General features: G+C 37.5%; 1 protein-coding gene across 2 annotated transcripts; it reads right to left on the bottom strand.

Annotated features, from left to right (window-relative positions):
* Positions 1-30,141: 30,141 nt before the first annotated feature.
* On the bottom strand, positions 30,142-63,842 carry LOC145664590 (histone H3.3A). Of its 2 annotated transcripts, none has more exons than XM_081731387.1 (4): positions 63,687-63,842; positions 40,905-41,042; positions 37,333-37,486; positions 30,142-31,149 (listed from the first exon to the last, which is right to left on the bottom strand). In XM_081731387.1, the coding sequence occupies exons 2-4, from the start codon at positions 41,030-41,032 to the stop codon at positions 31,021-31,023; spliced, it is 411 nt and encodes a 136-aa protein (XP_081587513.1). In that variant the 5' UTR covers positions 41,033-41,042; positions 63,687-63,842; the 3' UTR covers positions 30,142-31,020. The 2 variants fall into 2 exon arrangements, with proteins under 2 accessions (XP_081587513.1, XP_081587514.1); XM_081731388.1 differs by having other exon boundaries at positions 63,605-63,755.
* Positions 63,843-72,089: the final 8,247 nt, after the last annotated feature.

Here is a 72,089-nt window from a genome sequence, read left to right as displayed (position 1 = left end):
TGTGTAGACATTATATGTAAAATAAGGGTTCTCGTGTTTCTCAAGTGTTCCTATCCGTTTTGCTTCAAATTTGGCATACCAATAGCAAACTGGAAATAAATCGACACGTGTTTTTCTTTATGCTGAAAAAACATTGCAAGGGTTAAAGGTGCCTCCTGAAATACTATAAAATACGCTATACTGTTTGTGTTTGCTGTTACTTGATTTGCCAAATTTGAAGAAATCGGATGGAGACATGACACTTGTGAAACACGAGAGGCCATATTTTACATATCCAATATCTACATACAATTGCTTTCGCTTCGGTTCACTTCTCCCGCGACTCAACGCCTCGGTTCACTCACAATTTTTTTTCTTTCAGGAAAATACGAAACACGTATTCCCTCACCTTACCTCTACAATATTAGTGGACACTTCATTCACTTCAGTCCACTTCTTCTTGTCTTTTGGGGTCAAATTCCAAAATTGTAGACGGGGGCTTTTGCCAACCAAAACCGTTTTTAACCAAACTTAAAAAATGTATTCGTTTATTTTTTGCGTATTGCCTATACTCGCAGAGCTCCTCCGTGGCTAAGCGGTTAGCGTACGCGCCTTTGGCGTGGGAGACCCGGGTTCGATTCCCGGCGGGAGCTCATGTGGTTCGGATTCCACGTTAATCAGTAGGTCCACGTCTCATACAGCCTCGCTGCTGAAAGGGACGCTAAACTAAAATCAACTCAACTCAACTCAACCCATACACGCAGTTCGATGCAATTCTTCATGTCCGTTACACGCATCTGATATACTGTTACTAGATATTTTGATATTTCGTGATGAAGGGTTTGGAGGGATCCATGCTCCACCTGGCCGTTTTTTCCAGGAAAATAAGGAAACTTATTCCCTAATTTTGTGTCTACAATATCTGTCCCTATTTCATTCACTTCAGTTCACTTCTTCTTACCTTTCGCGCGTCAACTTTCAAAATTTTGGTTTTGGGTTCTTTTGCCCCTAAAACCGTCTTTCCGCAAAAAAGAAAAACATATTCTTTATTTTTTGTCCACAGAAAGTTTTGTTGCAATTCTTCTTGTCTTTTACACACATCTAACATATTGTTACTAGCATTTTTCATTTTTTGTGATCAAAGCTTTGGAGGGGTCGGTGCCCCACCCAACCGATTTCTAAAGGAAAATACGAAACCCGTATTCACTCACTTTATGTCTACAATATCTGTGCACAAATTCACTCCCTTCGGTTCACTTCTTTTTGCCTTTCGGGAGTCAACATTCAAAATTTTGTTTGGGAGGTTTTGCCCCCCAAAAACCGTTTTCCCGCAGAACATAACAAAACCTGTATTCATTTACTTTCTGCGTATTGTCCATACACAAAGTTATGTTGCAATTCTTTATTTCCTTTACACACATCTGACATACTGTTATTATTACTTTTGATTTTTCGGGATCAAAGGTTTGGACGGGTCTGTGCATCACCCTACTGTTTTTCCCAGGAAAGTACGAAACTCGTACCCTCATTTCACGTCTGCAATATCTGTGCACAATTTCATTCACTTCGGCTCACTTCTTCTTGCCTTTCGGACGTCAACTTTTAAAATTTCGGGTGGTGGCTTTTGCCCCTGAAACCGTTTTTCCGCAGAACAAAAAAAATTATTCATTTTTCTGCGTATTATTAATACACAATGTTATGTTGGAATTCTTCAAGTTGTTTGCACACATCTGACATACTGTTGGTAGCACTTTTAATATTTCGTGATCACAGGTTTGGAGGGGTCCATGCAGCACCCAACCCTGTTTTCCAGAAAAAAAAAACCGTATTCCCTCATTTTACGTCTACAATATCTGTGTAGAAATTCATTCACTTCGGTTCACTTCTTTTTGCCTTTTGGGCGTCAATTTTCAAAATTTTGTGTGGGAGCTTTTGCCCCCTAATACCATTTTTCAACAGAACATAAAAGAACCCGTATTGCTTTATTTCTGGCGTATTATCCATACAAAAAGTTTCATTGCAATTCTTCATGTCCCTTATACACTTTCTACATACTGTTATTAGCATTTTAATTTTTTGTGATCAAAGGTTTGGAGGGGTCCGTGCCCCACACGACTATTTTCTCCAGGAAATTATGAAACCCGTATCCTTATTTTATGTCTACAATATATGTTCACATTTGCACTCACTTCGATTCACTTCTTGGGGCCGCGGTGGCTCAGTGGTAGAGCGTTCACCTCTGGTGCTTGGGGTCCCGGGTTCGATCCCAGCCCCCGCCAAGTGAACTTTGTGGTGGACAAACACCGTGTGCGTGGGTTTTCTCGGGGTTCTCCCGTTTCCTCCCACTTTTTTCATTCCACCATTTCATTCATTACTCATCATCACCATCTCCTTTAGCCTAACCGGCATAACCGTGGGACGTAAAACTTAAAGATTTCATTTCATTTTTTTTCGATTCACTTCTGTTTGCCTTTCGAGTTCAACTTTCAAAATTTAGGGTGGGAGCTTTTGCCCCCTAAAACCGTTTTCCCGCAGAACTTAGAAAAACCCGTATTCGTTTACTTTTTGCGTATTGTCCATACACAAAGTTATGTTGCAATTTTTCATGTCCTTGACACACATCTGACATACTAGCACTTTTGATATTTTGTGATCAAACGTTAGAGAGGGTCCGTGCCGCACCCACTCCTTTTTTCCAGGAAAATAGCAAACCCATATTCCCTCATTTTATGTCTACAATGTCCGTGCACAATTTGATTCACTTCGCTTCACTTCTTTTTGCCTTCCCGGCGTCAACTTTCATAATTTTGTGTGAGAGCTTTTTCCCCTAAAACCGTTTTTCCGCAGAAAAACCCTTCTCCTTTTTTTTTTTTTTTTTTTTTTTTGCGTATTGCCCGTACATAAAGTTTCATTGGAATTCTTCATGTCCTTTATACAAATCTGATATACTGTTACTAGCACTTTTGATATTTCCTGAGCAAATGTTTGGAGTGGTCCGTGCCCCACCTAACAGTTCTTTCAGGAAATACGGAACTAGAATTCCCACATTTTATTTTCACAATATGTGTGAAATATTTCATTCACTTCGGTTCATTTCTTCTTGCTTTTTCGGCGTCAAATTTCAAACTTTTGGGGTGGGTTCATTTGCCCCCCTAAAACCGTTTTCCTGCAGAACATTAAGAAAACGTATTCTTTCATTTTTTGCCTATTGTTCACACAAAGTTTCGGTGCAATTCTTCATGTCCTATACACACATTTGACATATTGTTACAAGAACTTTTATTTTTCGTGGTCAAATGTTTGGAGGGGTCCTTGCCCCACGCGGCCGTTTTTTCCAGGGAAATACGACATTCAGATCCTCATTTTACGTATTCAATATCTGTGAAAATTTTTATTCACTTCGGTTTACTTCTGCTTTTCAGGGGCCGCCGTGGCTCAGTGGTAGAGCATTCACCTCTGGTGCTTGGGGTCCTGGGTTCGATCCCAGTCCCCGCCAAATGAACTTTGTGGTGGACAAACACCGCGTGTGCGTGGGTTTTCTAGGGGTTCTCCGTTTCCTCCCACTCTCTTCATTCCACCATTTCATTCATTACTCATCATCAACGTCTGTCTTCTTTAGCCTAACCGGCATAACCGTGAGACGTAAAACTGAAAGATTTCATTTTTTCTTCTGCCTTTCGGGCGTCAACTTCCAAAATTTTGTGTGGGAATTTTTCCCTCTAAAACCGTTTTTCCGCGGAAAATAAAAAAAACAATATTCATTTATTTTTTTGTCCACACATAAAGTTTCGTTGCAATTCTTCATGTCCTTTACACATATCTCAGATACGGTTACTAGCACTTTTGATATTTCGTGATCAAAGGTTTGGAGGGGTTAGTGCCCCACCGAACCGTTACTTCCAGAAAAATACTAAAACCGTATTCCCCCATTTTATATCTACAATATCTGTGCACAATTTCATTCACTTCGGTTCACTTCCTTTTGCCTTTCGGGCATCAACTTTCAAAATTTTGGGTTTGAGCTTTTTTCCCTTAAAACTGTTTTTTTCACAGAAAATTTAAATAAATGTTTTCCTTTATTTTTTGCGTATTGTCCATAGACGCAGTTTGATTAAATTCTTCATGTCTTTTACATACATCTGACATGCTGTTTCCAGCACATTTGATTTTCCGTGCCACGTTCCCTGCCCCACCTAACCGTTTTTTCGAGGAAAATACGAAACTCGTATCCTCATGTTACGTTTGCAATATCTGCGCTTAATTTCGTTCATTTCGGTTCACTTCTTGCCTTTCGGACATCAAGTTTCAAAATTTTGGGTGGGAGCTTTTGCCCCTAAATCCGTTTTTCCGCAGAAAATTTAAAAAGACCGTATTCCTTTAGTTTTTGCGTATTTTCAATACAAAATGTTCCGTTGCAATTATTCATGTCTTTTACACACTTCTGACATACTGCTACTAGCAGTTTTGATATTTCGTGATAAAAGGTTTGGAGGGGTCCGTGCCCCACCCAACCGTTTTTTTTTTTTTCAGGAAAATACGAAACTCGTATTCCCTCCTTTTAAGTCTACAATATCTGTACACAATTTTATTGACTTTGGTTCAGTTGTTCTTGCCTTTCGGGTGTCAACTTTCACAATATAGAGTGGGGCTTTTATATTAAAACTTACGTAACTTTATGTAACTTTTTCTTTTTATGAGATTCTTTTTTTGGGAGATGAGGAGAGAAATGTTTTCCTCTGATATGTGTCTTTTGCCATTCATCTTTTTTGAACTGCTTAAGTAAGATCATTTTGTAACTTTTGATGTCATCCATCTCCGTCATGATAATATTATTGTCATTTTTAACAATTTGTTTTATTCCCTCATTTGCAGTCTGCCACACTGATATATTTATTACAAAATTGAGGTTTGGTCCAGCGCCTTTCGAATTCGGAACCAACCTAACCGCCGAGCTTTTTGGGTTGCCTGCTATTGCAGGAAAACGAGAATTGCAGGTGGTAATGCACTTTTGGAGTCGTGTATACATGAAGCTAAGACGGAAATCAGGACACATTTTGTACATAAATTTACAAAACGAAACGAGAAAGTTTTTAGGGTAAATGTGCCAGTCCTCGACCACCTAACTCATTTTCTTATGGTCCTTAATCGTTTTTCACTCAATGGAACAACTTAGGAGGATGCAAGTAGCTCACATGTGTTCTTAAAACTATATTTTATCTATACTTTATCCAAAACTGAGATAACTTAAACCATTTATGCAATATTAGTCGGAGAAACACCAATAACCGATTTCTTTTAGTGTTCGACCATTTTTCGTTAATGTTCGACCGCCTACTGTTTAGTCATCGACCACTACTCGGTTAAAGTGCTTTTAATTACAGTATGAAGGCTAAAGCATAACTTTACCGAACTAATAGCATCTGTAGGTGTTACATCATTAGTTTTTCAGCTATTACTTCGCAGTTTCGCACAATAGTCGCTGAGATTAAGTAATTTTGTGATAGTTTTGTCAAGAAAGGGACCACCAAATTCATTTAAGGTTCAGTGGAATGCAGCACCAAACATGCTTCGTCTTCTCTGAGTTGAAGGGGTATAAACCCCATCTTCTAAATTCGTTTTTAATTACTAATTGTGTTGCTACCTAGTATATCACTCTTTTAATTAGTGGTGCAGAAATAACACGTGTAACATTTTACTCAGTTTCCATGTAGAACTCTCGAAAACGATTTGAACACTGATACGTCGCAGGGTTGAAGAATGTGTGTGCTATTTAGTAGAAGGCAGTATAGTACTATAGCATGGCTGGAACAAAATTCGCTTACTTCCATTGCCAAGTGAGTCTTGTGGCCGTCGATTAGCAGAAGGACTGGTTTCTTAATAGAGGGATCATTCACCCATTTTAGGAAGCCGTTTGCTATCCATTCGTAGTGTTTCACTTCGCATCCAGCTGCTATAGACCTGACCTGCCTATGAAAATCTCTGAAGAAACTGCACTGATGACGTCCTTTGGAAGATGTCTTACATACAGATATACGACCATCGGGGATACAATTATCTCCTGCTGCGGAAAAAGTGCAAAGCAGTGTTAATGTTTCTTTCTCGTTGCCCTTCACCTCGTACATATCCACGCTTTGGACCCCAACGCCTTTCCTAATTTGGGACACAGTTTAAAGCTGGATTCATCAGCATTAATTCGCTCAGAATCATTTAGAATATCAGAATGTCTCGTTTCTTTCAAGTATTTCTCAAGGTCCTAAAACCACAAGCGAATGTTTCCCTCAGTTACATCGTATCGCACCTTGTTCAATGTTTAGGGACACGATTTGTGGGTGTCTCCTCAAGAAAGTGTAGTACCAGGCAGGGCCGGCGAGAGCGGTCGCGGGCCCCGGGGCTGAGCAATCCCGGGCCCCTTACATGTTTCCTTATGACTTTTTACGTACTTACCACTTAGGACGGAGGCAAACTAAAATGAACATTAAGGCTTATTTTGAACTCTTTATTAGACCATTAATGCGTTTAATTTACATGTTAAACAGTATTGCTATATATATAGATAAGTGAATAATAAGAACTCTGAACCTAGCCTATGTTCACTGTTCGCTGAAAAAAAAAAACTTCATTAATTCACTATTTATGATTTTGTTTAGACCCTATACTTGTTGGTTCTAAGATTTTTGAAGGGTTCAAAACTAAAATGAATAAAAATATATATAGTACATTGTACAAATATATATATTTAAATACAATGGTATCAAAATATAGAAAAAAAAGTAACTTATCTATTTGTAATAGCAAAAGTTCTCCCCTAATGCTCAATCAAATTCTCAAAACAAACTAATTTGTGAAGGAAATACAAAAAGAAAGTATTAAATAGTTAATAAAAGTTGAGAAAGTAAATGTTCTCAACCATCCAACCTGTACTATGCATATCTGTGCACAAATTGTTGCTATAAATAATTATATAGAAGTAAGCTATGCAGTTAGTTTTCCTTAACTAGAGACATGAGGAATTAGGCCTAATTTAGTTACTTCAATGAAATATTGCTCAAATTAACTATAGTGTGATTAATAATGTGATATTAATAGTAATTATCTGTAGGAGAAATTTATTATACGTATTACTACTAGACAACTGTTACAGTTACAATGTATCCTTTTCTACGTATAGTTACAACAAAATTCCCTTTCTGGCTTTTTTTCAGGGTGAATTCGTCAATGATAGCGTCCAGTTTGGTACACTTGATAAGTTCTGTCCCCACTGCCAACAAGCCTAAGCTTGATAATCTGTCTTGACACATTGTAGGGAGTAAAACATTTTTACTCTATTGAACAGAGAGAAAGAGCGCTCTGCAGTAGCAACGGTAGCAGGGATTGTTGCGAATATACGAAGGGCTACTGTCAGATTTGGAAATAAAGTTTCTAGATTCAAAGTTTTGGTGTTATTTAGGAGATCCCATGGTGAAAGAGTTTTCTCACCAAAATTGGCCCAATATATCAATTTCAGGCTATGCAGTTCATCAGAAAGATCATCTAAATCTTTTGGGTATCGCTGGACTAGTGCAGCTGCTTATTCTTGGATCTGGTTACCTGTAATTTCTTTGCAAGACCACAGTACAGAAAACTTGTTACACAAAGAGCGCACTGATTGGAAGCCCACTGAGTAAAAATATACAACATTTAGTAATTCTTTGTCCTCGGCCGCCGGGCCCCCTTCGGGGCCTCGGGCCCCAGGGCTCTGGCCCCTCCTGCCCTCCCCTCTCGCCGGCCCTGGTACCAGGTTTCACCAGCTCGATTGTCTTTGAACGGTGATTTGCGTTTTTCTGAATCGACTTTTTTTTTTTAACACTGTTCAGAAGATCGTATTTCTTCTGGAGAAAGCCCTTTTGCTTACATTAACCCTTTGGGGATCCCATGGTACAATTTGTATCATACGGGGTGTTTCATGATACATTGCATTATAACTCTCCTATTTGAGCTTTTTCGTCCGGTTTTCTTTTTTCTTTTTTTTTTTTTTTTTTTTCAAGTCCAGAGGCATTGCAGAAGACATTACGGATGGTTTCACAGCTTCCTGTGTCGAGACATAGGAGGTGATGACGTCGTAAGTCTAAAATTTATATTTTCGTGTAATACTTTTTTTTTGGGGGGGGGGTATGTAAAGTATTTTTGGCGGGCTTATTGTTGCACGTAGAAGATTGAAATTTTTCACAAACATGCAGTCCACCGAGTAGTATTTACCAGATTTTTTTCTTCAGATTTCTGCGTTAAAACAGGGGGGATCCAGAGGGTCAAAAAGTTGAAAAAAGGGATATTTTTACCCAAAAATCCCGTTTTTCATTTTCCCGCCTTAGATACATGATGGAGACAAGTGAATGGTACCGCCTGAAAGGCAGTTCTATTCTGAAGAGAATGATGTGCGACACATGGCCCTAGGGTAATTAGGGAAGTGTCACGAAATTTTTATCAAAATATACTTCTGTATAGGGGAATTTTGGACATTTTCGGTACTATTTTTGTGCTGGCTTATTTTTGCACCTAGAAGATTGAAATTGTGCACAAACATTCAGTCCACCGAGTAGTATTTACCAGATTTTTTTTTCAGATTTCTGCGTTAAAACAGGAGGGTACAGAGGGGCTAAACGTTGAAAAAGAGAAATTTTTACCAAAAAATCCCTTTCACGGGATTTTCCCGCCTTAGATACACAATGGGGACAAGTGAATAGTACCGCCTCAAAGGCAGTTCTATTCTGAAGAGAATGATGGGCGAAACATGATCCTAGGGTAATTAGGGATGTCTCAGGGAATGTTTAAAACTTTCCCTCTGTATACGGGAATATGGGACATTGTCGGTATATATATATATATATATATATATATATATATATATATATATATATATATATATATATATATATATATATTGGCGGGCTTACTTTTGCACCTGGAAAATTGGAATTGTGCATAAACATTCAGCCCACCGAGTAGTAGTTACCAGATTTTTTTCAGATATCTGCGTTAAAACAGGGGGGTCCAGGGGGGCTAAGTTAAAAAAAAGGATATTTAGACCAAAAAAATCCCGTTTTTCCTCATTTTCCCGCCTTAGATACATGATGGAGACACGTGAGTCATACCGCCTGAAAGGCAGTTCTATTCTGAAGAGAATGATGGGCGAAACGTGTCCCTAGAGTAATTAGGGATGTCTCAGGAAATTTTTTACCTGAGATCATGTTGTTTTACAGTAATTTGGGGCATGGTGGGAATTCCTGATAAAATTTCTCCCGCCCTTGGTTTTCCAGATAGAAACTAGAAATTTGGCACACACATTCAGCATACCAAGTACTATTTATCAGATTTTTTTTAGATGGCTACGTTCACACAGGGTCGCTCCAGGGGGGCCCAAAGTGCGAGAAAAAAATTCCCTCCGAAATTTTCCCTTTGACATCATTTTTCCCGCTCCTGGTATATGGTATGAGCATGCAAGTAGTATCATTTGAAAGCCAGCTCCATTCTGAAGAGAATGAGGTATGAACCATGATCCTAGGATAAATAGTGACGATGCAGTAGCTGCTTGACTGAAAGTCTAAAAAATAGCCCAAAAACCCCGGATCTCTTAAGGATTAAGGAGCCAGTTTGCTAATCCCTCTTCTTCTTTCTGTTAGGTATGGTTCTGGATCTATTTTTCGCTTTTTGGGACTGTGACCACGAAATTTATCCATCAGCGTTACCCGAGAAATTCCATAGATTACTGATGCCTTTCGTATGGAGCGCTTTTTTTTTTTTTTTTTTTTTTTTTTTTTTTTTTTTTTTTTTTTTTTGACAAGCCTTCAGGGCTTTTTGTAGATCCTCGTTTGAATAAGCTGGCAGTTTAAGCTTAGGCCTACTCACTCATCTCTGAAAGAAACAAAAATTCTTAAGGACATGCAAGGAAAACAGATGTATTCCAGATGTAAGCTGATAGTAGCTATTCCGCTAACAATATTTGAATGCGTTCCACGACGAAGCGAGAATAGTGTAGTTCAGTATTAAACGAATTAGACCAAATATAATAAATTTATTATTCAAATTAAATGTCATACCCTAACAGTACCGTTAATTTTCCATGAAAGTGTTGGAAAACTACATGAATATTCAGTTACTTGAATTTGAATTTATTTTATGGCCTTTAAGCATCTACGGTTCCTACCGGGATAGGGTGGGGGAGAGGATGTTAGACGGCCAGGGCCTATTTTGAAGATACAATCCCAGCATTTGCCTGGTATGACTGAGGAAAAATCCGAAAGAACTCAGTCAAGATGGTCGACCGCTAGGATCGAACCGAGGACCTTCCGAATGCTAAGCCAACGCTTTACTATTTTTTTTTCAAAGTTCGTCTCAGCCGAGACGTTAAGCCTGAATGCTCCTCGAGCCAAGTGGAGGTAATCCAATCCTGACAGAGACACGAACACAGAAATATCGAGGACAATTAAAATATCCTTGCTCTTGAGAGGGATTCGAACCCTCAGTGCATTGCCTCTTCACCATTACCACTGAGCCACTGCCATTCGGTGAATATCCATGTATTAACGGTAAGACTCAGCAGATGATTGTACAAATGTAAATTGATCACTGAATTAGTGTTTGAATCAAGAAATTCTGCGAGAAAATACAAACGCAAAGCATGGTCGGACACTGAGAAAGAAACAGCTAATCTTCGACCAGTACAAATGTATTACGAAAAGTAGTGGTCGAACACTAGTAAATGTTTTCGTATTCCATTTATAACTTCAGAATTGGGAACTAGGTACTCATTTCATGCAGATGAATCGAAAGTTAGTCGTTATTGATATTTCTACAATTTTTCAGTTCTCGACCACCCTGTGGTCGAACACTAGTTAACAAAGAATATTTCATAAGTCATTGTCCGACCACTACATTTTATTGATTTATTCTTCATACCTGACAGTTATCACTAAAATTTAATTACTAAAATGTGCTCTACAGTTCCATGTACAGAATAATATGTGCATTTCTTACCTGGTGAGATAAAACTATGGAAAAGCACGAAAAACAGGGCGCTGTCATTCCCATTTGCAACAGATTAAAGTTGTCGAAAACTCAGTGCGTCTTCCGTAGGCATACATTTGATTGGCTATTACCGAATACATGTGCAATCTATTTTGACAGTATCTTTGTGATTGGTTCAGAATAAGCTGCAATTCAATTATAACGGAAAAGCATGCTTTTTTTTTTTTTTTTAATCGGAAAATAAGCCTAATATATGGTCTTAAAGTGAAAAGTGGTCGGCAACTAGGGGGTGGTCGAAGACTGACACAACCACCCTATTCGAGACGGGACTTTTACAAACATTTACAACACGAAACGAGAAAACCTGAATTCTTATCTCGTCTCAAGGGCAACGCTATGAGCAAACGAGTTAGAAATCAAATCATGGTTGCTTTAAGCTGCAAATATATCCAATGTTCCATTGGGGACGGAGGAGGAGCGATTAAAGTAGGGTGCCTGGTAATTGAAGGTTCCTTATAACTCCAGTGAAATTCAGAAAAAAAAACTGAATTACGTATAAAAAAAAAAAAAACGAAAACACAAAATACATTTTCAGGGTAACTCTTACAGCCATTACGTTATTATAAGATTAATGCTACTTCTGAAACTGATTTGAGTGAATATGTATTTGAATAACGAAACCACTTTTATAAGTTTTTCGAACTATCAAGTTTGAGAAGAACGAGGTTTCTTCCACGTTTATTATCTCATTGCTCATAGATACCAGTAATGAATAATCGGCCGGAAATCATGCGGTCGCTTCTTACATCAATTCATGAAGAAGATGAGTCCCAATATTAGGTAAGGTAAACGCGCCTGAATTCGACAGGCACCCGAATTCGACATACCTGTGCTTAAATGTTGTGAAATAAGCGTAAGATGTCGTCCCTGCGATCGTGCATAGAAGTGGAAACATTATGGGAGTGTCTTTTCTCGTGTCAAAAGTGCGGTTACAGTATATGAGTCATATGTATGGAGAAAAGAAGTACATTGTTGTGTGTGTGATACACTCTTCGAGAAAAAACATAATCTTAAGAAAATCATAAGACGGCAGGTTATTTTCGTAACACTTTTATTCAAGTTAGGTTTACTTCAAGCAAATAGTGGTGCTTTAATGTTGTAAAGGAGTTTCAATCAGTGCGTTTTGTTTTCTTCTGTGAGGACAAAGGTTGTGATGTAACATGAACGGGGGGTTGTCGAAAACACGAGCCTTTATTTGTAACGTGAACCGGATTTCGACAAGATTGTCGAATTCATGCTCAGTAGTGCAAATATAATTTTAACTTAATATCTAAACGTACAAGTATGTTCAAAATCTTTCATAAAGCTATTTGTTGCATAATTCTCCGCTAGTTGTAACCTCAGTTCGTCATGGAATGTCGAAATCAGGTTCCAGCATGTCGAATTGAGGATCATCGAAGTAACTACTCAGTTCAGAAAATTTGTGTTCTTTTGCCCGTCTGATAATTTCTCCATAATAATAAAACAATATTTGAAGCTGAGAAGAGATAACTACTAATAATAATGCCGACTTAATGTTTTACATGGATATAATTGAAGGTGTCGAATTCAGATACCGCAACTGTCGAAACCAGGGGAAGTATGTCGAATTCGGGTTCCATTGGCGAGTTCCAGTTTCATAAAGAATTTTGACATTAGCATTTGAGCCTTGAAGTGACTTTTAGTATTAGTAGACACTGTACATTTCAAGGAAAAAAATGGGCCAACACCGACCAATATTATGGCCACAATAGGCATATGATTTTGAAAAAGGTCCTTAACCTGTCGAAATCCGGCGCGTTTACCTTACCTAAATTCAGTATTAAAAAAAAAAAAGAAAGAAAAAAGAAAAAACAGCCTCTTGCAACCATGCGTAGCACATTAAAGACGATTGCCTTTGTATTTCATATGTGAATAACAATATAGGGCTTTTCAGATAGAGGAGGGGAGGGGCAGGTTTTATTAAACAAGATCGTACATCTGATGTTTTTAACTATAGGCAACTTGTACTTACAGGCCAAACTGTCCTCTGAAGTCAATCGACAAATGCCATGATGTTCAAGAGAATAACATTATCAGCATTATTATATAATATAGACACAAAGATACCACTAGGCTCCCAAGTTGCAAAATTATATTGTGTATGAAAGCAGTTACTAGATTTAATTCCTTGTCACATGATAGCTAAAACCTGAGATAAATTTAGAGAGAGTCCACGGGAAATTTCTTTCGTCATAAATAAAAGTTATGAATTTATTATGTACTGAAGCAATGATACGCTGTACACTACCCATAGGCTGATGCTTTATCAATACTTTTATTCGAACTCTACCAAAGGGCTGGATTTATATAATGATCCTTAAAGAAGGATGCACTGAATCAAATTTTATAAATCAATCCCGAAAGGCAAACTATCCAATCCCATAAATCTTTATTAAAAAAAAAAAATCTTCACCTCCCCCCCCCCAAATATTCACTTCTCTAAAAAAATGAAATTTCTTTATTTTAATGTCCCATGATTATGTTGTTTATGCTAGAGGACACAGGTGATTATTGAAAGTGAAGGATTGTAAAAATAAATTTTGGTCTCATTGGGAATCAAACCCAGAACCACGTGCAGTAAAAGCACATGCACTAGTCAATAGACCAACGGAGAGGACTTTCACAGTTCTCGAGTGGAAACATATCGGAATTCTTCCCTGGGCAAAACTCGAGAAAATAATTTATTTGTCAACCAATAAACATACACTTAAGGTTGGTGTAAAAGGACAAGTGTTGCCAATAGATGTCACTACGGTCTTCGTATCTCTCGTGTATTTTTTACCTTTCACGGAAATTTACAATTTCTCTTACAAATTTCAACCTAGAGACTTCAAATTTTTAGAGGACAAACTTCATAACCTATCGAAGGCAACAATCCGTGCCGATTTTTTATTTATAATTTTCTTCATTGTTGAAAGTCATTGTTAAAGATTAGGATATCCATTTCAACAATCAAGCTATTTCAACAACGAAGAAAATTACAAATAAAAAAATCGGCACGGATTGTTGCCTTCGATAGGTTATGAAGTTCCTTCTCTCAAAGTTTGAAGTCTGTAAATTGAAATTTATAAGAGAAATCGTGAATTTTTGTGAAAGGTGAAAATACGATACGAAGACTGTAGTGACATCTATCGGCAAAACTTGTCCCTTTACACCAACCTTAAAACAAACACAAGCATCGTAAGCCTTAACATTAACTTGGTTTATACTTGCAAAGCATTTCACAAATCTCTAAGCTATCAACCTTAAATTAACCTTTTAGTCATTGACATTCCTGCGTTTTACAGTTGCTCTTGTTTTATAATCAATTTTTATACAATATGCTTAATACACAGAAGTTCACTGAATTGCCAATTGTACTATGTTGTTCTTAAATTGGTAATTTCCATTCATATATCACTATTCACAATACCTCTGCATTACTGCAGGAATCGTTCACTACAACTATATAACTTATGGCTTTCTTTATTAAGTGTAAACAGATTAGACTATGTGTAACATCTAAATTGCAACTTCTAAAAACCGTTGGATACACTGCAGGGTGAAACTCTCCGCTCCCCTATCCCACCGTGCTTGCTCTGGAACTGATGTAAGCAACAGCAGCGCCATTCTTCCAAAACCGCACTGCTATCCTGGTCAGGTAATACCTCATTGAAATGTATCGCCTGTATACCACTTGCCTCCTCCATTTCCCTGTAGAATGCGAGGGACGATCGTGAGGTATGTGATGAAGCCTTGTCCATGTGAATGCGCACCAGATTGGCGTCATTTCCGTACATTGTTGGAATCTCATGCTCGTAGATGGGCCGCATGATCTGCTCCTGAAAATGCTGCGAATTTATTTTGCAGTTCTTCGCCACCCTACGAATCTTCAGTTTACCTCGGTAACAGTAGCCAGTAAGACTATGAATCCTCTTGGGAAGGATTCTTTACAAACACGGACCCACCTTCTGAACTTCTTTGCGCCTTTCTCTTGGTACACCTTGTCTCAAAAAGGTTGAGCGCATTCTTTATTGGTGTTTTGAGGCAAAAATTTTCTAAGTCCAGCTTCGGGTATCTTCGGGAAAAAGTAAGCCAGGTTCGAACCTCCAAGCCAGCCTTTGCAATCGGGAAAAAGTTTGCAGATGTGTTTTTCTTCTTTTAAATATAATAAGACTTGTTACCAAGTGTTTAAGAAAGCAACATTGATTGAAATACTTAATGATACAATATTTCGAAACCTTTTATTAATGTCACCATATGCTTGCTTATCATTTAGCTCTCCATACGTAATGGAACATTTAAATACGTTAAAGAATCTTTCCATATGTAAAAGAATGCTCAAAATTAAGAAATAGAACATAATTATCGCCTGAGTACTAAAATAAAAGTCAAAGTAGAACAGAAACAGCGTTTGTAATGGATATGAATGTCATAATTATCTTGAGATTCGTTATACAACGCTAGAAGCTTAATTCTGGAAGTTCTTGTGTTAGCTCATTGGTAAGCTGTCGGATTTCAAATCATAAGGTTGTGAGTTCGATCCCCCTCTGGGTCAATACTTTTTTTTTAATTATATTTTCCGCAATGCATGAAAAATTATATAAAATAATTACATTAAAATACATAAGTTGTTTATATATAACATAATCATTGCAGAACATAGTAATTATTATGTTTAAAATATAACATCTGAGATAATTTTCACAGTAGGTCGGTATTATATATGAGGATGTAAATACAAGTTAAGAAACTCGTTCAATAGCAATAAATAAATCATGTAGTGTATTTATCTGCAGCTATTTGGCATATAGAGAGTAATTCTCAACATTCATAATGCAGAATGTCATTTATGTTCTTGAAAAGTTATTCGATGCATAAACAGAGGGTATAAACAGAGAATCCAAAGTCGGAACGCTCGCAAAAAAATTCATGAACCCCAAAGGTCACGTGAGCAGACTGGAATTGTCCTTATGAAGCATGCCACAGCAGAAAGTCTTTACATAGATTTTCAATTCAATTCCTGATATATGCTTTTGCAATGTGGAAGTAGTGATGCCTTGAGTCGCCCTCTCTCGCTCCCTCGCTCGCTCACTCTCTATTTATACAGAATATAAAAGTGGATTTATGTGTGTGTTTCAACATAATTCTGATATATCTAGAGCAATTTTAACTATATTTCTTACAGTCTGGAAAAAGAGTACTGTCGGGATACATATCAAAAATGCTAGAAACGGGTCGATATTAGTATCGAATCCATAGTTTCGTGGTCGCTTAGGTGAATAGCTCTACTTTCAATTCAAGTGCAATTAAGCTTCCATTAGCACCCAGGGTGGTTACGTAGCGACATAAAGATATCGAAATCAACCGATATTAGAATCGAATCGTAAGTTTTCAGCGCCGCTAACAGTGCAGCATTTCCCATTAGTCCACATTAGTCCCATTGCCTAGAGGGCAACATATTTGCAGAGTGCAAATTTTAAAACTTGAATATTTTAATTTTTTTGCGTATGAAAAAGTTAAAAATCATGAGCAAATATACTATTTCAGGAACAATGCTCTTTTACTATTCTAATATGTTTAATAATAATAAGAAATGTAATAGTAATTCAGAACATGTTTCACAGTTGTTATTTTTTGTTACATAGTTGTAGCTGTAGCATGTAGTGAGTGGAATTTAGCTGTAATAAATTCACTAATTAACCATATTCGAATTAAGTTTTATTTTTAAGTTCGGAATGAAGGGGCGGAGAAATATGTAGTTATTGGGGGCACCGATCTTTTCTACATTTTACTTTCAAGATCTCCATTTTTCTTTTGTCATTTGTTCCTAATAAAAAAAGTTCAGTCACTTTTGGATTGTCATAGGATAGTAGGAGTTGGATTTTGGGATGCAGCCTGTGAGATTCTAGAGGAGCTAACTGCTTGAAAAAATATTTTTGAATCATCTGTAACATATGAAATAAGGATATGTATCATAAAAAATTGAAAGTAACTATGTCTGCGTAATCATCACGGTCAAATTGCAAAGTCAAATGAATTGACGTTTGGTATATAATCAGGCTCCAATCCCAACTGGGAAGTTATCATACGCGTGTCACTTGCATTATAATACATATCCTTAGGGGAAGTAGAAGTCCGAATTTTTGCGAAAAAGTTAGTATCTCACAAGCCATTCAACTGAGAGCTGAAATTCAGCATATAACTCTTTATTAAAAATAAAGAGAATATGCCCTGGCATTTTTTAAAATTGTCTTTTATGAGCGGGGGGACGGGGGTGCATTTTCTATATATTGGAAATTGGTAGTGGGTTGATTTGTAAAAATAATCGAAAACGATTGATATTAGTTGAGAAAAAAATTGAGTAATGCAAACTAAAGTTCTTTTTGAATTTTATACCCACTGCTTTCTATTTATAATTGCTGAAGCTGGTGTTTAATATATGGAGCGTTCCGAGCATAAGGCAATCAAGCCATAAAGTTAGAGAAAAATGGTCATAAAATTTGTATTCTAAACTTAATTACATGGGCATTTTCAATTAGTACGGCATGCTTAATTATATAGAAAATTAGTTTCTCTCTCTCTCTCTCTCTTTTTTTTTTTTTTTTTTTTTTTTTTTTTACGTTGGTTTACTTTTCCTTGATTCGAAACTTTTAAATTTCACCCTATTTTCTACTGAAATGTGTCTGTAAGGCAACAAAGAAATAATTACATATGATAAATTTAAATTCATTTTAATTCGGAAGATGAGAAACACTTTGCCATTATATATCGTAAAGGTCAGACCCACCAGTATTGTAACAAAGAGGTGCTTGAGCCAATGACGGTAGAAATTCAAACTCCGATAAGTGATAATTTCACAGTCTTGTTTTATTACAAGTGTAATCTCTTTAGTCAATGGAGAGGAGGACGTGGGTCATCGGTCAGAGTTGATGTCGGTGGGTTTTGGTGGGTCGGAGTTGGTCGCAATGGTTCAGAGTGGTTCATAGTTGGTGGTGGGTCAGAGTGGATCACGATGGTTGATGGGTCAGAGTGGGCCAATGGGTCATTTGGGCGGTGGGTGATAGTGGGTCATGGTGGGTCGTGGATCAAATTTTCATTGACCCACAGCATCTCTGGTTAAAATTGTAGTAAAGATAAGAGGCACCGAAGATGCATGTCGGCTATTATGCTCAAATTTTGCGCATGGATAGTACTCCACCAGAAAGCAATAAATCTGAAACGGTTCACGGTATCACCTCCTAGAACTCGAGATGTAGGGGTTTGTCTGATTGGCTAAATTAAGACGTCAATGATTTATCCTTCAACAACCAAGCTTTTTATGATTGTTTCCGTGGGGAAGTCAGAAGAACACGTGCCTAGTAATCGTAATATTGATAGTTCGCGTCCACCCCGGGGTATTTGTTTTGTGTTTTTTTGATTCACCTAAATATAAACAAATCACACATATAGGCATTTTAACATATTTTGGGAGAGTAATTTTGTGGTTCGTTGGCGTTTCATCGCGTCTCTGCCGCTGGTAGTAAAGTTTTCAAAATGGAACTTGGGCCATCACGGATCGTCGCTGCGGGGCCACCAATTTCTGGCGAGAGGTTAATAGTTGACCATCTGTAGTCCACCAACGCTTACAGCTTAGGGTAATGAACGATGTCCTTGCCTTGTAGACTTCATGACTACCGACGTCGGCAGTCAACTAGCTTTTAGTATTCCTTTACTAACCATCTATCGTTCATGTTTGTACACGGTGTTGTCATATTATTATTATTATTATTATTATTATTATTATTATTATTATTATTATTATTATTATTATTATTATGTAGTAACAGTAGTATAATTGATGATAGAATAATTATTGTCTATGTATTGTCTAGGTAGGACTACACACAGGATTTGGCTCGTTTTGGTTCGACTCGACTCTAATCCGAGTCGAGTTGGAAGATATTTTTCGCGCCGAGTCCAAGAGTAGACCTCAAAGATGTCTGTTTCGAGTCGAGTCGAGTTTCAAAGAAAAGTCGTTCGTGCCCATCCCTACTAATGAGAGCTTAATCGGAGTTAAGCAAAATTGAAAGTCTCACTATTTATCTAAACGACCCCGAAAACTGAATCTAATATCTATCATTTTCTAGCAATCTTTTATATGTATCCCCCTCCCATTCACCATAGGTAACCCGACAGCTTTCTTTTTGAAACTATAAGAAATGTGGTTAAAATTACTCTAGGCCAGTGGTTCTCAATCTAATTCCTATCACGATCCCCTTTTATCACACGCTCTTGCCAGCGACCCTTTTATAATTTGTTTTATAATAAGCTTGTGTGGGATTTTTAACATACCTATTTCTATAATAGTAGAATCCATTTTTTTGTTTATAATGAACAGTGCCATGGAAAATCATTGCCCGGGGCGAGAGTATAGTACGATGTCACCGTATATATGAGTGACGTCGACAGACTAGCTACGAAGCGCCACCATGGTTGGCACGAAGCTCAATAACATTTTCAAAATAAACCCTACCTTTCCTTAATTTTGAGCACATTTTATTGCGTTTTTCCTTCTATTTTACACATGTGCACATGCACTTTCCTAACATGAGTAACACACTTCCTCCGAAATGTGGTCCCTTTTTTCGGCGCCCGGCACTGACAGTGGATACAGTAACTGTAATATCTATATTCCCAAAGACGAAGGTGCTGGTTCAAGATGGATGTTAAACTCTTCAATGATCGGAGTTTAACGTATCCGATCTAAGCCCACAACTTCTTCACCAAATAATAGAATGATCATGCGACAAGTCTTTGCAACTCTGGTTTTCTGTAACGAAGACTTGGACAAGTTCTGCCTGATGAGGAGAGAAGAATATCCTGGTCTGGTGATTGCTGCTTTAAAAGTAATAATTCCATTTGCTATATCGTACTTGTGCGAAAGTGTGTGTTTTTTTTTTATGGTAAACATTAAAACAAAGATAAGAAATCGCTTATCAGTTGAAAATGGCTTGATAATGAAGATTGAACCGGGCATTGCTGCACTAGTGAAATTACACCATGCTTAGGTATTTCATTAGGTTTTAATTTTAATTGTATTTCAATGTGCAGGTTTTGTTTCATGTGTATTTTTCTAGTATTTTTATATACAGTTCTCATTAGTTTTATATCATACCTCTTTGATTTAAATTCATTTTTAAACAACTCTACTAACTAACTAACTCTATGGCCTATGGAACCCGGAGGTTCAATGCCGCGTTCACAAAAGCTCTACACTGACTTCTATCCTTAGCCAATTGGATCCAGTTTCTACTTTGTATTCTTATCTCAGCGAGATCCATCTTAATATTGTCCTCCCATCTGCGCCTAGGTGTTCCTAATGGTCGTTTTCCGTTTGGTCTTCCAGTCAAGACTTTGAAAGCGTTTCTACTTTCTTCCATTCTAGCTACATGACCTGCCCACCTAAGCCTCCTAGACTTGACGACCCTAACAATGTTGGGTACCCGTATAAATTATGTAGTTCCTCGTTATGAAGTTTCCGCCATTCCCCATTCCCGTTCCTCTTGGGTCCGAATATTCGTCTAAGGATCTTGTTCTCAAATACTTTCAGTCTATGTTCTTCCCTCCGAGTAAGCGACCATGTTTCGCAACCATACAGAACAACAGGCATGATTATCGTTTTGTATATTTTAAGCTTCAAATTTCTCGACAGAATTCGCGACGACAAGAGACTTTGAACCGAATAGTAACACGAATTCTACACCCTTTGAAAATGTTTAGTAGACTTATTTTTTATTGTTCTTTACAGTGTGTATAAAAAATAAAAGTATGCCTATCAGAACAAAATTAAAAATAATTTCTGGTTTTAGATTATAAGTATATTTATCTCTTCCGCCTATCTTCGCGATCCCCTAGGGGCCGCGACTCCCAGGTTGAGAAACCCTGCTCTAGGCATACATGAGCTATGATGGAACATACATACATACACTTTTATATGTATAAATGCAGATAAGAGAGAGTTGAGAGAGAGCGATTAAAGAATTACCGCTCTCAATGTCTTCACTTTACTTTTGCGATTCGTGAATTTCTTACGTGACAGTTTGGGGCTAGCTAGTTTTTTGTCTTGAACCACGATCCGATTTTCGATATGCTCTAAATGCTGTAATGCGAATATTGAGAAGTTATCTGCGATGAAAGTAGCTGCAAACAAATACATTACATAACTTATTTATTGCTATTACACGATTTTTTAAATTTGTATTCAATATTCACACATAACACACCGACGTTCTGTGAATACCTCAGATGTTATATTTTAAAGATAAGAATTACTTATGTCGTGAAATGATATGAATATATATATTCAACTGATATATACAACTGATGATATGAATATATATATTCAACTCATATATACAACTGATGATATGAAAATATATATACAACTGATGAATTGTAATGTAACTATTTTACATAATTTTCATGCATTGAGGAAAGTAAAATATCATAAAAGAATCTCACCTGAACGGGTATCGAACTCACGATTTAAACGCTCGGTGGTGTACCACTTTTCGGAAGCTGCTTCTGAAATATAACTGAGCTCATACGTAAATGCTCTTTTCCGTATGGAAATCACAATGACGAAACGAGAGTATGAATACATAGTCTCGAAATATTGTATCATTAAGTATTTCAATCAATGTTACTTTTTTCTACACTTAATACCATTTCAACATGTCTTATTATATTTAACAGAAGGAAAAACATATCTGTACATCTTTTCCCGATTACTAAGGTTGGCTTTGGAGGTTCGAACCAGCAGCTTTAGTTTACTGTTTTCCGAAGATACCCGAAGTTGGACTTCGAAAGTGTTCGTCTCGAAACAGCTATCATCATATCGCTCAATCTGTTTGGTATATGGTATATGTTTTTATACGTGTAAAGTAAGTATAACAATTCATTCTTTAAACAGCTTTTCGTATGTATTAATATTCCTTTATAAAAACTATTTTTAATATTATTATTACGGCGCACCATTTTCAGATTTCTTTCGCGAGTCGTTGACCAAGTCGTTCGCCACCAGCGTTGCCAGACTCACAGCTCGGAATTATTCCAAAACCTGATTGAACTTATGCTAGATTCGGTCAAATTATGCTAGATCCTCATAATTACTAATTCAGGAGTTAAAAAAAAAAAACGAAGTTGAGATACGATAACGTAACTTAAAATACACAGAGAGCAAGAATGCATGGATAGAACTCAATACTTCACGCACCAAAATTTTAACTCAACTAAATTACTGCAGTCGTTGCCAGACTCAATGGCGTATATATGGTATAAATGAATGCAAAGTTTTTGTTTACATATTTTGAAAGAAAATTACTTCGCAGCATAAGCGGAGTTGGGAATCGTCTGCTGGGGTGGGGCAGATTTTTGGTCGGTCTCGGAGCTGTCATTTCAGGTATAAATATGATCATAAAGTCAGAAATAAAGATGGTGAAGTTGTCAAAAAGTTGTAGGGAGAATGGCCCCCATAGCTCCGCCCATGCCTCGGAGTTAAAGGATTAGAAAACCCTGGGTGGAGCCACAAAAGAAAAAAAAGCCCAAAGCCGTTCCGAACTTACTTCGGAAAATAAGACTGCCTGTATGGTTTACCGAGTGTATGAATCAATGGAAGAGGATACATTTCTGGGGAACCGGTCAAAACCCCCACAGCCAAAACCCCCAAACTCAAGAAATGTCAAAACGCCCACACAAACGGTCATAACCCCCACACAAATGGACAAATCTCCCAAATACACGAACGGTCATAACCCCCACAGCCAAAACCCCCACACTGGTAGTCGGTCATAACCTCCAACGGTCATAACGCCCACATAAATGGACAAAACAGCCACACATAGCAACGGTCACAATCCCCACATAAATGGACAAAACCCCCACACAAATGGACAAAAGTCCCACATGCAGAAATAGTCACAATGCCACACAAATGGACAAAACGCCCACACAATCGGACAAATCTCCCACACTCTGAAATGATCCTGGTTGCATGTATTGCCCTTGTAGTTTTTAATAATTTTTTTTATTCCAATTAAACTGATGTTGCAACTATTCTTCTTGGGCGTCATAAAGAGCCACAACAAAGACGTGGAATGAGGATCATTTCAGAGTGTGGGGGATTTGTCCGATTTAGTGGGGGTTTTGTCCATTTGTGTGGCAGTTGTGACAATTTCTGCATGTGGGAGTTTTGACCATTTGTGTGGGAGTTTTGTCCATTTATGTGGGGATTATGACCGTTGCTATGTGTGGCTGTTTTGTCCATTTGTGTGGGGGTTATGACCTATTGTGTGGGCGTTTTGACATTTCTTGAGTGTGGGGGTTTTGACCGTTCGTGCGTTTGGGAGATTTGTCCATTTGTGTGGGGGTTATGACCGATCGTGTGGGCGTTTTGACATTTCTTGAGTGTGGGGGTTTTGACCGTTCGTTCGTTTGGGAGATTTGTCCATTTGTGTGGGGGTTATGACCGTTTGTGTGGGTGTTTTGACATTTCTTGAGTGTGGGGGTTTTGGCTGTGGGGGTTTTGACCTAGACCCCATTTCTGCCGTTCTTTTTCTTCCCACGACCAACTTCTTTCTCATCTCCAGGTTTTACGGCTTTTTGATAACTTGCTGAAATTGTGCTAGATTTGGGCAGGATGCTAAAAGCAAGATGCTAGATGCTAGAGACATGCAAATTATGCTAGATCTAGCATCATTATGCTAGATCTGGCAACGCTGTTCCCCACAATAGGCGTGTCGTGCAAGTAACCAATCACACGTCAGGTACTAGCTTTTACCTATTGCTTCCTTCTCACAGCTCAGAACATTGGTAACTATGGATAGACGTACAGCAGTAATTACTTTATGGGAGTTGGAAGGTTATTCTGCAACTGCAGCTAGCAGGCGAGTAGGTGTCCCGGCCTCTACAGGAAGGCGATGGATTCGGAAATATGGTGCTACAGGTCAGGCTGGTAATTTACGATCTCCTGGTCGTCCGCATGTGTCAACCGAAGCTCAAGATGCGAGATTAGTAAACTAAGCCCGGTTAGACCCACTAAGTACGTCTAGACAGCTAAGGGAAGCTTCTCTCTTTCCTGGTAGTAAGCATACAGCTCTGCGAAGGCTTCGTCATGCTGGGTTACGTGGCCGTGTTGCTGCCGTGAAGGAAAAACTCTCAGACGACCACAAAATTTACCGGATCCGGTTCCGACAATACCGGCGATGAAATCGGTGGCAATGTAATCAAATGTACCTTGCAAAAAAGCCAGTGGTACTCCCAGCACCGGCAAATGCAGCCGGACTAGCCGCCAACAATGGTGGTGTCGGCTCCGGTTTTATCGGCGGCAGTGGATGCACACGCAGCCGGTAAAGACGGAGCCGGCTTGCTGATAAGTTTCTTCAATCTAGTGAGTGAGTGGGTGGGTGACACGGCGTTGGGTATTCTTGTTTCTTTTCCTGTATTTGGACTTTTTGTTTACTTTTTTTTTTTCACATATCAATATATAATGAAGAATGAAATATTCAAAATGGCTGTGAGGTACCACAAATATAGCGGCTTGCTATTTACATAAATTATCAGTAAGGGATATTTGGATCTTGTTTGAATTAACCAATTACGGCAACGCGGAAAGTGAGTTTCACAGATGTATGTATGTATATTAACTTACCTTCTACAGCTGAAACTTACTTATTTAAACAAAGGGGTCGTTGGATTAGTTTTGAGTGAGAATATGTCTTAGCATATATGGTCATAATAAAAGAAAATCAACATGGCGGAAATGAACAAAATGGAGATACGAAGAAATTATGAATCTAGGATAGTTGCCCAATGGTTATCCTATTAATTATGCAACCCATCATATAACGTATGAATAATCTTCATAATAAGGAAACCAGGGTTTAAGTATCCATCATAATCGAAGAAGTAGACACTCCCAAGCATAACAAATGTTATAAATAAAAGTAAATAAAAACAACAACTACAGAAAGAACTGAAAAAGCACAAACAGAACAAGAAAATTTCGTCTTGTGGTTGCATGCTGCTTTACCCAATAGATCATAAAAATATTCATGTCCTCTGTCTTGTCTGGCATTTGTTCCATAGAACGATTGTGGACTGAGGGAATAGGCAGCCACAATGCTTCATTTCCAGAACCTATTATTTTAAATAGCATGATCTCAGCCTGTTTCAATTTTGAGAAATTTAAATAGTGTTAAATTATGGCCAAAAAAAAAAAAAAAGCCATAATTATATATATAAAACTAGTTTGCAAGACTCCTTCCATCAATCATTGATAGCAATCAGGTTTCTCCTAAGAATGTTCCTTTTGTGTGGAGTCTTTAGTACGTAATTTGGAAGGGGGTGGTGTTTGTTGAAAGAGGGATAGAAATTCATAAAGAGTATCTTGTATAGCAGTATGATTTGATTTAATGATTATCAACACAACAGGCAACAGCCGAAATAGCCTATGTATTTGTTTTACAAAATGCATTGCAAAACGTTATCTATGAATGTTATATCGGACATACTACATATGTAGGTTTATCTAGAACAAAATTTCCCCTGGAAAAAATCCTCCTACGCTGAAGAAAATAATTTAGTTCCTTTCCTCCGTTCGATTCCAGGAAAGTACTCGATTCGTCTATCTATATGCAAGTATGCAAGCCCGCAGGGGATAAGAAGTGGGTGAAGTTGACAAGGGGTGGATTAAACTGACGTTTATCATTTATATGAAACCATTCTGGAGTGCCATACTTTCTGCGCGAGTATAGCTATGTTACTTATTTCCGCTTTAAGTAGCTTTTTGATTTAGCGGATTGTTTTCTGCAGTGCACTGAAGTCCTGCTTCAGTGACAATTCATTTCATCGTTCATCGAGTGACAATGACAATTGTTTCAGTACCATGTTTTGAATCTCACTGAATTAGTGGAAATGAGACTTGTCTATGGGACAAGACTACAGACTCATATGAAGACAAGGCCGAAAAGCAGAAAGCCTGGAAAGAAGTATATACAAACCTTGCACCAGACTTCGACACCATGGACAAAAAAAACTAGAAGCGACAGGTATGTATAGGATAATATAAAACAATACTGATTCAAACGCTGTTTACTTACAGTTGATACATTAAATGAAAATAAAAATCGAAGACAGAAATGGCCCACATCGATGTTTTCTTCGGGGTACGGACAATTTGCCACCAGTTCTCAAATTCTTGACAATTTTCCACTACTGGATTGTGGGTTTAAGTATGGGGTTACTACCTATTGTAACTTGTCAAAATTATTAAATTAGCCAGTGTTTCTGCGAATGCTTTTGATTAGGCCTATATACGGACCAATTTGTGTACTAAACTAAAGATTTGGGAATTTAGATGTTAATGATCCTACGTCACTTGACTGACGTAATACAATTAACCTTGTTCTTTGCATTGAGCTATTTCTCCGATATTGAACTAACCTTCCATTTATTCCAGTCAGTCTAATATTACACAGCTCTTGGGATGAAAAAAAATCTGAACAGCGCTGAATATGATTACTAATTCGTTGTACTAAGAAATCTATATATTATATATAAATTATAAAATAACAGACAAATTCTGACCAAAGCATATATTAATAAATAATAGCGTTACAGTTTCGGCAATTTAACTTTGCCTTCATCAGACACATTATCTGATAATGTGTCTGATGAAGGCAAAGTTAAATTGCCGAAACTGTAACGCTATTTATTAGTTAATATATGCTTTGGTCAGAATTTGTTATTTTATACAAGAAGTTCCAAAGCTAGAATGAGTGGCATTCAGATAAATTATAATTTCCCAGACAAAATTCTCATAGCTAATTCTTGAATATAAATGGAGATATGGGGTAAGTTTTATCATACCCTTTTTTTAACGGCCGTTAATCCCCAGTCGTCCAATACCTCCAATTACATATCAATATATGTATGATACAATAACATTACAGATTAGAATTTCTTGAGAAAAAAAAAACGCTAAGAATATAGTGCCAACCCTCCCTGAGCCTAGTACTATCGGACAGGTTAATCCTCACATTTATATTTTAAACCATTTTGTTTTGTTTTCAGTTCTTGAATTTGTTCTACGAAAGTCTTGTTCTTTTTTAACAATTACATTTGTTCCTTCGTTGTTCCAATTTTTTTTAACTTTAGCAGTTTTCCTCAATTACTTTCCTTTCGTTTAAGGTATTCATCATAGCGTCTCCGAGCAAGAAACAATTTTCGACCATAGGAAGATTCCACACCTCCATTATATACATAATTGCAACATGCACCCCGCTGTGCTACCAACATTCGATTTAATTTCTATAACAAATGTCGTATTGACAACCCCCCCCCCTCCCTCTCCAACCCTGAGGCACTGCCATGGGATAAACTTTTTCGTACCTTTGCAAAGAAGCCATTTAACCTGATTGCTGCTCATCTGAAGTCAACAGCAAGACAGATTTTTTTTTTTATATTTTTTATATATATTTATGCAGTAAGTATATATATAAATATATTTGATTATGCTCATGCAGTGCTTGTAGGATTCTTTTCATCCTGGTCTGAGCAAGATCTGGATTCTCTTGTAGCTTGGGTCCAAAGCTGACCGAGCACTTACTAGTTTGTACTTCAGAGCTTTTCACAATCTTGATTGTCAAAGTTTCGACAGTCAAGCCTGAAAGCTAGTTTATCTGATTCTTTCAGTACTTTGTCTTGAAACCAATTTTCAATTTATTTCTACTAATTTTCATTTGCAGTGAAATCCAAAGCAAGAAGGCTCACTGCACTGGTCAGCAATGTTATGTTTTGACATGTAGTTTCAGATTCCTTCAGAGAAGTTCCGAGTAAAGGAATCAAGTCTAATTTCCTTTAACACTTCACACTTCGCTGCGACAGTTTTAAGAAAATTTGCACTTCAACTTGCACGTTTACATTCCTTTTTCCATGACATTTTACGCAAAAAGCATCATTTCCCTGATTTTCCAGAATGTGGGAACCCTGAAGGTTTCCTTTCGTTAAAACTTCACAACCAGGAACTACACTGTTTACCTCAGTCTAAGCCTAGGAGGGTTAGGTGTAGCAGTGGATGGAATACTTAAAATTAACGGGAATTCTAAAAAATTTAGGAAGTAATAAACGCGAATATTAAGCACGATAATAAGATTGATCCTCAGAAATAGGAAAGGGGGAAACTATTCCGTTGGCTATAGGGCAAAAGTCTATGGAGAGACTGAATCATTAAACCGCCGGGTCCCCATAGGCCCTGGAAGTTGTTTTCCTTCCTCCAGGAAAATAGTCTGCAATTTTCTATCCCTTTATCACCAAATCCTTAGTGTATCACTGTTTCCTTAAAAAATTAATACGAAGTATTCAGTGAATTCCGAACTGACTGCCCTTAAGTAAGTTTCCTGTCATTTCATTGCTTTTACAAGAACTTCAATTGATGTAGAGTTTCAACCCATGCTCTATGTGGTTAAGCTTTCGCTGCTGTAAAATTCCGCTGGCAGATTTAACATTTAGCAAGAATTGTGAATTTTTGGACAAAGACGACTGTACATACTTTGGCTTTCAATTATAGCGGCACAATTTAAGTAGTTCCTTGGGCTTAAAATAACTTGTCTAATTTCCTGAAACAAGAGGGGGAAGTCCTAAAGCTAGGGTTCGTACAAAATAAAAGTTCAAACTAGGAACAATTAAGCACTTGCTAATAGAATCAATTCGAAATTTCCCCTCAAAGCTAGGGAGAATTATGAATTCGGTGTACTTTCCCAACCACAACTTTCTGGACGAGCTAGATTAGATTCCTACCATTTTGGTACAACCTAGCCCCAGATTTTGCAACTTGACACGAAGAACGCTCTTCTTACACTTGCAGATCATGCTCTTCTACCCTGTAGACATATGATTAATGAAACTCACTCCCCGTAGCCTGGGATAGAACAACCCTTACCACAGCTATCGTGCCCTCGCAATAGACCTTTCGTCAGTAATGAGGCGTTCCTGGTTATAACTAATCACGTAATTATTTTGTTATAGCAGTAAGCACATGTGCTAGTAGGTAAATTTTAAAGCTCTTTTCCCATACCTAGCAAGCATCAACGATCACAGTGATTCGAAACTCACGACTGCCACAATCTCTTATGGGGCTCCCATAATTGTAATTTGAGGAAAACTCAATTCTCAGTAATTCAATTAAAGCATTTGCTGCAAGAACTTCCGTGTTAAATCCAGAAACCGAGCGCTTCACAATGGCTTAAAATTTACTGGTAGTGACATTGCCCCTTCTGATCAACGATTATACTAATTGAAGTAACAAGAATATGGCTAGTCTCAAATAAGACTGCAGATTTGGTAGATACTTAGTCTCATGATCATGGTATTCAACTAAGTGCCAGATGAAAGGCTGGATATTTGCGATGATATACGTACAGATTAGAATACTTTTCCCACTTGTGTACCACCAGACTTAAGTTTGACGCTCAGAAATTACTAATTCATAGGAAAATTTTAGATGTGCCAATTCATTTCTATGTTTCACCATATGCTGTAACAATGTTGAAGGTATAATTAAAAAACAAAGCACCTGTGGCTTGCGTTCTATTCATCTCACTAAATTCAAAGAACGCATGGGGTCGTGTGGGCGACTTTCCTCCGTGTAGATTAAACGTAATTTGACATTTTTGATTGCGTTAATGTATATCGGAACTATACATCCTCACTCCGTAATTAGCCATGCACTAATTAATCCCATCAACACCTACTTGCCAGATTAAACCTGGTATAAGCTTTACCATATCTAACTGGTACTTAGCTAAACGAAGTTAGATTCTGTCCTTCAGCAAATACTTAAACATTTCAAAGGACTGATTTATTGCAAAGTGATTTTCAACCTCTATTCAATTCTCAACTAGAACCTTTTACCGTGTATGAGTAGTTTTGTAGAATTTATCAAGAATGCTACTCCTAGGTTCTGCTGAAACCATACTACTGCATAGCAACTGACAAGAAAAATTGAATTTGCAGTGTAAAATATATCTGAAAATCTACTGAAGTAAAAATCTTAGTCAAAACTACACTTTGAAATTTTATTTATTACATTATAATGTACACCGCACTTTCACGTTTCGCCAATACCAATTTTTCTACGAAAATTTTTCAGGTCAAAATACGAAAAGTAACCACGGCAGCACTCAATCCAATCGTTCAATATACTGCCTCTAAGCTAACACGTGAAAGACGGCAACACACAATACAGAATATATAATCATTCTTTAAAAAGTCGAAATTAACAGCAATCATAGAATACTGAGAAAACCAACAAGTCGGTGACAAGGGGTTCCACTGCCATGAAGAAACCAATTTGAAACTAGAATTATATATTTTCAGCAGTTCACAATGAAACCCCTTTCTTCCCACAGGAATGAGTTAACTACGATCTACATACTAAACTCACAATATAAAATAAAAATGGACGTAGACAGATCCAATGACGAGCTATTTTAGTTACAAGCTTACAATCACAGATTTAATAAAAAAAGGAAATTCCGAAATGCTATTAATATACACAAATTAGAGAATTTTTCACCTTGGAACTTCAAAAAATCCAGCTTCCATCTTGCCATGTCAATCTTGAAAAAACACTTCAATAATTTTCACGCCAAATAACTTATGGTAAATACACATGGTATAAAACTGTTTTCAAGTCATGTGAAGACTAAAAAATGAATAAAAGACGACTATTTAACACCACACCGACACTTGGCATGCCGCTACAGCAGTTCTACCTCCAATCCACAGAACTGTGGAGCACATAACCTTATCAATCCATTGGCAGTATTGGGTTGTATTTAATGGACTGTGATCACATTGGTGATAAATGAATATGAAGAACGTGTCCTTTGTGAGCCAAATAGGGATGAACCCCCTGGCATGCCCATGAAATCCTAAGTTTTAAGCACGTTCACCTCTGATTCGTCGTGCAAGCTGGATATCCTTGGGCATAATTGTCACTCTCTTCGCATGGATAGCACACAAGTTGGTGTCTTCAAACAATCCGACGAGGTAGGCCTCACTGGCTTCCTGCAAGAATAATTACTGTCAATTATATTCAAATATCTAAGAGAATTCACAATTTTCGGTCAGTACATCTCAGATATTGTTCTATTTCAATTTACAGCAGCAAGTAAAAGTGTCCAGTATAATACCAAATTAAGATAAAAGTCAATGTCTTAAGTTTTTCTTTCCTGAGATATTTAACTACAAATTTTACTACCTTATTGGCATTAGCTTTCTTTGCCTAAGGAAAGATTTAAGCCCCAAGAGCCGAATTCCCTCTTTCCAGTTTATTGTCTGGAGCTGCAACATTCGCAACAATTCGATCAATAGATATGGATGTTCGAATTTCATTAAACAATCTATAAAGAACAATTTGCATTTTGTAATATTTTGTTTCGTTGGGTCAGCTGAAAGCCTGCTCCTGCACAGCAAAATGAAATGCTCCAAGCAAGGAAAAAAGTGCACGAATAATCCGCCGACACACTATGCTAATGTAACCTCATTCTTGGATCACTATTAGACCTGTCACACCCACTACCTGCCCGATTTAGCTCTGATTTCCTAACAAAATATCTTCCTGGACCCCAGTTTCCCAATAGATCCAACAAAATGCTGCAATTTACATTGTTTTATGTAATAAATACTTAAATTTAACAGCTTTTTCTCCAAATGCATGTTTCAGACTTATGCCCTTATTGCAAGCTCAACTGTCCGAGTGTAGCTGCATACATGCGAGTAGCACTTAAGGTGAAATGAGTGAAGCAAAAGTCAAATTATTCAGACTTTCGCGAAGAATTCTAATGTTCACCACAGCGCACGGAAAAAGCTACCGTTTAGACGGCCAACCTGGTGGAAATGCTAACGAGCAAGTGAGATTCAATCGCAGATACAAAATCTCAAAAGACCTTCCAGAAGTTTGAAAACTAAATAGAATTATTACGGACAGGCGGAGATATCAGATCATAGGCCACTGGGTAGCAGTTAATGCAATAGCGACACATGATAAACCACGACCATCGGTTCTCAAAATTATGACGTTTTGGGAATAAAAGTGATCCTCTAATATTCTTAATTAGGACGAACAATTAAAATGTATTGGCAAAATCGACGTACCGTCCAACATCTCTTGAGAGGGATACTCGCTGTAGAATTCTAATTCACGACAACGCTCGCTACACAGCTGTTCGCATTGCTGAGATTTCGACGGAACTATTCAAATATCCCCCTACCTTTGAGATTTATTCTTCATATGAGAGACTTATTCGAGAGACAACGACAGTGAAGTACAAGGCTACAGTTTTTCACTGGCTCCACTCAGGTGGCATTTTTCTTTTAATTAGCAAAAGCCATGCTAACAGTCTGAAGGTTCGTGGTGCATCGAAAGAAAAACCTAAATTTAACTTCTACATGAAAAAAAGGCATATGCCTAGTTAGGGTGGGCTGGTTTAAGCAAAGGTGGTTTAAACCAGTTTTTTTTTTTTTTTTTTTCGTTCTTTCTTCAACAAAATATCAACTGGTTTAACCAAACAAAAACGAAAAATGCTTTAAAACTTGTGAACTTCATGGTGACGTCTCCACATATGAAACCATACGTTTATGTACTTTTCACCTTTTAATCAAGGGGTCCCGTATTCAATTCTCGGTCGAACCACAACCTATCTTTCAAGTGTAAACCAAGTAGAGATTCGAGGTGTCCCTTTAAACGAAAGTCTTCTCCGTGATAACCTTGGTATTTCATAAGGATGTTAAGCCTAAACATACGAAACTAAACCAAATTATATATTTCCAATTGCCTGAATGTGTGTTTTATACAGAAGCCAAGGTTGCTTAAATATATTTATAGAAATTGGCAAAATTTATCAACTGCCTACGCAGCTTCCAACGTCCCCTTGGATTTGTCTTAATTTTATTGAATGATATCTACATATCAAATTTGTAATTTAATACCTCAGTTTTAGCGTAGTGATTATGGTACGTTGACCTTAAAATTTTATGCACAAACATTTAAAGTAATAACAGGATTTTCCCAATGGCTAAGGCGGGAGTTTCCCGATTTATATATAATTGTATAATCTTTTTCCTTGTGTAACTGTCCTGAAATGACTACAATTATATTAACTAGGCCTATGTAAAAGATCAGTACAACGTATTTTTATCAGGAGTCCTTCATGAGTGTCGGCAATCGCATTTATGAGCAATTAGTCCCGATTTCGTGTCGAAATTGACAATTTTTCTTGGATGAAGCCGAGAAGCTGTTTGGACCGCTTTAAGCTTTTGTCACCCCTTCCAGCATAACCTTGTTACATAATGACACCAAGGCGAAACAAACTTCTGTCCATATCTAATAAAAATACATAGAGTAAATTATTTAAACCAAAAATCCGGGTTTTCTGGTTTTTTCAATAAAAAACTTTTTGCCAACCCTGTGCCTAGTAGTTCCACCGGCTCGTGGTGATCAGATTCAATAAGCAAGTTTGTTTCCTTTACTTGGGTTACTTGCCTACCAGTATGTTACTAATAAATTAAGGTCGAAATTACACTGGTAAATGTAGCTCAATGTATAAGGTTAAGTTCCACGAGTAAGATTAAGAGTGGGCACATTAAGCTAAATACATTGCATCCGTCAAAATCAAACAAAACAAGCCTCATGAAAGAATTTGAAACGTGCAGTGATTAATTTCTATCCCTAGTGCTGTTATCTTTTGCCGGAGCTTTGCGGAAGGGTCAATCAAGCCCCAAATTATAACTTCTTCGGATTGTCATTCGAACTGGAAACTAAAAATGAGCAGACCAGACAGAGGACAAACAAATGACTAGCGTTACTAGGAAACCCGTTAAGGCGAGTAGGATATTAAAGAAACTCTTGCCTGCAAGGCAGTCAGTTGGCAGCTGGGAATGTTTCCGTGAGTTAGCACGTTACCCTCGTCAGGAGCATGCAAAATTATTTTCTCTGAACTTTCAGGAAAATCAGTTTACGAGTAATTGCTTGTGTCAAATACTAAGACTACATACTCGCCATTAATCTATTATAATTAAGAGAACTAGCAGGTACTTTCAAAGTATACAAATTCAATAAGCTAAAAACCAAATACTGGAATTAAAGTACTAAACCATCAGAAAACTACCACCTAAAGCGCTTAGAAACTAATGCCACCAGTTAACTTTTTGTATATAGAATTCAAAAGGACAAATTAAAGGTATGGAGCACAATTACTAGTAACTTTCGGATGAAATCTTGGATTTCCAGTATGTTTTAGGCCTCTATTTCCTAATTCATTATTAATGCCTAACTCGTATAAGTCGTGCCACTGTTCACTGCAGGGAAATTAACACAAAAGCCTTGAACCCATCACACCCGACACGAGCACTTGTAAGTTCTTAAGTGTTCATGAGTGGCCGGTTTGTCGTACAGGGGCAACGGGTCTTCGAACAGAGCGAAACCAAAATCAATGTTGCGTACTATCAGATTTACCAGCATGAAATTAGCATTGTACGGACGACTTGAACGTGGTTTGCACCGAAGAGCAGACATCCAGCTACATGTCCAAAACTGCTGGAATCCTATCGCCGTATGAAACTAATGGCACAAATTTCCTCCTTATATACCATCAAGAGTAAAGCAATGGACTACTGGCCTTTCGAACTCAACGCAGTGTCCCATCGAACCCATTCTACAGCCTGTGGCAAGCCTGAAACAATATACCCACAGTCCAGCTGCAACGCAGTCTCCTGTAATGGGAACTTCGATACCAGAATTTAGGTAGCTTTCAGATCTAACTACATGGGGAAAAAGGCACATTCAAATTCTGCTCAATTTAACTGAATGGAACCTCCATACCTACACTAATACACTGGCTATTTCCTTGACATTTTCCTTAGTGTAACAAAGTATCTGCTTGGGTCTAAAAGGGCCAATGTCACTTTTTGGCAAAAACTAGATGCTCCAATTTTAACTGCTATAAATTGATGTTTTCTTGTGCAAGAGGAGCAAATGTCAACGCGAAATAGTTTGGAACATACTATTCATATTAACACTGTTTTTCCACAAGAAAATATATATTTATAGAGTTAAAATTTGACATCTCATTTTTGCCAAAAGTGAGAGTGGCCCATTTAGACCCAAGCCACAAAAATTTTTTAGCCATAGTTATGTACTACATTGCAAACTTACGAAACAATGATTACCTAAGTGGCCTCCTGTAGAATCCTTTAAGAACTGAGTAGTGGGTAAAAATTTTCCCTGACCCGTACGACACCCTGTTAGTATATCATGGAACAAGATTCAGCTGAAATTACGCACTTCCAACTCCATCTGCTCTAATGGCGCAATTCGCTACGACTTAAGTACATCCTACACACAACGTGGGTTCTCCGACAGGGATGTACACTGCATTGTTATATACTTTAAAAAAGCCAAAATATGGAAGTAGGTCTTGTTTTGGAAAGGTTTGTCAAGATTGGTTTTTCGCTAATGGTAGTTATAAAGAGCCTGTATTGTATGAAAAGAGCAACCAAACTTTACATCTCCGGGAGAAAAAAAAAAAAAAAATACCTAATAAACTGCACACCAAGAATTTCTTATATTCTGCTTGTATGAATTAGGTGATTCACGAAGTACACTAACAGATAAAGACCGATAACACTGCTTTATACAAGTACATCTAACATTAAATTTCGGCAACTTACACTAGAACAACTAGTCAGGATATCTGAGCAAACCATTGATTTTAGCATGTTTTGTCAACAGACTTGCTGGATGAATCGAACAGAAGTATATTTTATCGGTTACCTTACATAAATCTTACATTTTGTAGTATTACAAAATCAGGATACAGTCTAGCTAATTCATCGAATTTGGAAATTCGGTCCTAAGTTAAATCACTACGAAGCTCGACAAGCTAAAGACTAAACTTGCGAGACTAAGGGGACTCCTCGAAGTGTTTGCTTTTATTGTCCCAACGAAAACAAATGTACTGTAAAAAATGTTGCATTGAAACCTAAGCTGTTGTACCAAGAAAGCGGTAACTAAGTCTAGGTATGGCTGCTATATACAAAACTACCCATACGTAATTCAGTAACTTTAGCAAACTGCAATTTTCCGATCAACCGATAGAAAACTAGGTCCACGTTTAAGCCGTCCGATTTCTCGAATGCCTTAAGGAACGTGAAACAAATTTTAAGAAACAAATCTTAAATTAGCCAAATTAGATTTGCCTTCGGAATCTGAATGCCCCAGAACGAAGTATGAACTAAAATTTAGAAAATGTTCCCCCTGAATTCTTCAAATTTGTGAAGTTCCCGTGAATACGGTTCTTATCAATATTCAGCTCATCGTCGAAAACAAAGTATCTGGTATGATTTCAGTTTCTTAATCTACATAAAATAGGCATTTTTATAAACTGCAATTGCCATGCGCCCTAAAAATATTTATTACAGTATTTTTGTAATTAGATCACTAAAATCAACTTAAAGTCAAAGCTCGTGAAACTCAAATGGAATAATCCATTTGAAGGAAAAAGCTGTATTTTAACGACTTGTGGAAAGGACTTTTATTCCAAATATCGTAAGAGAACTGACATTCACATAATGCACCTCTAAAATGTATTATTACACGAAAGCAGTCACCTCCAAATCTCTAAGAACTAAAGTTCTATCATAGATTATTGCAATATGGAAAACTTAAGTACTGTTAAGGAAAGCTGGCATACGACTTTCGAGAGTGTGGTGCGTTAGAATTTATGCCGAAGACTAGCTCTGGTAACAACTTAGAACGTTTAACAATTCATAATTCTATAATAGTAATGTGGAACGTAACTAATTTTGAAAATAAGACCAGGAATACTTGACAAGATTTAATAACCCACAAAAGCACGACACTGGTTTGCTGAAAAGTTTAGAACACCCGTCATGTACAGTCCGCAGCAAAAAAAACCCGCAACGGCTTCTGACGTGATTCGTGTCACTTAAGAAGTTTATTCACTGCGCTGTTAGGGGTAGTTTCACAAACTTAAATGCTCATGCTACAGGTTTTATGCTGCGGACTGTACTTGCAGCACGTGCAGCTGTATTAGTCTTCATTAACCACGTTAAGTTTTTATATATATATATATATATATATATATATATATATATATATATATATATATATATATATATATATATATATATATATATATATATATATATATATATATATATCTTAATTACCTGCAAAGCTCCAATTGCTGCACTTTGGAACCTGAGATCAGTTTTGAAGTCCTGAGCAATTTCTCTCACCAATCGCTGGAAGGGTAACTTTCTGATCAACAATTCTGTTGACTTCTGGTATCTTCTGATTTCTCGAAGAGCAACAGTACCAGGCCTAGAAAAATAATTAGGATATTAGTGTAATACCTATATACACTTAGTGCAAGGAAATTACTGCTTTTATCTTTCGGAAAATTTCACTAAAATCTTCATACTAGCTATGAATTACTGATACTTATAGCAGTCAAATCGTCGACACCTGCTTTTAGTACTTAACTCCAGCGATGAACTTCGTAAACAGATTTAGTAATAAATCCTGAAAACTTGCTTGGAATTCAATATAACCTATACAATAAATTATCAGTTCTTAACTAATCACAGTTGCTAGAAAGTTCAGGAAAACTAAATACTATCCTCTAGAATCTCTTAGACAACTCCCTCCTGGGCTTACATTGCTAATTACAAGTATCAATTTTGTGACTAAAGATTTATATCAAGTAGGGAAAAAAGTATGCGAAATATAGCAAAACATTCTATCTTTTAATAGATACAATAGTTAATAGATACTTTTATTGAGCAAATGCCGTCACCGAGTTAACATTGGTGCATCTGCACAAGTTCTGCTTGGGCTTAGGATCGACAGTAAACTTCCCTTTTTTTTCTTTTTTTTCCTGCTTTCCACTTTACAAGGCTGGTCCAGAAATAAAATTTTCTAGGGTGGTAAACTGGACGGGAACAAGTCATATCGTGAGTTCAACTTTATTCCTGTGCTGTAGTAAGTCAGCAGCTTTGGAATGGGCACGTGTATGACAGCAGTTTGCATTGTTAATTACTATTGAAATTCTTACCGCACAAGCATGTCCTACACAAGAGTTGTCCGGTGAAAAATTTAATTATGACCAACAACGCAAACTGCTGTCCTACACAATTCCACTCAAAGGCGGCTGACTGGCATCGGAATACGAAAGTTCATTTTGCATATAACAAATTTAGTGGTGGACATGTCGGGAAGTAGTATAACCTGATATGTTAGTTCGTCAAGTACTAGCGATGAATTTCAAGTCACTGCGTTTACCACCCTAGCGAAATTCTGTAGGCATTCATTAGTTACTACTTTTAACACTAGAGGGACAATTGGCGCCACTGTCTACGTGATTCCAGCTAGCAAAGAGTTGCCAGTTGAACAGATTTGTTTTCCAGTTGTATGGCAAGAAGCTGTAAGCTGCCATTTGTTGCAATGTATAAGCAATGTTTTCACGTAAAGATAAAGAATTTACGTTAAAACTAGTTTTAAAAATGTCACTTATGTAAGAACAATGTTACCAATTGATTAAAACTGTACCATATTCTTCGAGGGCGAGATATTTTAAATAAAGCCATTAGTCTGAATAGCAAAATATACACTGTGATAACTTTCCCCCAGTGTAGCTAGATATACAAATTGTCCGATATACAATCCAGATTAAGTGTTTCTATAGTCCACTAGGGAAAACATTTCATAGTAAATTAAGACTGCCTGACAGAAAAATTGCTATTTGTGAAAATTTAAAAAATCACCTATCTAAAATATTTTAAAGTAAATCGGGCCATTAGCTCTAATAAAAATTTCAAAAGTAAAATGGATAAAATGTCCTTCAGCAAACTCAAAGTTACCTTTTCACTCCATATTTATTAAAGCAAAGAAAAAAAATAATGTTGGTCTGGCTGTTATTTGCTCTAAATGGATGAATTGGAGCGATCCTAGATACAACTTTCTTCTTAGTCAATTTCTTAGTTGCTAAACTTCTTAAAAAGTAATATATGAATTGAAACTTACTTCTAGCTTTCATTGGCATAATTTGGATATTTCCCTAGGGAGCAGGACCCCCTCACTTCTGAAAGTATCAAGTGATATGAATGGAGATAAAATTATCACGTAATTCAAGTAAAATAGTTACGAGCGAAGTAGCTATGCTTCTCAATGTCCTGGCCCCATATCCCTCTACGCCTATAGTCGCTATAGACTAAATTTGCTTGCTTAAAGACAATGAAACAACCATGGACATAACAGGTACGCTGATTTGGAAACTTTTTCCGCATACGTTGCTTCCATGTACGATAAGCTAGAGGACCTTGGCCAAAGGGTCCTAGGAGGCTAGGCCACATTTTTTGCCTTCCCTAAAGTTTTCGGATGACAAGACTGCATTATGTAATTGGTCCAGTTCTAAATTTGACATCCTACACATTTTAATTGGCTACAACCTTAAGCCGTTCTGAAAGCGTGAATCCTCTACACTGGCATTTACCTGCATATAGGTATGTATGTGTGGTATTCATGCCTCCACTAAAATTTGTCCTAAAACTACAAATCAATCCCAAGAGCGTGTAATGGTCGGATCCACCGGTGTCGAGGCACTTCTAGAAATCCACTACGATGAAAAAGATTTCATAGCTGCAATTTCTGACGGAGTGAAGATTTGCTTCAAATTGATGCAAGGGAGCTGTGAGAATGTGTAAAGTAACTTTGGACTTTGCATAAATTGCTTTATCTCCTATCTAACGCTGAACTAAGAAAAATCCTTGGTTCAGCTAGTTCAGAAAATTTATTAATTTATATAGAAAACATACCTACAACGTATTCAAAGGTGGCTCTTGATGGATGTAAGTTAATTACTCTAATATCTTTAAACTAAGGAAAGAAAACTCATCTGATACAGTCTAAACTAGGAACGTTTTATTTCCTTAGCTTGAAGTGGTAACAGTAACTTCACCTGTGACTTCCTTCAAGAGCCGCCACTGCCTACATTTTAGCTCAACACGGCATCTATTGTGTCAAGTATTTTTTAAATTTACATGTAGCAGGTATATAAATAAATTATGCAAAAGAAACTAAAAGTTATCACATTCACGAATTGATTCAATAACCGCCCAATGTAACATGTCACAACCCTTCCCTCCGCCTACTGAAAAACCGATCTGCATAAAAACTTCAAAATCTGTCAAACTGCCCAAGAATACTACAAGCGGCATCATAAAAAAAAAAAAAAAAAAAAAAAATAAGTATCGGGTTAAAAATATATCCGAAATGAATATCAGCATCAGCGCAGACCTCTACATTTGAGTTCTGATTATGAAAACTGCTTTCGTAGATTTGCTTCTTGTTTAGTTATAGATGCATTAAAAAAAAATCTTTCTGTACAGCCATAAGTTGCACAAGAAACTAATTTTCTTTCAAGAATTCCAAGCAAACGTCACTCGTAACAACTCCATACACGCTCACTGTTGCCATACAGCAGTATGGTTGAAAGGGTAACGCGTATGCAGCGCCAATTGTCCCCCGTATTAAATGTAGTAACTATATCAGTCTTATTTTTTAAACCTAGGCATACTAAAAATGAGTAACTCATATTCACATTAATTAAGCTCAAAGACGTTAAGATTGTTGTATTATAACAACTACCACAGTAAACATATGCTGTTTAAAACATTCTGTATACAAGACTCATCCTTCCCCACATACCCCTTCATTCTAGAGCCTTAATTTAAATCCATACCTGTAACGATGTGGTTTCTTCACACCTCCAGTTGAGGGTGCACTCTTTCTTGCTGCCTTTGTGGCCAATTGTTTCCTCGGAGCCTTACCACCGGTGGACTTTCGAGCCGTCTGCTTTGTACGAGCCATGTTTCAATATCTAGAAAAATAAATTTTACTAATTTAGGACTATGTATTAGAATTACACTATTTTTGAAGAAAACATACAGTAATATAACAGACATGCACTGACGAAAATCCTTACGTAGGGAAGTTCAGTTGCTTACTTCGCTGCACGGAAGTCAATGTCAATAAAAATATCTTCCGCATTAAACTGTTTTCAAATACTTTACAAGCAGATAATACCATTTCAACAGCATACATTAAACTTTAGGATGCTTTATGGAAAAAGTAAGGATGGTAAGCGCACTTACGGAGTCAGGATCAGAATACGGACAGTATTATGGGTCAGCATAATTAAGGCTTAAAGAATGAACAGCTCAGCACTAAAGGGACCTAAAGGCTGTACCTATAGCGGGCATAGCCAAGAACATTAAATCAAAAGCCATATTGTTTCAAGCCGTCCGTATAAAAATTCAAAAAGTGAGCACTAAGAACGAAATTTATTGCCACTGGTTATCACTAATTGTAGGCTTACTAGAACACGCAAACTAAAATGATGTATTAGGACAATCTGCCAGAGAGGAGTAAAAACTTAAAACTATACAAGTACAACATAGTTATAGCTGATTCATCCACAATATCTAATGCACAAATCTCAAAGTCTGGAAACGCTAGGATGTGCCACATCGCGATCACTCGCATCAAAAACTTAAGATTTGTGAAGTGCTTTTAAGACTTGCAAAATAACGTGGGCCCGAATAATAACCTATGTTTCAGGGAACTGCATCAACACAAATTAGGAATAATGCTAATAGGGAAAGCAACTACAAGTAGTAAATATTTGACAGTATAGGAATTTTATACAAAGTTCACCGCTAACATTCGTTCATACGTTAACTCACTAGGCTGGCCCAATATACCTAGTTGTATCAAATACTGAAAGTTTGGAGTGGCACCTTAGACATCCGGAGTAGCACAGTGCTGCCATCTGTGTATGAAGCGGAAGATGCATGTAGTGCGTGTTCATGACATACGTTGATATTGTATTGAGTTCTGATAGTGGGGGGAGATTACGAAAATCGTAGCAGTAATTGCACTAGACGAGGTCGGGAAGACAGCAGGTGAGATTTTCAACCTCCTGAAAACCTTAGAAATCAGCACGAGATTCGTGTATCGCGCCATACAGCGATATACCGAGACGAAGGGCAACTGACCGCGCAAGAGTGGCAGACCACGAATGGTACGAACCCCGCAAGTCCAGAAAGCAGTCTCAGCAAGAATTCGAAGAAATCCTGTCCGAATACAAAATGTGATGGCTGCTGAGATGAACATCAGCAGAAATTTCATGTCTCGTGTGCTCAGGAGTGACCTACATCTACGGGCGTATAAAAGGCGGACTGGTCACTTTCTGAGCCAAACAATGTCGCAGAGGGACCTTAAAGACTGTTGCGGCGTTACGCCAACAATCTGCACAGAAAGATTTTGTTCGCTGACGAAAAGGTGTTCACAATTGAGCAGGCCTACAACGCCCAAAATGATTGTATGCCATGTCATCTACTGCAGTTGCTGAGGCAGCTCCAAGGGTTCAGAGAGCACATTATCCTGCCTCAGTGATGGTTGGGTGGAGTGAGCTATTCAAGCACAACCCAGCTCCATTTTTGCGAACAAGGTGTTAAAACTTCTGCCAAGGTGTACCAGGACAGTGCTAAGACCTATAGTAAAACCACTGATACCACGTTCCCTGGAGAAAGGTGGACCTTCCAGCAGGATTTAGCTCCAGGCCACAAAGCGAAAACCCAGAAGTGGCTGGCACGGAATGTCTCAGACTTCATTTCTACCGCTGATTGGCCTAGCAACCCCGACTAACCCGTTGGACTACAAAATGGGCAGTCCTTCAGGCAAAGGTCTGCCATAAAATGGCATTCATCTGTCGACAGTGAAACAACCCTTGACCCGAGCAGTCACTTTTTCCCCCGGACAGACTTCGTGCCTTCAAGGCATGGGGGAGGGGCAATTCCGAAAAATTAGTGCGTCAGATGTACAACTTAATGTAAAACTAAAATAAATTTCCGTGTGGTTAATACTGTTATTCACATTCAAACTTGTGACAGTATAACTAGGTAGGTGCGCACAACTTCAGTGGCACTGCCAATACCAAGTATGTGCTTATTCTCCAAAATGGCTGGAAAACTAATGAGTAAAACCATGAACAAAACTAGGTTGAGTAGCTACTTCCCAACTACAGTTAGTTTTATAGTCAATCACCACCATCATCAGGAATCACTGCTCGACTCTGGTGGATCTGGCGGATTTTGTTTGGAATTTCTTTTCCGGTAGAACAAGAGTTATCCTTGAAAGCTGGACATAAAAAGACTCTTTCAGGAGGTCTCCCGGAAAGACCAGTACCAGATTTGGTACGAGAAAGTTATTCCTGGTTCCGACGTTACTCGACACCAGTTAAATCGGAAGTAGGTATGAATAGGGTTAAGAACAAGTCAGTGTACCTATGACTGGTCTGGGTAGACAAACTAGTCTGCCCTCTACTGTATGAGTGACGCAGTGACTACCGAACCAACTGAAAATAGGCACGTTCCAACCAATTCTCAGCAAGCATTCATACATTAAAGCTCTACTCAAGTTGTAAGTGTAAAAGTTATGGCAACAATATACGATTATACCTTCAGAACAAACAGCTGCTCACGGATGATGGGAGCTCACTCCCAAACCAGACTATTGGCAGGAGTAGGAGTTAACTTCAGTTTTCCCGAATTAGCGTAACAATCACTTCCTGTTCGTGGAGCTCGTAAAATGCTTATCTATTTTCGCCACACAGATGAAAGTAATTACGCCTCTATCCTAGTGTTCAGCTTACCATCTGAACACCAGGGTGGACAAAAACATTTATTGAAGAAAGAAAAAACCTTTAAACCTAGCTTTTTTTCGTTTAATTTGATCTACGTATTTATATCACATGAACAGAAATAAGAGTTTCGCCTTGGTGTTATGCAACAACCGGGTTTTGCTGGAAGGGGTCAAGCTTAAAGCTAAATCCAAACCGCTTCTCGGCTTACATCCGAGAGGAAATTTCCTCCATTTAACTAAAACGGAACTAATTGGCTACAAATGCGATACGTCTGCTGACTCACTAAGGACTACTTATGTTATACTGATCTTTCCAGGTTAGTTCACTACGACTTGTTAGTACAAAGTTAAAGGAATACAACGACTTAATTTGCATATCAGTGAGAAGTGAATAAAGATACGAACTATTTGAAAAAATGAAATTAGTTTTATGTCCCACGGCTATGCCTTTTAAACTAAAGGAGAGTGATGAGAAATTAGTCCACTTTGGCTCTAACCCATTTATACATAATAGATGCCAAAGTTACTTCTGATATCAATAAATGCCCCTCGTGGGGTTTGTATGACCCCCCCCAAAAAAAGCACAGCATTTCAATGTATTTTATCGATAGTCAACAATAAAACTAAATATTTAGAATTACTTTGATTGCAATTGCATAACCATAATAAACTATTTAAAAACGCTAAAAGAAAGTTGCTTTTGTAATATAATCTGAGTAATGAATGGGGAATTTAGGTCTGAATAGGAATAATATAAGGGAGCGAAACATTATAACCTTTGGCTTCATTGAGTTCATAGGATGAAGATACGTATGGACAGATCCTCTAATAAACATCCTTAATATAAACAGATGGTCAAACGGAAGTTTACTAGAGTACAAACGTATGTTGCCACTTGAAGTATAAACTTAATATTTTGGCCCTAAGCTCAAGCACACTAAAGCACGAAAGATTTTATGAACCTAAAAACTGACTACGTATGGTCTGGTCGCACCATACATTGGCAAGCCAGTGCTCATCGATGCATGAAGTACGTACTGCAAGGCTGGCACAGCGTTGGAAAAAAGAATCCTTCCATTTAAATCAAACAATTAAAACAGGGTTCAGTGGTCTGCTGTTGAACGAAAAGCTGACCAAAAGCACACGAAAAGATCAAAATCTTATGCCCCATTATTCCTTTGTCAATTTCTACATCACTGTTTCATCTTTTTTTGAGCTTCCTCCTTTCTTAGGTTTTCTAAGTATCCTTTGTGGTTACGGTAACCAGATTTAGCAGATGTAAGAAGCTAAGTGGAACCAGTCCTGGCTTATTTCCGAATTTCTTCATCCCAGACATAATTTAACTTGGCATTGAGAGTTCTCAAAGCCATAAAATATTCAAATTCATCACCTACTCTTAAGAACATACAAGAAGTATAATACGAACGAACTACACAAACGTTGAGTGGAGCGTTAACTATTACGAGAAAAAACCGACTTATGATAGAAGAAAATAGAAGGGTTCTCACCTCCGAGATCTTAAGCATCCACCAACCATTCACTGTGCTTTAGTGAAGCTACAGTGACTAAAGCTGGAGCTTTCAGAAGAGTAGCGAGTAACGTTTCTGCCTTTTTGCACTTATTTTTATCTGTTTTCTTAGAAAACTAATTCAAAACAAGTCACACGAAAGTTACCTCCCCCCCAAAAAAACTTAGTGACCAACTTGAAAATAGTTTTTAAAACAGTGACTCGCTAGAGTCCTGAAAGAACATCAAGTTGTTAACTACGGGGGTTTCAAGTTCATATTTTCCAAGCCTGGGTTTCCTGATCATTTCCAATCTTTCTCACCTCTTTATAAAATGCTTACAACTGCTAATCATTCTTTGGTCTACGATCAGTCTCGAACAACCGCTTTTTTCTTTTTCTTCAAAAGTCTTCTGTAAAATATGAAATTAAGTGCATCGTCAATTCTTGGACAAAGCTTTAATCTATGGAACATTGAAAAGCCATCTTTAGAATTTCATATACTGTGCTAATAAACAGCCTTTCTACAGTAATTAAACGTACACAACTGGCTGGAGAGATTAAATTTTGAGCAGTACTATCCCAAACTGGGTTAAGGTATTTGAAACCGGATAAGCTTACTACAGTGCTCGAGAATTATCTTGGCAGTGACGTAGACACTGCTATTGCTCAAATGCAGTCCCACTGGTTAAAACAGACGCTTCGTTCAATTCAACGTCCAATCCCAGGAAAGAGAAAATGCGGGAACAAATACCAACTTAACAGCAAGCAGTGTTCTCTACAACAGGAAAGCGAAAGCAAATGAACAGAAATGGGAGATTAATTTCTGACAAATATACTTGTTATCTTTGTATAACGATAACTGGAGTTCGAGAAGACGTAAATGCTATATTTTTTGCTTTTCAATTTATATAACTTTCATGAAGAATGATTATTTTATATTTGAATTTTATATTATATTATAAGTATGTGGAAAATAATTTTAAATGATAGCCACTTAGTTTTCATTCTGTTCTATCATCATTCAGATTTCAACATGCTACAAACTTCCGTTCTGTTGAAGAGAGACAAACATGCAGTGGACGAAATGGAAAGGGAGGTTTAAAGTTTATTTTAAAGAAAGCCCCATGTTTTTACCTATCACAGTTCTTGAATTAGAGGATATGTGAACGTGTTTCCTGCGCGCGGAAACAGAGCGTGGGGGTTGTGAATGTAGCTTCGAAAATTCTAATATTTACCGATAGGGCACAGGAACAGCGCTTCCAGAAAAAACACCAAAAAAAAAAAAAAAAAAAAGTGAAACGAACTGGAAAGCGCGTGTTTTCTTTGTGTAGGCTATACAGTGTGTAGTGACTGGTAAGAGTTGTGAATCCTTTTGTTTTGTTCTCGTGTTTGAAATTTTGTGTATAAGAATGGGTGATAGTGCCGTAAAGAAAGGCAAGCCGTTGCATAGTGATGCAAGAGACATTGTATTTAATGTTTACAACTTTTTTTGCATCAAACAATAATAAATCTGATAGTGTGCGTGAAGCCTCCCGAGCAACATGTGTCAATGAGAGATCCGTGTGGCGAATTGTGAAAGAGAAAAGTAAATACAGGACAACCCGTCGTGACACCCGGTAAAGCAAGACCAAATACCCAGAAAAGGCAAACAAATTTAGATTCTTTCGACGAAGCAGTAGTTCGTAGAACAATTCACAATATGTATGCTGAAGGCATTGCCGTGACCGTAAATAAATTATTGTATGAACTTAAGAAAAGCATTAACTTCAAGGGTTCTGAGTGGGCATTACGACAAATACTGCGCAAGTTGGGTTTTAGGTTTAAAAAACATTCTATTGGGAATAGAAATCTGCTTCTTGAAAGAAGCGATATTGTCGTTTGGCGACAAATATATACGCGAAGTGAGGAGGTTGCGCGTAAACGAACCTCAAAGACAATTTGTGTACTTGGATGAAAGTTTCGTTCATACGCATCATACTGTACCGAAAGTCTGGTTAGACTCGGAGGGCTGTGGAGGGTTACGAGTTCCGACTGGAAAAGGTTCTCGGTTCATTCTCGTCCATGCCGGTAGTGAAAACGGGTTTGTAGAAGGTGCAAAGCTGTTCTTTTTCTCTAAATCAAGTGCTAGAGATTATCATGGTGACATGAATGGCGATAAATTTTTTTCGTGGTTTCAAGAGCAAATCATTCCAAATTTACCAGAAAACTCAGTGATTATTCTTGACAATGCTCCATTTCACAACAAACAAATTGAAAAAGTTCCAACTTCCAATAGTAGAAAATCAGAAATTTTGTCCTGGTTATCGGCTCATAATGTACCCCATAGTCCGGATTTCTTGAAAGCTGAACTTTATGAATTGAAAAAAAAAAAAAAAAAAAAAAAAAAAAAAAAACCCTCAACATGTAAAATGTTATTGATGAAATTGCAACAAGCAAAGGACATGAAGTAATAAGACTACCGCCATACCATGCTGACCTTAAACCTATTGAATTAATATGGGCAAACGTGAAGAAATACATCGCTGTCAATAACAAAACTTACCAAACAAAGTGTAGAGAAGCTTATTGAAGAAGCTTTTAAACAAGTAACGAAAGAAGACTGGAGGAAGGCTGTTGAAAACTCGAAAATGGGAACAGTTTTACTGGGAAAAGGACTGTCTTATGGATGAACGGATTGACAATTTGTGAGTGTTGGAAGCCATTCAGAATCCGATAGTTCTGTAACAGTGATCGGGAAGACGGGCCTGGAATTTATAGCGACGATTCAGACGACCTCGGTTGCTCACCAATGATAGACTAAAGGTAAGAGCAAATTATTTCTACTTGTATTGTGATTTATTGTGTACATTTTAAAATATTCTGGTAATTGTTAGTGTAATATTTTTTTCTTTGTCATAACAATGCACATACATACTAGAATTATACAAATCAATTGTTATCTAAATTCTGTTTGCTAACAGCATATTACACTGCAGTTTCGACGTGACGTACGAAGCGTTCAGTGAGCTTTCTAAGTACTATTTGTGAGTAGCGTAAGTTGGTAGCCTTGCAACTGAGAGCGCTGACGTCACTGCCAAGATAATTCTCTGGCACTAATTTGATACGGGCTACAACGCTTTCGAAACTCCCACTCCTGAAGGAATATGGACTTTTCTTCCAATGAAATAGACCTTGCCACCGTGCCCCGGTATATTAAAAATCCACATGTAAGGGGAAGCTGAGGCAATTTGTCGATATTAAAACATCACCCTTGTTTTATACTAGACAAAGCTGAAGAGAATATTTCAAACTTGCCACTGCTGTCAATGTTTCCCCAGTACCTCTCTCAAAGTTCCAGTGGCCGAGGCCCTTCCAACAGCTTGAGGACAATTGTCCTATTCAATTATTTCGCGGGCTTAAATGTGCACCGACTTGTTAGCCATACTAAGTAGCTCACGATCTTCACTCGCTAAGACCCGAGGTCATTCACTTTCTCCAAAGCAAATTGAAGGTTTCCTCCGAAAGACGGCAGATGAAGTGTCCCACATTTTCCGGGGGCACATTTAAAATACAAAGGCATTTGACTCGGGGGCCGGGTAGCAATTTCCATTAAAATGAAAATTTAAAGGGAAAGGTGAGGTAAACGTACGCCGAAAATTTGAAACTAATTAGTTAGCACAAACTGGCCTCAGCATTATCTCGACACGGAAATTGCTTCTTACGATTGAGCGGTTATGCGGTAAATTTTTCGCAAACTACACCGACTGCACTATGCAAAGTAAACTTCGCAAAATTGCCATCTACTCTGAGCTGCACATTTTCCACTCCCCTGCCACTGAATTGGCATCTACCTACCTAGAACAATGTTACGGTACACGTACTGAGTAACTCACGTGAGAAACCTTGAAAAAGTAAATTTAGTTCTCAACATCACGTAATAAATTTCACACCTGTTTACCAATGAAGACATTTTAGTTTGTCTCAAAATCGAAACAATTTCGAAAAAAAAAAAAAATAGTGAAATCAATGAATTCAATTTCAATAGCATTCAGTGTAAACAAGTATAAACTATAAAACCAGGCTGGTAAGAAACGAACAGTAGTAAGCGCTACAAAATACAGCGAACAATGCGCGCTACAATTTGAAGAATATACCTTAAATTACTGAGTTGTAAAAATGGTGGATAAATAGAACTTTTGCACTTTGCATAATTCCAAGTAACGCAGTATAACAATTTAATCAAACAAGAATGCATTCTCAAGTAGTCATCCCGAGGGAAGACAAACAATCTGAAATTGTGTCGCAATGTCATTTTGAAACTTCCGAAACTGAAAATTTAACGAAATCTCAAAGAAATGCCCACGTAAGTACTTTACATGGTACGTGTAAAATGTGCGAGTAAATTTAGTTCGTGTGCGGTACTGCATCACAAATGTACTCAAGTTCACATAGGTAATTTTGTTGACTAATATGAGGTACCGGTATTGTAACTCAGTTTTGACTTTTGGTCCCCTTCAACTTCGAATTACTAACTTCGCTATACAACCAAAGTAACCTGTAGGTGCGGAATAGGGATCGGGAAGAAAATAGTCCAGAAAGTATAAGGTGGTTCGCTTCCCGCGCTTGGACCCGCTCGTCACTGGGGGTGTGGTAAGAGTAGCAAATCGCCAACCGTTTACTGCGCTCAGCGAACCACGAGTAACTAAAGCTGGCCACTCCCCATAAACGTCACTACAACTTTTCTCGGGAAGCCAACAGCAAGTGATAATAGCTAATTTTCGTAGAAACTGAATGGCATTTTTTGTATCGCTGCAATTACCGAAAGATGGCCGTAACACTTGCCGACTGCATGAGCGTACTGATACCTGGAGAACTAAGCAGCAGAGTTTCAAATTTTAACCGCAGTAATCCGGAAACCACAAGTCAGCAATGGCACTATCTTCAAGTATTAAATTCAAAAACCCAGATGTAGTTCGACCCAGGACAGGTAGACCAAGCACGGAGGCGAAGCAACAACGGAAACATTCAAAAGTTCCAAGACATGCAATGCAGGCTGCAGAAGTGGTTAAACTCACATGTGCATTATGTCTGAATAAATTACACAAGCTGCAACTTCACCCTTCGCAGGATTTAGGTCTGAAATTTGCCTAACGGCCACAGCAGCTACGAAGTCTCTTGGCAAAGTGTGATGTGGCGTATGGGAAACGCGTTGTGGGTATATTCACCGACGGGATAGTAACATGTGCATAACCAATCAGTTAATTCTTGCCATCATTGCTGTCGGAGTATGCAGTTTCCCACCTCATTATAGTAATTGAATTATCTATCAGCAGTTCCTAATGTGTGGATTGGTTGGCAAAGATACTAGGAATGTCTTCGTTCCCTAACTACTGGCCTATTTATTACCTACTCAGGCAAAGATTAGGGATGTTCGGCACCTGAGAGAATGGATTGTGGATCCATGTTAACATTACAGCAGACATACGAAAAGTTGACTGACCGGGAAATCAATGCATCTGACCAACCGCAATGGGAACATTGAACACCTAACAGTAAATGGTCCTGCAGTTTGACTAACCTCTTGCTGGGGACTAAAAACAGTATTGGTTAGCGCTAGAGCAAAACTGCCATTTCTACGAAAATTTGCTACTGAAATCACATGCTATGCCTTAAGATGCCATCGCGATGTGTGAATATACCCATACATCCCTTTACTTTAGCTATGTTTCTTTGGTTCTATTTTGCAGATTTTATCAGGATATTTCCAATACTGACAACCAATATGAGAGCTTTTTGTTTCTATTCAAGAATTTTCAAACCATTCTGCTTCTACAGTATTAAGTAGCTGAAATACAAGTCATCACATGGATAGGCTTATTACAAACATGAAATATTTCAATCCTCACCCTCCAGGGTGCCCATATTTGAATCTAAAACCCAACTGGACCGAAGTGCTATCTTGAAACAATTCTTTCAAACTACTGCAATTACTGTTTGAAATGCGCATTATACAGCACAAACTGCTTGCAATCAGTTTAGAATAGCAAGTTCAACCAAAATTTTAAGAACTGACCATTATCCCCTCTTCCGCAGTTTCATGAATGCAGAAAAGGAAATGCAAGTACTACAAAAATACACCTTCACAATTTTATATAGCTAGTCTCATATGACTAAGGGAGATACGCAATAGATTTTGAACTCGCTTCAAAGCGCCAGTACGCACAATTCATTTTCCCGTAACGAAGCATTTCCCCCTTCCTCCCAATTTCCTTACATCCAGAAAATTTTACGTGAGTTTTGACTTAAATGGGAAGTGAGTACATATCAATGTGGATTTATTGCACCTTTTGGCGAATGGTAATTGGTGCGATTTCAGTAATGTGCGGTACATTACTATAATAAGAATTTACAGCTACTTAGTTCCTCCGATAGGGTCATTTGTACTGTCACAACTGAGAAGTTTCCGTCGTAACTATTCCAGATACTGCAATGCAACTTCGCACACTCATCACGCTAGCATTTTACGAGCAGAGGCTGCTCCAGTAAGGCAGCAAATTTCAAAAATGACTTCGGAAGTTCCCTACTTTATTTCTTTTCTCGTACATCATACACATTCGCATGACACTATTTGAATGTTTTTTTCTGCTTATCAGCCATGGTACATTGATGAATGAAGTGCTGAAATCTATTTTAAAAAAGAATGGTTAACAGACTTAAGTAGAACTTTTTTATTTTATTTTTATTTCATTTGTTTAAATGTATTTTATGGCTAAAGAACTTCGTAACATGCAATATAAGTCACGCTCAACCAGATACGCACGAATTCGGGCGACTCCCGATCTCTAAATGGGTGGGATTCAAAACCTGGTATTACAAAAAATTTATGAGCATCTAGTCCGATATTGTTCCCCTTTAACACCGTTTAATTTGCATTGAGTACCCAAATTTAGTGTTAATACTTTTAAATTATGTATTTTCCATTTGTAATTAACTGAAAATTTACATCGTATCACTGGTTGGTACTAAATCCTTTACTTTAAGTGTGCCCCAGCTCGTGATGCTGTCAAGCAGTGTCCTATCGAGAGGTCTTGTGACCTAAATCCTTCAATAGTAATGTGTACAAGGTCACCACATTGGAACATTATATCAAGTATTACAGAAAAAGACCTACACAAGCCTCCCAGAAGGACATTGAAAAAGTATACGATAAGTTTGCTTTATAAAAAAGTAGGACAGTGTGGTTCATACAATAAAATATCAAGCTGAAGCACAGAAAAATATGAATGTATTTTTAGAAAAGGTCACCCTTCACGTTAACACCCCTCACCTCAATGGGCAACTATTTGTTATTGAAAATAGTAAAAACACTAAAAAATACAGCTCCAATATTGTTCGAATTCAGAACACATTCGCATTACCTCAGAAGACAAATGGTTACTCTTATTTACAGGATTTTTTTACATGTCGTTAATCGTATATAATTTTGAATACGTAAATTCAATTTATGCACGTAAAAGTATTAACTGTTTCTCTATCCTAGTTTTTATTTACAGATGAACTATTTTGACATTTTTTACCTCAAATCTTTAACGAAGAAAGCTTAACATTTCTCTAATAAAATATTTGAATCTAAGCATCGAATTATTTGATCAACGTATTTCCCTCTGAAATAAGTATTGCAATAGAATTTCATTCATCACAGCTCTGCAAATTATACACATTTGTAACAAGTGTTATACAACAAATTTCAGGACACTTCCAGTTCATAAATCATTTCCAGGATTTACCAATTTTTCTGTTTTCATGACTTTTCCAGGGAGTTTCCACGACACTTAATCCCAAGTTTTCCAGGACGCATGGGAACCCTGCATATGTACAGCAGTATCAGAAGGCGATGGCATATGTTGGTGAACACCAACACACCTCAATGCCTAGCCAGTAGTGCTGCACACTGCTGAAATAAAATGCTCGCTTCCGTTATAAGAAACTGAAGAAATGGCAAGGTTCTCCAGCTAAGCTTCACTGGGGAAGAATAAGCACATAGGAAACAAAGGAAAAAGTGACATGAGATAATAGGAAAAGCAAATTTTAAGTGAGGGTTAGTAACTACCCCTCAGAAAAAATGCTAAGACATTCAACATATTGCTAATGTGTAGCAATTTAAATCATTATTGAAACGGCCCTTGGCTTATACTTTTAATAATTCAATCACTGAAAAATATTAGAAATAAAGGAAAAGATTAAAATATAGGACAGGACAAATACATAAATTTCTAAAATATAGGAAAAAATAGGAAAATAGGACAGTTGGGAGCCCTGTCTATATATACGAAAAGCAAAACAAATTACCTCGACTACTTAACCAAATTTGATATTTGGCAGTATATCGAAGTAATCTAACAAAGTTATATTGATTTAATGCCATGCTACGTATGACTGCCTTTTCCGCGATCTAGAATTTAACACAGGATAGTAGTTGTGTTCCGCACGGCATACGTGGACGAAAACACTTAGCAACTAACGTACCGTAAATACGCGCGTAATTTTCGCCCTCGCATAATTTTCGCATCCCAATTTTAAAGGGCATTTTCTGTATATTTTCCTCGCGTAATTTGCGCACGCGAGGATTTGACAGTGATTTGTAAGGTAAGAAACCACACGACTTCTTAATTTTTTAATGTTATTTTTCTACAAATTTAGAATTAGTTGTTTGTCAATTCTTGCTACAAAGAAAATGTGTACCAGTATTTTCGTGTTATTTTGACTGAGGAAAAAATTGATGTTCACTGATACGGCTAATTTTTTTCCCGCGCATAATTTACGCACCCTTGTTTCACAATTTTCCTTAAAAAAAAAAAAAAAATGCGAAAATTACGCGAGTAAATACGGTAACTGCTCAAAATGAATGATGCAATGATTTTGAACTGAAAATCCGAGCATGAGAGACCGAGAAAACTACCACAACACTGAACTACAAAGACTCTCACGGTATGAAACTGAACCAGTTTGCTGCAGGACCGGTGGAGGTTACTTTCAAGTTATTAAAAGTAAACTACGGAGGGTGTAACAAAATTCACACAGAAAAAGCAGGAGTGAAAATTACGTACAACACGAGTACTACTGAACCTTTACAATATTGCACTGCCTTATCCATTTTAAGTATTCTATGGTCTTCACTCGCCACGACCAAACTACTGAATGAAATTGCTAACATAACCTGTCATTTACTTTCTCCCTAAAAGTAAACAAAGTTTACACCGTAAGAGCGGTGGGGTAAAGGCATGTCCACATTTTCCGAGGGCACACTTGAAAGGTAATATACCAGTACATTCAGTCAGAAACATTAAGGTTGAAGCTATCATTTCTTATACCTGGAACCTATACTTAATAGTTGGACTGTATGAAATTTGAACGTAGGCACATTGCTTTTCTTATTACAGTTGAACACAATTTGAGTGCGAATCAAACTGGTTCTGCATGATTCCCAAACACTCAACAGTATTCTGCTCTGAAGAGTGATAAATACATATTTAACCCTAATAACATACTGACCTATTGAGGTAAATTTTAGACTCAAGCAGGTACTGCTTCATTGCTATTTATAGTAAGATCATGGTTCAAAGCTCTTAATGGAGCAACCTTTCCAAAAGGTATCCCTCGCTTGTCCATATACAAATAGAAATGAAATTTTAGGCAGGCAAAATGAAATTTTCCGATAAAATCCCTTTTCCGAAAAAGTCCCTCGGCCCAGGCCTGGGTTGACTTAGGAATTTCAAAATCACAGAATAAAAAATACGTAGTTAGGTACACAATATGTGCAAAATTTCGATGTGAAATCTTGGAAACCATTTGTCCTTGAAAATCATGGTCCGTACATCATCCTCTGGAATAAAGCCCATACACCAAAAACCGGAAATCAGAGAAAAATTGTTTTCCGAAAGGAAAAAACAAGCTTTTGGGCCCCTCGGTCTCAGGTTGACGCAGATATCCCAAATTCGACAATTTACACAATGCGTATGCGAAATTTCAACATCTTGAAAGCTAAGTGAGGGGAAAATTAAAAAAAAAGTCGAGAAAATGATTGCTCGCCTTCCTCCCGCCACCATTTGGCGCCACATTGACCATCTGGTTCCAAAACTCATCTGAGGCACTCTGGTTCATGCCACTATCACAAAACTTTAAATGCCTGTTATGCCTAAATAAGCGGGGAAAGACAACACTTAATACGGAAACTTACATTGGATCGCATAAGGGTTAGAGCCAATTGACAAACACTAATTGTCTGACCTCATTAAGTATTTTGAAAGATTTCCGGATGTGGGCCTTAGCAAAAAACTAGTTATTGTGCGACGATTTCAACCACAGATCATGAGTATTCATTTTGCAGCAGGAAAGTGAGGATACTACTGAGCAGCATCAAAATTTAATAGTGCAATAACGCAAGAATTTTCGAACAATCTAGGTAAAAGACCTTCAGTTTCTGCTCATTAGCCACATACAACTGCGAGCGTCGAAAGGGGAATTTAGAATTCAGATTTAGCCCTAAAACCTGCTTAACTGAATTTAATCACGTGTTTGAAGCCTTTCCCTCCTAAGAAACATCAAGCAATTTGGAAGAACTACCAACCTTTGCGGCGCTGAAAATACGCGTGCCCAGCAATATGTCCAAGACTACACCAAACTATATCAACGTAGGTTCGCAGGTAAGAAAAGTTAAAAAATATATTGTTCGGTTTTGCACTTGCAGGTTTTTGAGGTTATCACTGGAATGACAAGCTTACCACTACCTCTTCACAAATTTGGAAAGATTTTCCCCATAGTGTCAATTTTAGTTGGGTGCCCCTACTGGAGTCTCAGGGTCAGGTATCTGCACAAAAGATAGCAAGAAAAATTGCACCAGGCCAGAACTGCTACGCAAATTCACTACTGTATATAGATATGAAGACTTTTTCCGGCCAAAACTTGAGATTCAGAGCAACAGCGGTCAAGTTTCCGCATGTATTAGACCTGTCAAGTGTAAGTCTTCTAACTAAATATACGGGAATACCAGTCAACCTTTATTTGTAGCAGTGATTACAAAGTAAGTCAGCAACTAGAAAAACGAGTTTTCAAGCTCCCCCTCTAACTACAATTAGATTATGTACACTCATAACCAAAATTACTGTCGCATGTCTATATGTTGTTGTAGGAATATAATTTGATAACTAATTCGCCTGGTATTTATGTTTGTATGTGCATATTTGGCAGACATGTGGCAAATTTATCAGTAGAACAGTAAAAAATAAAACTAAAAAAAACTTTCTTGTCCATTTAGCAACATTTTGTTTTACTCATTCTAATCCTGGTATTTAATTCTTTTCCTATGAAATTTACCACAAATATACATTTCCCAATTCTACACAGTATCAGTTTAAAAGTACCCTGCAAAATCATTATCAAATTATATTCTAACAAGACAGTTATAGATACACGACAATCATTTTGGACATGAGCGTACCTGACCGTTTCTACCGATCTTACAGCGTAATGCTTAACGACTACTGTTAATTTTAACTCGTCAAATTTCAATATCGAATGAATTAAGTTTATTATACGCCGAAATCATGTCTATGCACTAGTGTTCATTTATTGTATTATGTATAATGAAATTCATTTCATTTAATTAATGTTTAAAACCGAACTTATTAATTTGGCGACCCTAGATTTAATTTAGGCTAAAGGCGAATGAAAACTCGAATGTGTGAACTTCGCTTTTACATGCGATCAACGGGAAGGGCTCCACGGGTTAATGTGTCCAATCATTTGCTGAACCATTGTTGCAATCTCCGTATCCAACTTTGCTACATTAATGTTCTAACTTATAAGGAACTGTATACAAGTCTACGAAAATTACGAAAAATCTTTAGGCTAACGTTTCGCAGATTGTGGCCCAGGATACAATGGATCTTCAACGTTGTATTATTAACCATTTTAGTGTACTTTTCAATAGCTTAATTTCGTAAGTTTCATTCTCACTTTTCTACCAATTAGTAACGTATGCAAATTACGCACTATCCAAATTACTAAAAATGAATGCTTACAGTATTATTTAGGTATATTGTAAGGGTGATCCCTACTAAAACATGACCCTCGGATATTAAAGACCAAAGTATTAAAAATAAACCTTGGTTTGAACTTTTTTCTTTAGTTTGCTCTAGGTATTTATATAATATGGAAGAAATAAGTTTCGCCTTGGTGTTATTACGGCAACAACCAGGTTATGCTGGAAGAGGTCAAGCTTAAAGCTGAATCCAAACCACTTCTCTGCTTACATCCAAGAGAAATTGTCCTTTGAACTAAACCGGACTTTGGTCACAAATGCGATGTCTGCAGATTCACTCACGAAGGAATCCTGGTAATACGTTGTACTGATTTTACGTATTTAATACAGAAACCATTATACAGAATTAAATCTACAATTTCAAAATATTGCAGGGTACAAAGCTAATTTAGTCGAAGTTAGTTCAGGACTTATTAGGCCACGTTAAATAAGACAATTTGCACATCAGTAAGAAAAGTGAATATACAAACCTCCCACGAGTCATTAAGATCAGAAGTATCTTTGGTATCTATGTATGAATGGGTCAGAGCCAAAGTGGACTCACTCCTAATTCGTATCTATTCACTTTCTTACAGATATGCAAATTCAAGTCTTTCCACTTCAACTTGGATCAATAAAAGTTAGTGAATCCCATAGCAGAACATGCCGCGATGTGATTGCAGAAAATCTGCCGCGCCTGTGCATTTTTTTTTTTTTTTTTCCGTCGGGTAAAGCATAATTGAATAAAGTTGCAGTAACATTTCAGAGAAATACTCTGTTGCAGATAAGCTAATGTTTTGTTTGAGTATACCATTGAATCCATATGTGAAAGTTCGGGTTCAGTGGATACTAATATGATGGAGAAAAGACCACCAACAAAGGATGGATTTAGTGATACTGTAACAACAGACCAGCTTACGTACATTATCCTAAGTGGATCCCCATCAGGAGATATATATATATATTTTAAATCTGCTTTTAGCAAAACTTTCAAAAAATATGACTTCACAGGTTGTAAGTCGAACTGGTAAAAAAAAACTGTTTACATTACTTTATGTAGCACTAATAACTTATTTTGGAATTCCTGAAGAAAATTTGACTTACAAAAGCCATCGCAGAAAGACAAATGTTCCATCGGGGTAATGAACAAACTTCGACTAAATTAGTTCTGCACACTGCAGTATTTTGGAAGTGTTCATATGTAGTTTTGTATGTGTTTCACTTGGGCAACTATGTCCTCAACTGACTACAATTATATAAATCCTCCGTGGTCGCAATTTTTTGACACGGAAGTCACACTGGGGTCCACCGGACCCCAGTGAAATTATTAGTTCTAACGTTTTTTCCCAGTTTTCACAAACCTTTCTCATCCATGAAAATCCAATTGACAACGCTGCCTTTGTTATGGTTGGTACAAGGCCTATCACAGAATACAAAATATATAAACTGCCTTGAGTCCATTGGGTCTGATTTCAGTGTCAAAAAATAAGTGATCACGGAAGGTTGTTTTAAATCTTTTTTTTATTCATTTTTTTCTATTTATGTGAGACGCAGCGCGTACCAGCTATAGACAGTTTTACCAATTGAATTTAAAATGGACGAGATTTCAAAAAAACAGGAAATCATAAAAGAAATTTCTCTGGGGTCTGTTCGAGGGTTAAATGTGTAAAGATGAGTATACATCGGGACAGCTTTAAAGTGCTCTTTCCCCAACCACTGCTTCTTTCCACCCTCACAATCCTCGGTTAGTCCTCGCGAGCGATTAAGCTATCACTGCTCTCATTGTTGCCGTACCTCCGATCCACTTGTGTAGTTAAAGTCCGGCAAAATAAGGAGAAAGCTTTCCTTCCTAATCTGTTAATTTTTTTTTTTTTTAAATCAACTAGGAAAAAGGAATTGAGGCAACATTGGTTTTTAGCCAGAAGAAATCATAAATCTCTACCACGTGTCGCGGAGACTAGTTAGCGGAAGCTTTAGAGGGGTGGACAGGGCTTTCAGAATTCCTGGAAAAAGAGCCCTCTCTTTCTGTCCCAATGTATACAACGTATTTATCAAGAGTCCTTCGTGAGTCGGCCGACTTATTGCATTTTTGGCCAATTAGTCCGGGAATGTTCTGGAACACAGGCTTCCCATATAGGTTAGTACCTAGGCTTGTTCCTTTCAGTACCAAAGTAATATTCAATTCAAATAGTATTGCTGAGCGAGCGTTAGCGAGTAAATGCGGGTTAGAACACCGCAGTCACGTTTTCGGTCCTTATTACAGCTAAATGGTAAGGGGGACCTGTATTCTAGAACCTTGCCAATTAGTCCGTTTCGAGTTCAAATTAAGGACAATTTCTGATGTCAGCCGAGAAAAGGTTTGGATTCCGCTTTAGCGAACGTAAACTCTTCCAGCATAACCCGGATATTGCATAATAACACCAAAGCGAAAAACTTATTTCTGGCCATACGTGATAATACATAAAGCAAATTATTTAAACCACAACATGTTTGGCTTTTACAATAAAAACCATGATTTTGCCAACCCTTTTATGTGTGACATTAGGTAAATACACAGCCAATAAGACTCAAGGTACTTCCTTCTCTTCGGAAGCTGTTTCTTTATAATACTAATAATAAAAAAGAGTATTATATGGCAGTTTTAAACCCACTGTCAACTAATCTAGCATGTGTATGAAACAACAATGAAGGGAAAACCAATGTAAATACGGAAACTAAAGAAAGGAGAATCTGCATCGGCACCATTCTATGGATGCATAAGTTTGTATAATTTTGAAATGCCACTCCACAATAGCACTGAATAAAAATATACTGGGACCTTGCTTCATGTGTACGAGAAATACGAGGTCGAATGTACAACACGCTCCAGCGGGGCACCAATAAGCAGGACCGCCTTAAAAGTACATAGTAGTGTAGAGTAAGAGTAGGGCTAGGAACGGGGTAGCTTAAGGATCATTTTTTCGCAAGTTTTTCACTATTTTCATAAAATTAGTTGTGCAATTTCTCGTTTGAGTATACCAGCTGGAGCGGGCATTACAAAGCTAACCCGAAATACGAAATGCAAAGTATACTCATTACCACTTGAAAGCCAAAGAAAGATTGAGTGTTATACGAAGGGGGTGTGCAAATTGATCGTAATATCGATTATGCTACACTCAAGCACGCATGCGACAAAATTGTTTACCCACTACCCTGGTTTATGCATATACCCACCGTCGCTGACGCACCTCCCTCACTAACGTCTGCCCCCCTACTTCGACTTGTTAGGCTTAATCGTGCATTGGCACCTACCACTTTTAGTTATTTCGCGTTTTACACACTAAGCTGTGTGAACAAGCTGTCGTTACATTCAGCTCTCAACTGTCATCGTAGTAAAAAGAGTGCACTTCCTATGATTCGTATTTCATGAATACAAGTATTCCCTTGTGTGGCAGTCTTGTACAGGCCAGTATTTCCGTATTTGTTCTGGAATTTGATGTCTCAGGAACATTTATCTGATAGGGGGACTCCATTCTCCCCTCTAAAAGTTGGAAACACTAACATTATTTTGCTCTAGCTGGTTTGAAACAAAACTTCATTTCTAAATAGTCGCAGTATGCAAGTTGGAAGGTAGTGATTTTGCGTGGAAATACAACAGATTTAACATATCAGGTGAAGAAAGCATGAAAAATATTTGTGAACAAACTTTCTCCGTTAATATTACTAATCTAGTCTCCCTTCCTCCTCCCCCCACACAAAATGAGCGCACCTAAAATTTTGCCCCATAGCATATTTTTATATCGGAAGTTTCCGCTTTACATTTCTGATTACTCCATTACAGCAGCATATACATCCTACGTTAGTAGGCAGTACATTTGAACCTGTCATATGATCTATTGCTCGTTTACCTATAGTATCAATTCGCAAACTCAATCCAGAACCCAATTATCCTTCCTGATTAACCACCCTTCACTGACCGCTTTGCCACCACTTATACACGATATCTGATTCTGTTCATTAAAGTGATGTGTCACTTGACACTTTTAAGGTGGAATGAATTAGTAGTTTAGAAAATTAGAATAAGATTTCAGTTATGTCCGGCAAGCTCTGACCCAAGTCAATATTTGAATTTTGCCTACAAGGAATTCAGATCCCTTAAAACACGAATACCTCTCGTAACAATTATTAAAGTTAAGAGGGGAATCTTAATACGCTACAAATTAAATCTACCCAATATAGGAAAGCAACGTTTAACACTGTTCCACATTGGACAGGTTATATTGCAACGATCACGGATTTTCAAATCTTACACGTAATATTCAGGGCAGTACCGTTGAAATTCCCAGAAAGAAGTCATTTGACTGCGTAGCATTTACATAAATGCGTGGATCCCTTCCACCTACTGGGCAAGGTTCTAGAACAGGTCCCCCTTCACATTTAGCTCTAATCAAGACAAAACTTGCCCTGCGGAGCTCAAACTCCTTTACTCGCTAACGCTCACTCGGCACTACTATATGAATTTAATATTAACCTGATACAGAAAGGAACCAACCTAGCTACTAACGTATATGGGGGGGAACCAGTGTTCTAGAACCTTCCCCAGCTACTGTTCCAACAACGAAAGCTTACCCTGTCTTTTGTAATGCCTTCCCTCTAAAAGCACAAAAATTAAAGCTACGACCGACCGCAGAACTTTACTACATAGTTTAGAACTTTTAAAATTAGGATCTTTCAACCTGAAGCAACCAAATATACAATATGGTTCCAGGATGATAGTTGAAGGATCCAGCTTGGTTTATTTATCCAAGTGCAATACTTAAAAGTACACAGTAATACCGAGCGAGCAAATGCGGGCTAGTAGCCAGTTTAATTTCATTAATACAGTTCATTGGGTAATAATGAACCCTGCCCAAGGAGAAATCCCAAAGCCTAAAATTTCCGAATTATGGACCCAAATTCATGTTAGATTCAAATCCCTATCTTGAAATTAACCATATTTTAGTTCACTAAAATCTAGTTATATCTAGAAAAATTTTCGGCGCCCAAAAACCATCTTTCAGCGGAAACGCATTTTTCCGAATCTCAGGACTGACAAGTACGTGAGGTATGTAAAACCTCATTCTGATAATGCCGTATAAAACCATGAATCCATAATTTAAACTGAGCAGGGTTCAAAAAGTTGCGAGTGAAAAATGAGCACACAATGGAACTATGACATTCTAGCCATTGTGCTGCAAAGTAACTTAGGTAAAGCATGTCAAACAATACGTTAGCTCAGGATAAGATACTGCAGATTAGGTTGGGTTGTGTTGTTTCGGTTAGGTTCAATATTCCTGGACCTATCCTATTGTGCCATCTACAATCACAAACTTTACCAATGTCACACCTGTAGAACTGAAGCACTACGAAATGCCATCTGTCCCTCTCCCCCGCCTAAATTCGTCAGCCATCCTAAGACAGCTTTTACATGCAAGTACAACTTAAAACCCATTGTTTAAGTGATCAACGCTAATCTTTGTATTTTCCGTCAACCTTCTCTGAAAAGTATATATATAAAAATAATAATAAAAAAAAAAAAAACTTGACATTCAGACTTTTCAGTGTCAACTACATTCTCATGGAATTTTATATACTAATTGCGCTGACATTGATGACATACCAAAATTAAAACGTTTAAGGCTAAATATAGTACATGGAACATTATTGTATTTAAGCTACAATAAAATTATTCGCTTATATTTTAAGGATTTACGAAGACATACGTCCTTCTAGAATAATCCAAAGAATTCATGCTGGAACACCTACAGATCCAATTCTTCCCGTGAAAAACTGCGAAAAAATTCAGAAAGCAATCGAACCAGGTATTAAAGAAATTAGTAACTACTTATATAATATTTTCCCTTCAAAACAACACAACACAACACCACTTCCGAGACACTTGCACGAAATGTGTCAACCGTAAAAGATTGCACCAAACACTAACACTGCAACAATTTTGTAATCACAGTACCAGTATCCCGAAACTAACCAAGAGACACAATTAACAGTTCACTATTTATGAAAGATTCATCCACAACACTTGCTTCAGAAAATAGAAAGTACCAAATCCAAAATGGCTGACAAGGCGGTAAACAAAGATTACTGCCCGTCACTCGTACACTACACTCACGATTAGATTGACAAAATCACTTACTCAAATCAACTTAAAAATTGATGTAACCGATACTTAATATGCACTTAGAAGGTCGGCACGTGTTCCTAGTCGAATTTCTTACCAATTTAACACCACGCGTCTACTTCCTCTTGATCGGAACTGCTTCAGCTTCTATCGTTTTTGGAGGTAAAACAAACCGCTAAACTCCCATTCCAGCACACTAACCGACGCTCGCATGCTAGAACTTCCTATTGGAGTGACGTCATTCTGTGTCTTTTCTGATTGGATAAAATAAGAAACCAGCTCATTGGCTATTGTTCCGAAACACTGTGTGCTTTATTGGCTAAAATAAAATCTATTCCTATTGGTTCATACTTGATCGTCATCATCATTGATGACATGAAAAATTTTTAAAAAAAGTGAACCGTCATTGATTGACACTCAGGATACAACTTATGCATTACCCGTGATTCATCCATCTTCTCTAATGTTATATCTGTAATGAATTCTTTTATTAAATTTCTTATCTGGTTCCTGGAAGCGCGCAAGTTTTGTTCTTTTGAATGATAAGTGTTGTTCTATGTGGCATATTCTTCCACGAACGCTATTTTGAATGCAACAACCCTTCTTTTCATCCAATTCGAGTGCCCGACTGCCCGGAAAACTGGAATTAGTGTGGTGCAATAAACTTGATTTTACTTCTGGTCGGGGATCCATTTACTAAGGTGCCATCCCTATATTGTAATGTCTCCTCAAAACAATATTTATTTATTTATTTATTTATTTATTTATTTATTTATTTATTTATTTATTTTTTTTGAAGATTTTGGGGGCGCGGTGGCTCAGTGGTAGAGCGTTCACCTCCGGTGCTTGGGGTCCCTGGTTCGATCCCAGCTCGCGCCGTGTGGACCTTGTGGTAGACAAACACCATGCTCGTGGGTTTTCTCGAGGTTCTTCCGTTTCCTCACACTTCATTTCACTCATCATCACCGTCTCACTTAGCCTAACCGGGATAACCCTGGGACGTAAAACTTAAAGATTTCATTTTTTAAAAGAGTTCTTCCCGCTTTATAGGCCTATATGACCTCTATTGAAGGCTTTGTTGTTGTTATTATTATTATTATTATTATTATTATTATTATTATTATTATTATTATTATTATTATTAGTGTGTCCCACGCTTATGCACCGAGACCAAGGCAGCCGGTAATGATGAGGTGAATGATAATGGTGGAATAACGGAAGTGAGAGGAAATAGAAGAAAACCTACGCGCACACGGTGACATATTTTCTATCATACAATTTTTCATTTGCTAACAAGTTTAAATGTCCCGTTTTCGCTCTCATCCCGTAAAATTTCGTTGTTTATTGAAATTTAACATCTCCTGAGGCTACGAGACAAGGACTTATATTTAAGGTGATAGCCTATCCGAACATTTGCAATGTACTCAGATTTTGTTTTAATATTCTCCTACCGGGAATCGAACCCGACCCTAAAATTTCATTGATCCACTTTGTGTTATAACATTTTCTGGTCTCCCTTAGCCTAAAGGGCATGATCATGGAACGTTGAGCTGAAATATTTTATTTTATTTCAAGACTTTTTCTCGGTGGGAGAGGCCTACTGATGTTAAAACTTTTCATATCTAGATCATTGTATAAGAGCATGGACAAACATGATAAATAATTTATTAACGTGGAGGATGAGTGCAACCTTCATACAAAAAAAAAGAAGAAAAGAAAGAAAAACAAGAAGGTAAATATAGATATTTATGTTGACTGTCTCATAAAATTTTAAAGTGAAATTATATATATATATATATATATATATATATATATATATATATATATATATATATATATATATATATATCATGAAAGTTGAGCATTAAAGATTGAGCCAGTGTCTTGAGTTGTCCGTGCATAGTCTATTTACATCTCATACAGCCTTGGTGTTGAAATTGAAGAGAGATCCCATAACAATGAAACAAATGTTCACTTAGTATCCGTCATTTTGCGTCCTTCTCTTAAAAAGCCTCAGAAAAATTTGAATACCGTAAAACGGGGTTACTTTGCACAAAGTATGAAAAGAGTTTCACAGTCCTCTATCGGTAAAACCATGAACAGTGGCTATAATGTTGGCGGTTAACTTCAGTTCTAATTACCAGGAGGGTTCGTTTTTGTAGAGATATGAAAAGTAGTCACTGTAAAGGCCGCCAAAATTTGAAAGATATCACTTACAAGAATTTCCGTCAAAGTTAAGTCAGTTTCGTAAAATACTACTGTGTATAATGGGACTTTGATGCAATAGTTGAAATTGAAATGTGAAACGTTTTAAAGTCATAAAAAGAGTAAAACTGGGAGAAGGCGGTTTCAACCTCTACTCGGGGTTACTTTGCACCGGTCCAAAATACCTCTTAGATGGGAAATTATTACTACTGGAACTTCCTGTATTCTAAATTTAGGTAAATTTCCTATTTAGGTACATGCCGGAATGAATTTGTTGTTGGAAAATAAATTATGAACAGTGGCGGATCCAGAAAAGTAGTTTGAGAGGGGCTTAACTAACAAAAACTTTTTTTTTTTTTTTTTTTTTTTAGAAATCTCTAGACTTTTGGGGTGACTTGCAGTTTATACGCATAGGAATGACTAACATTACATTTAAAAAAAGAAAAAGAAAGAAAGAAAGAAAACATGTAATTTGAGTGGCATCAGCCTGAAAGTCCCAAACCCCGTAAATCTTCCACTGATTACGGTTGGAATGATATTCTTGGACATAAGGAATAACCAAGGCAAATCAGTTCACGGGGATTTTTTTCTTTGTTCCTGAGTTGACATTTTTGTGGGACATATGTTAAACTATTAGAATGTGGTTCCTGTGTCGGTAACAGAAAATACATACGAGGGTCGGCTGATAAGTTCTCGGCCCGACCTCCTTCCGAATGTACTACCTCGATGTAATTGATGTCATGTGAAATGTTGATCTTTTATATGTTTAAGTACCAAATTTCACGCTTCTACCATGAACGGTTTTTATTTTACAGGTAATTGAATGAACCATGGCGGAGCCAGATGTCAAATTCACCAAAGAGGAGTTGCGAGGTGTAATGAAGTTCTTCCTGCAATAGAAGTTGCCCAAGGAAATCCATGGTTGCATGCTGGACAGAGCCCTTCATACTCCACTGTGAAGAAATGGTGTGCGAACTTAAGCGTGTTGAATTTTCAACAGAAGATGGTGACAGGTGTGGCAGGCCAGTGTCAGTGTCAACTCCGGAAAAAGTGGACCAGATTCATGACCTGATTTTGAGCAACAGACGGATTTCGCTTCAGGAGATAGCTGACAAAGTTCACATATCCAAAGAACGTGTTGGGTCAATAATCCATTATCAGTTGGACATGCGCAAGCTTTCTGCGAAATGGATTCCGAAATGTTTGAACGCGGATCAGAAACGCGAACGTGTGAGATCATCGCAGGGGATTTTATGACGTTTTGCGAACTCCAAGGAGATTCTTTGAATGACTTGTTACCCAGGATGAAACGTGGTTGCATTATTTTGATCCGGAAACCAAACAGCAGTCATGCAAGTGGCGCCACTCAGGATCTCCAAGGCCCAAAAAATTCAAAGCACAAAAGTCCGCAGGGAAGGTGCTTGCCTCAATATTCTGGGATAAGGATGGTGTTTTGCTCTCAGACTACCTTCCAAAGGGCCAAACCATAACTGCAGAGTATTACTGCAGTCTGCTGGCTAAGGTAAAGGACGCTATTAAAGAATAGCGCCGGGGAAAGTTAATATGAGGTGTCTTGTTCTTGCAGGACAATGCTCCCGTCCACAAGGCTGGCAGAACAATGGATTTTCAGAGGGACCTAGGATTCCAGTGCATTGACCATCCACCTTACTCGCCAGATCATGCCCCTTCTGATTATTATCTGTGTTCAAAACTCAAAACAGCACTGAAAGGACAGAAATTTCACAGTGATGAAGAGGTGATAACAGCTGCGGAACAGTTTTTTGCAGACCTTTATTTTATTTATTTATTTTTTGTTTGTTTGTTTGTTTTGTTTAGGGGTTGGAGAAGTTGCAGCATCGAAGTGCCAGGTGTGTTGAGGGAACTATGTTGAATAGCCTCACACTTTCATGCCTGCAGCTCAAGTCCTTCTGGGTCGGGCCGAGAACTTATCAGCCCATTCTCGTAATTTTCTTTACAAATATCCATAATTCAAACTGCAGTTTTGTGTAGCAAGTAATATGTATAAATATTGAAGGGAAGAGATTGCACGAAAACGTTATGTTCGTATGTTGAACATACTTTTTTGTATGTTGTGCAAAGTAACCCTACCTATGGTGTTACTTGGCTCAAAAGTTTATACTTCAGTAATATGGTCATACAGAGTGTTTACTAATGAACTTCCACTAATGTTTTCCTTATATATCTAGGCATTATATGTTTAAAATACTGTGTTTTAAATCATTACGTTTATAAGTTACATGCGACTTTCTTTAAAATTGCTTAAATCTTGTGCAAAGTAACCCTGTCTTACGGTATACAATCCTCTCATAAAGAATGCTAACGGAACACTTGAATTCTAGCGAACTTGAGAGATGGATTGAACTCATAATACATGAGGCTCTCTGTGATATGGCGAAAGATTGTCAATATGTGTTCGAGATTATCTTTCCAGCTTTCGCTTCACTGTTCGCCAAATACTCCTAAGAAAAAAAAAAAAGAAAAAAGAAAAAAAGTTGAGTTGAGCTGAACGAGTTTAACTTCCGTTTTAAGCACAGAGACTGTATGAGATAGTAGCACTTACAGCACTTAAAGTGGAATGCAAAACACTACTTAGGCAATTACTTCCACTTGTATCCTACTAGGCACTTGTATCCTAGGCAATTACTTCCACTGGAACTCGAACAAGGTACTATGCGCACAGAAAGCACTGTGTCAGTCAATTGGTTACAAAGAACACCGGCTGGAGATTCACAGCCATTTACAACCTCAAGAAAAGCTTTCTTCAGATTCTAATATCATACCCTATTATCGAAATTACCTATTATATTATTCCATGTTCCGGGAACTGATAGCTCAAAAGAGAGGGAAAATTATTTTTTTCCTGTTATATTATCTAATAACAATAATGTATTTTAATGAGAAAATAGTTGTAGCACTCCCGTTTGAAAGTCTGAAAAATTCGCAAATTAAACAATATGCCATTTCTTTTCTTTGCGTTTCTAGAATAATTTAATTGATTTTACCATTCGCAACACCAAACTGTGATGCCTCTGATCAGTTCTCTAATTATTCCCCGTCCCTGGAAGTTATATGACCTATTTCCAGAAGCAGGTCTCCCAGTGAACACAGTGATTCTAGTTTAATATCTCTTTTTCGGCACCGATGCCACATGAAACGGGATCTGCTGTTTAAAGAGGATGGATTTGTAGTTGATGGATTTCCACTTTATTATACATACATACAATATATATATATATATATATATATATATATATACAACATAGCCACAAATATTTTGCATGTAGCGTTGCTGTTTGTTGGTTGATCTGGAGTTTAACATTCCTTTCAGTACTGAGGCTACAGGATGTGGATTTACAGATAATGTTGGTATCCCAACCGCATGAGCTCCCACGGAAATCGAACCCAGGTCTCTCACACCGACTGTGCGTATGTTAACCATAGGCCATGTATAAAAATTAAATTAAATGTTTAATTTAACAACCTACGATTACGCCCTGTAAGCTCAAGGAGACGGATGATTGTTGAAAAAAAATCATGAAAGTAATATTAGTGGAATAAGAGTATAAGAAGAAACGGGATAACCCCGAAGAAACCACATAGGCCTATACGATATTGCCCACCACAAACTCACATGGCCTAGGTTCCTGATCTTGTTTAATGTCCCACGAGTATGCTCCGAGGCTAAGATGATGTAATGAAGGTGATGATGTAATGAACGAAATAGTAGAATGAAAAAAGGGGGATGAAACCAAAGATAGTCCCTAAAGAAAACCCCCGCACGTTTCTCCACATCAGGGGCGTCATTTAGGGAGGACAGGAGGGGGCAATTGCTCCCCCCCCCAAGAGTTTGAGGGATACATATACTTTAATCGATTGTACACTAATATACTAGTACAAAACGTGAAAATCTTATGTCAGTGGTGCTCTTGCCCCCCTCAAGCGAAGTCTGAAATGACGCCCCTGCTCCAGAGCAAAACCCACTTGAAGCAAGCTGGGATCGAACCAGGGATCCCACACTCCAGATGTGAGCGATTTACTGCTGAGCCAGCGCGACACTAACATGGCTGAGGATCGAACCAAAGATCCTCCGCTCCAGAAGCGCTCTACCCCCACTGACCCACGTTGATGGATACTCTTCAGAATAAATTTTACTTATTCTCGAAGATTATATCGGTCACTGCAAGCATATTGTGTACATACTCTCTTCAGAAAAGGTGGTGTTTCAAAAAATCAAGGTACCGTAACGCAGTATTTGAAGGTTATTTTATTTTACTACGTGGTTTTAGGATATTGTTTCATTCAATGATAAACCTCTATAGTAATAAACCTGCACCATGTACTGCAAATTTTTAATATTAAGAAGAAAAAAAAACAATAAAAACATCTATGCACTAACGAGCGAAACGTATGAACTACGCTTGTTTTTGTTTCTGTTATCTACGTTTCAAAGAATTAATCACATGCTTTAAATAAGGATAAAAAAAAAAGAAGATAGTGTAATAGATAAATTGTTATCAAGTTTACTCAAACCGTAATTCAAATAGGAAAAAAAGAGAAAATTACGAATCACAAAGTCAGACAATGAACTATTGGATATTTTGACTTCCTTTTAGGAACATGATCATTCTTTCCTCTACAAGTTTATGCAAGTTTAAGACTAGATGACGTCAGCACAAAAAACGAAAAAAAAAAAACTCATTTCGCAATCATCGTTTTCAACGTCGTCCTTCAGCTTCAGTGGGTAGGTCAGTGATCCACTGTTGCTGCTTTGCAAGATGTTACGAAAACGTGAGTAGACGTGACGTCATCGTATTCTGTGAATTAGAATAACCGTAAAATACAAACGGGAAAAATCACATTTTTATTTATATTCTGCACACTAAAAATATACCCTCAAGTCTTACTGCTATGGATATTTTTCACATTCACTCACAATCTGTAGCAAGAAAACCCCAAACAAATTTCCCTCTGGATATCTAATACTTCATAGGAGCTTCTCCATTGCACTTGGCTTCACCCCTACCTAAGGTTAAGGAATGTCAATTCAAGAATATCTTATACCAGAAATTACTTTTTAAAAAATATGTACCTAGGCAAAGGTTGTCATTCGTCTCGGAAAATCCGGGACCGTCACGGAATCGAGATCTGCGTTCCGAAAATATTTCTCGGGACGCTTTAAATGTCCCGGATTTCAGTGAAGAAGAAAGGAACGGAATATTATAGTTTGATTTTTTCACAGGATTAGATATATAATTATTCTCTTGAACTTCTGAGCATGACAATTTAAAAGTTGAAAAAAAAAATAAATAACTTGAATACATAAAGCATGAATTTAATTAAATTCACGATTTAACTACTTTGACATTGAACGAAGCATTCGTTTCATTGGGCCAGAGACAAAAGGTTTTACTGTTCAATCTTATTGTTATGTTTAGTACTCTGTTTCAATCTGCATCTTGCTTCTGAAATATTTTAATCAATAATCCCTGTCAGATATATTTGGTAATTTTACGCTGAGCATTCAAGAAGAAAATTTATTGTTTTAGTTTATATAAGCATACATGCGAGTTTTTGAGTTATTAGTTTGTTAAAAATAACAGAAATAAAGTAATACACCGGTATGGCACACTAGTAATAAATTAAGATATCAAAATTTATACCAGCTGTTAAAAGTTAAAAATAAACTCTGTTATTTTGAAGTACACAAGAGTCTCGTTTAGCCGAATTTGATGGGACCGATGGTGCTTCAGTTGAACGAAAATTCGGTTAAACTGGCATAAAAGATTTCTTTTGATATAGAGTGTTGTCTCTTGATCTTTATAGCACAGCATAGTAGTGCGCTAAATATTGCTACATTCTACACGTGGTATATACAGAGTGGCCCAAAAGTAGGTATACAGTCCCGTACTGTATTTTATATAATTTCTTATTGTTATCAAACAGGTAGACCTAGTTTCTTTATTATTTGTTCTTAACGTCTTTTTACTTATAACTTAAGCCCGGAACAGTCGAAGCAAATAAATCTATAAACTAGAATGTTATACTTGATCAATGCAGCGGTGTATACCTTGTTTTGGGCCACCCTATATGTAAACAAGATCAAGTGCTTCTTATTTGTAAAGAAAACCACATATTCTCTTACTGCAACTACCACAAGCAAGAATATAACAGGTGCCATCTTCATCGCCAGGACACGTGACAGCAGAGGAACACTAGCACCACCACTCTCCATTAAGAGGGTATAAAACAAGCTGCAAGGCCTTCATCGGCATTA

Source organism: Thermobia domestica, chromosome 11 (genome assembly GCF_964235325.1).
Source record: "Thermobia domestica chromosome 11, izTheDome1.hap1.1, whole genome shotgun sequence".
NCBI lineage: Eukaryota > Metazoa > Arthropoda > Insecta > Zygentoma > Lepismatidae > Thermobia > Thermobia domestica.
Note: the sequence above shows the minus strand (reverse complement) of the source record. Positions and strands in the feature narration are given on the sequence as shown.

Coding starts and splice junctions, on each gene's coding strand:
- LOC145664590 (XM_081731387.1), bottom strand. CDS start 41,032: ATGGCTCGTACAAAGCAGACGGCTCGAAAGTCCACCGGTGGTAAGGCT. Junction 37,487..40,904: donor AAGAAACCACATCGTTACAG/GTATGGATTTAA, acceptor TTATTTTTCTAG/GCCTGGTACTGTTGCTCTTC. Junction 31,150..37,332: donor CAGCAATTGGAGCTTTGCAG/GTAATTAAGATA, acceptor TTATTCTTGCAG/GAAGCCAGTGAGGCCTACCT.